The 71,603-nt window shown below is 48.4% G+C and overlaps 2 protein-coding genes across 2 annotated transcripts; both read left to right on the forward strand.

Annotated features, from left to right (window-relative positions):
- The first annotated feature begins 573 nt into the window (after positions 1-573).
- Positions 574-23,108, forward strand: LOC147673193 (arrestin domain-containing protein 2-like). The gene is made up of 9 exons (XM_086946980.1): positions 574-872; positions 4,918-4,984; positions 10,207-10,354; positions 12,257-12,353; positions 13,643-13,899; position 14,174; positions 16,321-16,482; positions 18,347-18,498; positions 19,942-23,108. The coding sequence occupies exons 1-8, from the start codon at positions 611-613 to the stop codon at positions 18,448-18,450; spliced, it is 1,098 nt and encodes a 365-aa protein (XP_086803106.1). The 5' UTR covers positions 574-610; the 3' UTR covers positions 18,451-18,498; positions 19,942-23,108.
- Positions 23,109-35,268: 12,160 nt separating this feature from the next.
- Positions 35,269-44,550, forward strand: LOC147673194 (arrestin domain-containing protein 2-like). The gene is made up of 8 exons (XM_086946979.1): positions 35,269-37,279; positions 38,262-38,328; positions 38,869-39,016; positions 40,087-40,189; positions 40,708-40,964; positions 42,019-42,181; positions 42,799-42,950; positions 43,555-44,550. The coding sequence occupies exons 1-8, from the start codon at positions 37,006-37,008 to the stop codon at positions 43,594-43,596; spliced, it is 1,206 nt and encodes a 401-aa protein (XP_086803105.1). The 5' UTR covers positions 35,269-37,005; the 3' UTR covers positions 43,597-44,550.
- The last annotated feature ends 27,053 nt before the right edge of the window (positions 44,551-71,603 follow it).

The raw sequence follows: 71,603 nt of genomic DNA on the forward strand, positions 1-71,603 counted from the left end.
ATATTGTAGCACATATAGTGGCCATAAAAATATCAACAAGTATATATTCATAAATGTATTATTCTTAACTTCACATTTACATACCTTGAAGATATATGCATCTATATGCGCACTTTTCCCCTCTGGCCTTTGTAAGGTGGCCTCACCTGTTGGCCAATGTGCAGCCCACTAAAATTCACTTCTAGTGACTCCACTGATTGCTGACCCCTGTGCACTGCACCTGCTGCACTAACGATAACAGTGCCTATAGTGAGTGTGTTTAGTTAATTAAAAAAATGTAAGACCAGGCCTCGCTTACCCCTCCCACCCCAGACATGTATTGTTAGTCTCAAGGTCCTCTTGGCGCCAACCCATCAGAAGTCGTCTAGCACCCTCCCAAGGAACCAGAGCAGCAGAGGGGTTCCTCATTGCCTCTCCTAACAGCCCTCTTTCATCAGTCCACCTCCCTCCAGTGACTCACTCCCCCTCCATTACTTCCTCCTGCAGGCCGCCACTCCCTGGAGAGTAAATACAAGGCAAAGTTCACTTCTCGTCCCAGCTCAGCCGCGGTTCACAAACCTCTGTAGTAGTTCGTCTTCTGTCCTAAACTCGTTAGCTCCTGGAGGCAGAGATGATTTTCTGCAAGGTGCGGAGGTTCCGTCTGGTTTTGGACAACCTAGGACCGGAGCCCCCGCCCGTCTTCACCGGCGGGAACACCGTGACCGGCCGGGTGCGGCTGAAGCTGGTGGCCGAGGCCAAGGTCAGGTCCATCCGGCTGAAGGTGACGGGTCGGGTCCGGGTCATGCTGAGCGAAAAAATAGGCCATAACACCACCCTCACCGAAACTTCCCTGAGGCAGTACCATATCTACCAAGAGACACTACTCCAACCAGGTGAGAGGAGGCCACGCCCCCTAGCGTGGTTCATGGCACAACTGGAGGACAGCTGTATTGTATTGTAATTGTATTTATATAGCTCTTACTACCCCTGGCGAGGTGTCAAAAGCGCTTTTCGGCGAGTAGCACGCTACAGTTGCTAACGACTGCAATTGAACCAGTCAGATTTTTGGTGAAAGCAAGTGTCATGTCTCCCTGCCCCGGTCTACCTGTTCCCCGGCTGCATCAGCCATAATTGTGTCCCTGTTGGAATATAGACAACCTCACCCCCAAGTTATTACCGACATTATGTCTATTCCTGGGCTTCTGTTCAGGGCAAAATGCATTCTGGGTGTTGTAGTCTTGTTTCGCTTCTGTGGAACCAATTAATAGGGGTGTGCGGAACTCGCGTAATTACCTCAAGATTACGTGTAATTAAGCAAGAAGAATCCAACATTTAGCACCATTTCCTTAGAGCAAAATGCACCCTGGTGTCCGAACTGGGCCAGAGGATGCATTTTGCACTTAGAAACTAGCGCTAAACATCACCGAAATGACTCTGGCATAATTAAAATGACTAGTATACACACAAGAGGGGTGGAGAAGACAGAAAAAAACAAACGAATCAAAAGTGTACAAGCAGTGGCACACTTGTGTGTGATGAAAAACTGCCCTCACTCACACACACTGTGTGTGACATGCTTCATCATCGGGTCTGCTACAACGCCCGGGCGTAACCACGCTCCGGGCGGAGCATAGGGAGGGGGAACAAAAAAGTACAAGAACAAAGTGCAACACAAGACTGAAAGTGACAATAATGTTCACAGACAAACACAACAAATCAAGACTGATTACAGGGATAGACAAAAAATTGCAGTAGGGAATAGTAGTTTTAAAACTGGCTTCTGGATACCCCCTAGCGCCCCTCCTCTACAGCAGTAAAGGAGGGGCGCTAGGGGTCCTAATACCCCACCCTAGCACTACCTCCTATTTATTTTTAATCCTGACCTTGGAACCTACTAATAAAGTTTAATTTGGTATCCAAGAGCCAGTTTTGACTATTCTCACTTTCAGTCTTGTGTTGCACTTTGTTCTTGTACTTTTTTGTTCCCCCTCCCTATGCTCCGCCCGGAGCGTGGCTACGCCCGGGCGTTGTAGCAGACCCGATGATGAAGCATGTCACACACAGTGTGTGTGAGTGAGGGCAGTTTTTCATCACACACAAGTGTGCCATTGCTTGTACACTTTTGATTCGTTTGTTTTTTCTGTCTTCTCCAACCCTCTTGTGTGTATACTAGATTGACTAAGGGGGCAGGGGCGGCCTTAGGCATGTGCAAGCTGTGCACCTGCACAGGGCCACCAAACCCCAGGGGCCGCCACGCCAATACATTTCCTTAATATAATAATCCTCTGAGGATGGATACGTATTTGCGTGGTGGCCCCTGGCAGGTATTTGGCGGCCTCCGGCTCTGATCCACTTCCAAACACTCTGGCCCCCCCCTCTTCACTGGCCTCCACGCTCCGCCCCGCCAGAACCCCCTCTTCCGGGGCACCCTACCTACGCTCCCTGCCCATGGCCGCCATGAGCCTAGAGCCGCCCCTGAAGGGGGTTCGGGGTGGTGGAGCTACATATAGACCCTCTCCCCTTCTGTGTGTGAGAATATAAATAAAATGACTCCCAGGCCTACTAATTAGACCAACACACCTAAAATCATTGATTTGTAGGTGAAGACATCAGCAATGGAAGCAGCGCCCCTAGCGACCTGTCATTAGGTGGTCCCCCTATAACTGTGCTTCTCTCGCCCCCAACTCCTTGTACTTGCTTCCAGAGTGGACAGTTTTCCATTATCACTTTAACCCGTTAACCGCGCCCATTTTTTCGCGGCAGTGCGCCCGTTTTAAAGAACAGGCGGGGCTGCGTCGGCCGTTGAACATGCGCAGCACAAGCCAGGTAGTGCTCCGAACGTTCAACGGCCGACCGCAGCACTTAACGGGTTAAAGACATTGCGTACAAGACCCTTTCCACACATGGAGTGATCAGAAGACATTTACTTGAGGCTGTTGTTTTTTTTGTTTATACTAAACTTTTCTAAATCGGGCACCAAGTCTCCTTAAATATTTAGATCGGAACAGCTACTGGGCTTACCAAGTGTAAGCTTTTTGATATTAAAATATGAAGGTTAGGCGAGAGAAGACCACTTTTCGGCCTGCCCTGGAAGTGCAACCGTGGCTCTCATTTCCTATATTGAGCCCGAATAGGGTAGAGAGACCTTGGAAGGATATGATTTTCCCAAGATCAAACAATGGGATTAAGAGAGCCAAGATTACAATTAGGGCTCTCGGTTTTATGGTATTTATTTTTTTGACATTTCCGTCTGTATATATCCATATTTATTTTTTGTCAACTTTATCTGTATTTATCCATATTTATTATGTGTTTTGTGGAAAAAGTCAAGCTGCAACTGGTATATTTCCACATGTATTTAACCAATAGATGTGCAGTCATACTTGAATGCCTGCCAGGTTTCAGTGACATGAACACCGGCAGAAGATAAATCAATGCACTTAAGTGAAAATATGCACATTTCGGTATCAGCCTTTTGCATAGCTACTGCTGTTTAAGGCTCTTTACTAAAATCCCTTTCTTTTTTAACCACTTACCTATCAATCTACAGCTATTTGCCTGACACTCAGGCGAGGTGTATTAGAATCACTCAAAAAGCACCCAATTTCCATTTTTATCCACATTTAAAAATAAATACAGACGAGAAAATAAATGGATTTCTGTCAGTCTTTATCTGTAAAAATCAGTAAAAACGGAAAACAGGGAGCCTTAATTCCAATGAACCAGTGCTTGCTCGCATCCCTCAACTTTCACATCACATGTACAACCAGTCTGTCCCATTGTGTGCATTCCCCTGCCCTGTCTGTGCTTTCCTGCCTTACTGCATGTTGTACCCCATCCCCTATTTAGTGCACCTAAATTGTTTCTTGACCTCTGTCCAAGTCACTCTGTCCCAGTTAATACATTTCCCTGTTCCATCGGCCATATCTCAGTCTCCATGCCTGGGTGTGTCATCTCGTATGCCCAGCTCTAGTTATATTGACATATTGTATATATACATATTTGCACTGCCTGTGTCCTTGGCTCTGTTCTTTTTGAGTGTCCAAGTCGCCCTGTGCCTGTACTCTTCTCTCACTGACCCAGTGGCAGTGACTATGTTTCACCCTTCCAGCGCCCCCTCTTTCTGTCCTAGTGGCCCTGTTTCCCGGACTCTGCTTCCCACCCTGTGAGTCTCTGAGTGACTCCCCCGAAGTCCCAGGGGTTTTAGAGGTGTCCCCCGGGGGTCGATTGGGATGTAAAGGACTAAAATCAGAAGTGAACATTTTTGACCAGGTCAGAGCTGGTTGGTATGTCCGACCCATGCTCCATTGTGGTCAACCTCAAATAGTATCTAGGCCCTGGTGTGCCGTGACCATTGACTATCATTGGCACTTTAAGCTTCTTAGCGCTATTCCTACTTAATAATGCAGATATTGATATCTTTGGTTCCACTTATTGGATTTTTGTCACTTTGTTTATAACATTTTACCCTAGTTTTCCAATTTATTTTGTGACTTCTTTGGAAATTGTTTTATCTTTTGACTTTATTACTGTTTGGTATTGTGTAAATACTGTACATCGTGCCTCTGTGTTTGGCATATCTGCTCTATGCCTTGGCTTAAATTAGTTTTTGAGGGTTCACTCTGACAAGGGTTGTGATTATTCCTTGAGATGGGTAGCCACCACCCCAAAATAGTAAACCAATATCTTGGAGTTGTGTTGTCCATGGAGTGGGATGCAGAGGAGAGACTTCGTTCTAGTGTGGGTTCACCTCCTTGGTTTCGGTGTCTCTGTCCTGGTGAATGTCTCTCTTGTGGCCTGTTGTGCAGGGTCTCCCTAGATTTGAGCGATTTGAGGAAAATAAAGACATCTGACCTCAGAAGAGCAAGCACAAGACAGAGAATGTCACACAACCTCAAAACACCAACACTTCAGTGTCTTGTGTTTTTTCTTCCTCAGATGTTTTGGTTTTTAAAGTTTTGCAACCAGGAGAATATGAATTTCCATTCAGTTTCCAGATGCCAACGTAAGTTACTGTAACTGAAAATAAATATATGTGGGCGTGAGGGGGGTGCAGGAGAAATTGGGTCTACCAGAGAAATTGAACTAAAGCTATGTCAACTCTATTCTCTAGATTTTAGCTTGCGCCTGGTTCCTCGTAATAGTGAAAGTTTGCCAGGCCTGGGGAAAGATTAGTCTGCCAGAAGTTGTGCCTAATGCATTGCCCAGTGTGCATTCAGATGTCTCCCTTGCTCTGTAATCTATAAATGCAAATAGGTTTACATGGTTTAATATTTCACTCCGGAAACTGAGGAATGGGTTTGATTAACTTAGCAGCCATGAGCATAAAACCTGGTTGTAAGTCTGAGCAGTACTTGGGGTTCACCCTTAAATCTCTAAGAGGGAGTCAGAACTCCTGGAGGAACCTTACTGATAACCCATCTTAGCAGAGTTTGGATCTATGCCGTCAATCATATAGAAGGAGAGATATTAAGTGAAAGGCCTCCAAGAGCTACCAAAACATATTTGATGGAATTTGTAATGACAATACAAGTAAAATACGTTTCCCGGATATTATGCTTAACCCCTTCGCTGTTGATGACGAGCTCAGCTCGTCATCAGCCACGGTGGTCGTGTGCGGATGACGAGCTGAGCTCGTCATCTAACGCGGCTTTTTAAAAAAAGCCGCACAGCGGAAAAATAACCGTCGCAGCGATGCGGTTAAGTATGGACTTGATAAGTGTTGTCCAGAAAACAAACCTGATTGAAAATTGGGATTGCAAATATTTTGAGATACTTTTAATGGCTTGTGAATAATGTGCCCAAAGGTGACATACCAGTCAGTAATGTAGTTTAGTTGGCCATTTTTGTAATTAATACAGGAAAATTAACATGGGGTGCTGCAGGGAGTAATTAGAATATATAGGACATGACTCCATTCTTTCTGGAGCTTTCTTCAACTTAAATATAATATATTTAGTCATTTAAGGGATGTTTCAACTTTACATTTAGCAGGGAAGCAGATGGAAAAATCTGACAGCAGATTGCCTGATATGGGCTTAATGGTATTTCCAAAAAAGATAACATTTTGGGAGTGATATCTCTCTCTGTATGTATGTATTTATGTGTATAGATATATATATATTCACTGAAAAAACCATAGGTTTCAGCCACGTTATTGTTAGGAATTAGCATTTAAAAAACCTTAGAAACTCACTGAAAAAAGCATAGGTTTCACACATTTTATAGTTAGCTGGACATTTCACTCATACAAAACCATTGAAATTCCCCCAATATAGTTAGTTCAGCTAACTATAACTCGCGGGCCCGCAATGCACTGCTGATGATGTCACATATTACATCACTCATGACATGGTCAATGACATCACTCAATACATCCCCTATGGAAAATTGCATGGGCAAAACACATTTTGGGACCCCCCCTTTTTTTCTCGGCCCCCGCTTCACGAATCACCCCAAAACTTTCAGGGAAGGAGAAATAGTGCAAAATGCAATGGAACATGCATAGCGAGCACTAGCAGCCACTTGCAGGCGCTAAATGTATTCTGGTGGAAGGATTTTTTCTCCCCCAAATTACTCTCCACTACGCAAGCAGGATTAATTGCGTAATTATTAGTATTTCCACATCAGAGAGTATCATGGAATTAACAAAATTTCTCTGATTACTCTGATGTAGTTGAAAATCTGCCCAGGCCAATTTTCCAAACAGGAAACCTTTATTGTTTTGTGAAACTCATATACATTTCTTTTTGAGTAATTATGTATGTAATATTATGCAAAATTATGCAAAATCATGTGAAATGGAAAACCAGTATTTAGTCCTGGATTTTAGTGTGAAATATGTTTTGCCGTGACACAGTTAGCACTAACAAAATAGCGCAACAAACACAAGTGCCAGGAACAGCAGCTGTTTGCGTTCTGGTGGTTTGCCGTGGTTTTGTGGTCCGGCAATAGAGTTTTTGTCCAAATAGTGTTTAACTACCTGGTCTGCCATAATTACATAATTTCAGGAATTTCGCGTAACAAGTGCTATTTGAAATGCAGGAAATTACGCAAAATTATGTTGGCATAAGAAATTACGTGAAAATATGTTGCACGGGCCTACTCCATCCTCAATCCTTCAAGGTACAAGTCTTCTGTAAGTCCTTTCCTCGGGAATGGAACTACTGGGACAGTGCCCTGTGCCGTCCCTGTATTCTGGCACCCCCGACTCCTGTTCCTAAAGCCAAGCCTCTGGGGGGGGTCTTTTAGATGAGGAGGTAGAATTTAAAATGCTGGTCAGAGAATGTGTTCCTTTCAAGATGGCTGCCTGCTGCGCCTGTATCCGGATGTGTCTGTTTATTCACTAGCAGTTGTACATCAGGTGTGGTATATTCTGGTTAGGATGACTTGCAACTGCTGGAAGTTCACTCATGTTTGGTGGTTCTGAGAAATATGCACTGATCAGCATGCACTGGGATTTTCCAGGCCCTTCTCCTCTTTTTAAATTCTGGCAGGTTTCATCTGCCAAAATATATCCAAGGGATGTGGGTTTTATTGCACCTAGTATTTATCTGGTGGGATAAAATCTGCACAACTCATAATTCCATTATGTGAAATAACAGGATTTATCCTGGCCACGTGCTATGAGATCCCAGGAGTGTCTGATGGGCATAAAAGTTTGGACCTCTTTATCCTTCTGCCTACAAACCTCCTTTCCTTGTCCCTGGGTCTCACGAACCAGCATCCTCCGTGCCGCCAGGGTGTTAAGAGTGACCATGCCAAAGAACTCTCTTTTCACCAGATCGCCTCTTAGTTTGAGAAAAGGAAGAAAATCCAGCATTTAGAAAAGAACTAAGAACTTTTCTCTTTTATTTTTATTATTATTAGGGGAGATTTGTAAGCGCCTGGTGTACGCCTACAGGCGTGTCCCCGCGCTATAAAAAGTGGGGTAAGCAGACCAAGCAGCCAGCACAACCGTCTACCGTCTGAATAAGTGAGTCTTAAGTTTTGTTCTGAACATAAGTTCTGAGGACTCCAAACGTAACTCTGACGGAAGGTCATTCCACTGCTTCGCCGCCAGATATCTGAACGTCCTTCCCCCCATACGTGCCCTCCTAATTTTTGGGATTTTTAGAAGACCTGTGCAGGAGGAGCGCAGAGTCCTTGTGGGCTCATACCTGGTGACCAGACTCTGTAGCGGGGCAGGGGCTTTGGCACCCAGGATACGGTGACACGCGGCAAGGGCTCTGAATTCCACCCTGCTCCTAACAGGAAGCCAGTGCAAGGCCTGGATTGCTGCCTTTGAGGAAGATCTTCTTGGAAGCCTCAGAATAAGGCGAGCAGCAGCATTTTACAGCACCTAGAGGCGATTGAGAGCCTTTCCCGTGGCCCCCAGATACAGCAAATTGCCGTAATCCAGGCGTGAGGTGACTAAGGCATGCACCAGCGTCCGACGAGCAGAAATGGGCAGGAAATCCAAGACCTTTCTCAGAGTTCTCAGAACTCCGAAACATGACCCCACCACTCGGTCATTCTAGGGGCCAAAGGCAAGGTCAACGTCCAACCACACCCCAAGATTCCTTACTTCCTGGCAGGGAACAGGCGTCTCTCCTAGGCAGGGCGGCCACCACGCCGACATCCATACAGATGGGCATCCCCCTACCACGAGCACCTCGGTCTTGCTGCCATCTCCCTAGAGTAACACTCTCCCTGGCGGACCTGAAAGCATCTGCCTGTCAGGAAGGACCGGATCCACCCAAGCGCAGCCCCTGAAACTCCTCCGTCATTCAGACACTGTAGCAAGGTGGAATGAGCTACAGTGTTGAATGCTGCGCTTAGGTCCAAAAGGATCAGAGCCATAGTCTGGCCCTCATCCACTCCCTGCCGTAAGGACTCTACTGCCATTAGCAACGCTGACTCCGTCGAATGCCGTGGGCGGAAGCCGAACTGAGAGTCATGGAGTAGGGAGGCCTCCTCTACAAAGCCCATCAGCTGGAGGTTTGCAATTTTTTCTGCAACCTTTGCCATATATGGCAAAAGAGAAATAGGGCGAAGATTGTCCAGCCTTTCATAGCTGATATTGGGCTTCTTTTGAAGAGGAAGGACTACCGCCCGCTTCCAGGCCTCAAGGACAGTATGGGCCCCAAAAGAGGTGTTCAGGAGGTGGCGGATGTACGGCTCCAAAATAGGCAAACTGCCCATCAGGCGCCTAGGAGTAGTGGGATCTCTTGGGGAGCCTGATTTTATCGAGCCACAGATCTGAATAAGTTTTTCAGTAGGCGGGGTGACAAATGTAGTTAACATCTGGTGCCCTCCCCTTACCCCACATTCCTCTACAATCTCGGAGGCTATGGTGGCTTGACTAGGAAAGGCCGAGTAAATAGTTGCCACTTTATTAGCAAAAAACTCTGCCACTCGGTTACAGCTATCCACCGTACAGAATTCCTCTGGGATTGCTGCAGGTTTCCCGACCGAGAGAGACTTGTAAATTAAAAACAGTTCCTTCGAGGAATTTTCTGCCTCCTTAATCCTAGTGTCAAAATACAGCTTTTTAGCCTTTCTGATTAGTCTATGGTAGTTGCGCCTGTTTACAAGATAATCCATCCTGGTTTGAGCGGCATAGTCTAATCTCCACTGTCTTTCTGCGCGTTTACATGCACTCTTGGCCATTCGCACCTCTTCTGTGTACCAAGATGCTGATTTCAGGGCTCGTCCCTCCGATCTAACCAGGGCGAGCGGGGCAACCTGGTCTAGAGCAGCCATGATGCGCTTATTCAAGTTATTATTAGCTGTCTCCACCTCCTCGCCCCCCGGATCACCCTTATTAAACTTTCCATCTTTCTGTGCTTGCACTTTCAGACATCTAATAGCGACCTCTTCCCTGCAAAGCACCATCATCTCTTTTAGGGAGCTGTGCACCGTATTACAAGTGCCATTGGATATAATCCACATGTAATACGGTGTGCAAAATATCTGTGAGGTTTGTGACAGAGTATTCCATCCACCTAGATCCAAATCAGTCCCTTAGTAAACCAGGAAGCGGACAACATTAGATACTTCGCTGGACGCAATGCTTCGCATTGCTTTCTCCAGCTTGACCTAAAAACGTATAATATTACTAAATACGATTAAGAATAGCTTATGGCTTGTTTTGAAAAAAAGTTATACGGATTAACGTTAGACTATTATGTTACGACAGAAACGCTTATCTCGTTTCCCTTACATTTCTCATTTTTTTACCCCTAGGAACCTGGCCAGCTCCTTCCAAGGGCGGTATGGGAGTATTCGTTACTGGATGGAAGCCAAGCTGCACCGGCCGTGGGCCCTGACCAAGAACTCTAAGATCAACTTTAAAATGATAGAAACTGTTGATGTCAACAAACCGCGCCTACTGGTGAGTCTCCGAGGGCCAAATCGAACATGGGTGATCAAACAGGAATACGTTTTACTAGCATTGTGTCCCCTTAGACAGGCCAGTCACACAGCAAATGTCAGTCTATAGGAATTTCATTTTTTCCTGCGATAGTAGTCAGAGTAAAAAAAAAACATCTTTTGCCAAACCACAAACTCTGGATGGCCACTCCTAATTTTTGAAGCTCAAACCACATTAAAAAAATTAAACCAGCGCCCATAAAACGTCATTTTGGGATACTGCTGTATTTCAGAATATCAAGCACAAAAATATTGAGGTACGAAAATATCATAGAATATTCAAGACCAAAATATCGGGAAGGTACCGTTACCCGGTATTTGTAAAGCGCAAACTAATCACCCCTAAGGGTCTCAAGGCGCTGGGGGCCGTCGGGGAGATTAAGTGAGCCATTGCCCAGAGTCACAGGGTGCTGAGCTGAGCTGCTGCCGGGAATCAAACCGTGAGGCCTGTGCTCTGGAGTTAGCTGCCCTGGCCGCTGCGCCACACCTCTCCCTACATTGTTCTTGGTCATTCCCCAAGATCAATGGGATGCAAGACGAAGGAGCTAATTTACACCTCGGAGGATGGATATTACTCCGTCACGGCGATGGAGTAAAATACTTTGTTGTCCTGACAGAGTACCCGTCCTCCAACTCTAGAGATGTCCGCTGGTCCCGCAGACATCTCATACATTGGCGAGAACTGCTCTCACATCGGGTTCCTGTCAATGTTTTAAAAGAGAGGATGTGGCATTGGGGTCTGAGCTGCCGACTTTGGAACAGGGGACCAAGTTACCAAGTTTGAGTCTTGGCATTGGCTCTACATCCTGTGATTCTGGGCAAATGACTTAATCTCCTCATGCCTAAAAATAATGAATGTGTTCTTCAGCAATGTAGCGGGTGCTCATGTAAAGTGCTCCAATGCCTTCGGGTTGAGTTCAAACTATATAAAACGGTTCCGTCAACACAACGGTACTCTCCATCAAACTTGTGACCTGTTTTGTTTTATATGTATGTATGTATGTATGTATGTATAGGCATTTATATAGCGCACTACTTACCCGGAGGGTCCCAAGGTGCTTCGACCGCTGCGAAACCCTTCCTGGCTTCCCTGAGAGATGGTCCCTTAATGGGTATCTCCAGGGTGAGACCAGGCATCCCCGGCGGTCTGGTGGGGCCGTTAGTGAAGATGAGGCAAGCTAATGCCCAGAGTTGCCGAGTGTGATCGCTGATCAGAGTGGGCACCGAGGCGAGAGAATTATCGAGTCCGCTGACCCTGGTCCAGAAACCTGCCGCGCCGGGAATCGAACCCTGGTCCCGGGCCGTCCTCTGCTCTCATTTAAAATCAAAATCCAGGCAGGATTCGGTTTTTGAAAACAAAAATGAACCCGGCACCATTGGAGTTGTCTCCCGTAGTGTGTGGGGCATTTTACAATTTGTAGTGCTCCGTACGGAAGTAACGGGCAGTAAAAACTGGCCATTTGACTGCTAAGTTAGGTAGGCAGTAAAAAGGCCAAGCCTCCGATTGCTCTTACTGTGTCGGTGGTGTGTATCTGTGGCAGAGATGGACTGGTCTCCATTGTAGACATACTGAAGTTCCGCTCGACTCTAAATGAAGCGACAGAGCGCTCTCGCTACCAAAATGGAAATCGAGGCCTAAATATTCAGCACCAGACGTAGATTCAGGGCAAAGCAAATGCAGCCACCAAAGTTTTTCTACTTACTGTGGATTACTACTACTATTAGTATGTTCTGGATTACTACTGGTGTACTATGAATATATTTACATTCATTAAATGGCTTAGCCATCTTTAGACTGATGTTTTTGACTGATGCGTTTGTGACTCTCGCGGCATTGTTCAACGCTTATCCTCTTCCTCCGCAGAAACCGCAGCACAAGGGCAGGACCACAAAGCCCATGTGTCCCTGCAGTGGGGAGCTTTCTGTGACTGCTAGGATTGACCGTGGAGGCTACGTCCCAGGTACCGTGACACGCATACATGCATCCGCAGTCCCGCTGCGAACAAAAAGAGTTTACGGGTATATCTCGAAGTCCATGTGGCTGCCTTTATAGGTTTGTACCTATCCTCTCCAATATGAAAAAATCTTTAGTGAGAAGGATTTTTGAAGGGCAAAGAGCATTTTTGTGTGTGGAATGTAACACACAACATTCTGGTGTCTGTCAATAGCGACATGATAGCTGGTAAGCAAGAGCTCTACAGATACAACTAGTATATGTCGTGTTATGTCATATTATGTTATACGAAGTTATGTAAGATGTGTTTAGTTAGGTTACAACTTGGTGTGTTGTGGATGGACACATTGCAATGTATCTACTAAATTGATGCAAAAAAACATTGGGGCATGGCATTGTCAAAAACAACTATCATTATAAAGTTTGTTTATTCACATTTTCATCTATGCAAACGTTGTTCAAATTGTTTTCCACAACCTAGATGTCAAAAATGTTGACATGGCACATTAATGCAATTAGAAGATACTATGCCAACTTAAAAAAAATAAGATTAGTTATAGTAATTAATGTACTGTTAAAATATTTGTTTTAAGATTCCACCGCCATGTTAGTCTTACCCAATCATGCACCTGATGGAATCGCAGCGCGCTGCCTACATTTTTATTAATGTTTGCTCAAAATACTAAATCACACACATTCCTCATACTAGCTATGGGATATTCTGAAATATTTGTAGCTGTGTTATCAGTAGGCCTGGGTGGAATTCACGCAGCGCAACTATGCGAAGTGACCAAAAAACTCCGCCACACTACGCGGAGTTCCGCAAGCGGCGGAGTGCGCTCGGTGCTGACTGTTCGCATTGATTTTCAGCGCCGAATGTTTGTCCTGAGCTGGAAGATCAACGCAAACAGCATCATGCCCAGCACAAGAGGGCGCTGCTTCTTTTTTGCCGCTCTAGCAGATTTTCTACCTGAGCGGCAACTTTCTCAACACAAATGGAATGTTTCTCAACGCGGGCGGTCACGACAAGCTGCATTGAGAAATACGACTGCCTGCGTTGAGAAATCTCACTGGGAGGTGAATTTTCCTTACTCACGCTGGCCAACTTGATGTTGGGGAGAGCAAGCAAGGAAAAAATCTCTGCTCCGCTACGCAAACTCCATCAGTGAAGCGGAGTTCACCGGCCAGGCTCAATTATCAGGCTGATTTTTCCCAGATGTGTCCATTTATTGGAGTAGGCAATCAAGCAGATCATTAAGATAACCACAGTAACAAGTTTTCACTCTTTCGGTCTAGGTGACATTATCCCCATTGTCGCAGACATCGACAATCTCACTTCCAAGGTGGCTCGGCCCAAAGTGTCCCTTGTACAGATACAGAAGTTCAATACCTCTAGGTTTTATGGCAGTAAAAGAACAGTCGTGGCAACCATGAAGTGTGAACGCGTGGCCCCTGGAACGAGTGGGACGTGGCACTGGTGTGGCCTTCAAGTGCCGCCCCTCACTCCGTCTATTGATCATTGGTCGGACATCAGATTGGAGTACACACTAAGGGTAAGACTTTGACATGCTACCCAACATAGAGGAATGGAAGGGCTTGGGGGCATGGAAACACACCATTAATACCCTGTATATTGACCAGGAGGATTTGATCTGATATTCCCGGGTCCACATGTTATTCCTCATTACAGGAGAAATAACCTGTAATCCCTGTTTTTTGAAGTGGTGATATTGGCTCGTCGATGTCCTCAGCCCTTAATCTGGAGAACTCTAAATACGGACAAGCGAATGGATTTATAATTTAAAAGAGTTATTTATGCTGTGGCAGGGTCCACTGTCCAATAAGTGCAGCAGAGGTCTTCGCCTCCGCCCGCCTCTTGGAGGACCACCCAGAAAAAGTGCTGACACAGCAGGAGGCATTTTCTTCAAGATCACAATGCCAGCTCGCCAACATGTCGTAGCTGTGGTTTGGCTTTTTGTATTATAGAATCAAACCCCCAAAGGGGGTTATGTTTTTGCAATACAAAATATTAATATCCCAGACACTCAAGGCATTTTCTCCATGCATACGATTGCGGTTGATAATTTTTCTTCTGTCTAGGTGCACTTGCTTCCTTGGCAGACCAATGCCAAAAGAACAATTGATGGACGGAATGCTGAACAATCTCAAACATTCACCCCCAGTACAGAGATCTTGGCCTAAATCCAGTGTTTGTTTGTTCACCATGCCAAACAGTTTTGGACCTAGCCTTATGCAAATCAGTCTTGACCCTGCTTCCCTTGGAATTAGTCGGTTATTGAGGACACATATTCTCAAATACATTTTCAAATGGTCTTTGAAGGTGTAAGAATTATCCAGATATCTGTGGCTATGGGATTTTTCTCCAATAATTCTAGAGTTAAAGAACCCAAATATTTTTTTGGTTACACTTTTGCCGGGTCATTCGGGCCAACGGCAGGGGAGACCTTTTCTGCTCCGCTACTGTGCATAATAATAATTAAAAGCAAACTTCTTGCTGCAATGACTCCCTGAGACAGACATTCCAGCAAGTGCAAGATGTGTTATTGGCCAATGTTGGGGCCAGGAAGCAAGCACTTTACTAGTGGCGGCTCCTCCTCAATGGCGGAGGAGCATCGCCCCACTGGCTCTGAGCCAGCTGCTGAAAAATAAATGTATATTTTATTATTGTTTTCTTTTTCAGCGGCTGGCTGAGCCAGCGTGTGTAGGGAGGGGCAAGCCATGGGAGGGAGGAAGAAGGGAGTGGTATGTGCACTTTTAAGTGTGCAGTGCATGTCTGTTTGGCTGGCCGTCTTAGGCTGGCCAAACAGATATGCGCAGTTTCTCCAACCCAGCTGTATTTAACAGCCAGGTTCTAGAAACAGCACAGTCTCTCTGTGCCTGAGTGAATGTTAAACCATCCTCCTCAGGCCAATCCCCATGCTGCTTTCATGCGGTCCCCCCTCCTGTGCTCCTCCCTGCGCCCCCTCCACCCGTCACACAACTTTTTGTTTGTGTCGGCCGCCACTGCACTTTCCCCGGTACAAGGCACCAGGTAACAAACAAAGCAATAGGTCAGATGAGTGACACAGAGATGATAAAAATGTGGGATGACGGGTGCGTGTAGTAGAACACACAACAAATTATGGGATGACTAGAAGAAAAAAAAGCCTTATGGTTGAAAAGTGAGATGGTTGGAACCAAGACGGTTGTCTGTGGCGGAGGGCCCTTTGTTGAGAGTAGGGGTGTGCGGAATTTGCTTGTTCGCACTATGCAAAGTTCCGCCAAATGGTAAAAAATCTCTGCGAGCACGCAAAAGTTCAGCGAACAAGCGGAATTGCTTGTTCCGCTCGTTTGCGGTGCTTTTTTCTGTTCGCGAATGCTGCTTGCGTGCTTGGGGAGAAATATCTCATGAACATGCATTTTGAAATCGCGGACAAGCAAAAAATTCTGAGAAGCCGCGGATCGCGGAATTTTTGGCAATTCTGCGTTCTCCGCAAAATGTGAAATTACCCAAATTCCGTAAACGGAACGTAATGTACCACCCAGGCCTCGTTGAGAGTTCATAGACTGTGTTGGTAACCAAAAAGATCTAGCTATTACATTGCAGTAAATATATGTGATTAGAATGGAGTGTTTGCGTGTGGTATCGAGACTATATATCAGAGGGGGGATATTTTGAGAGGTCTCCTTAAGGAAATGGTTCACCTTTGCAAGTTGTATTGGGAATGCCAACTGCTCTCCCCTCCAGACCGGGTTTCACAAATAAATCTTAGGGAACAGTTCGAGGAACCTCTTTCCTTTTGAGACTTTTACATTTTTTAAATGAGAATTTTTTGGGTTAAAATCCTACTTTAACCATGGTAAACATTTTCTGCAGGTCGGTTCAGAATTGGAAATAAAAGTTATATTCATTGCATTAGAATCTAATTTTTATTAACAATTGTGTTTCCTCTCTTGCGTACACCCTGGGAAAGTTCGAGTTGTGCTACAGTGTCTAGTGTGGGCAGAATTTGAGTTGCCCCTTGTCATTGGGACAGTCCATTTGGCTCCAGTCATGAGCCGAACATCCAGCGTTGGGAGTCAGGACAGCGCCAACTTGGACTCCAAATACGCGGCCGGCCCTGAACACTCTGAGAGTGAGTATCTCCTCCAATGGCCTGTGTCGTCAGTGACTGATGTGCTTAATGTTATGACTCTAGCTGAAATGGATCAATAAAGAGGTGGTGTGTAGTCAGATTATCGCCTGACTTAAAGATGGTGCCCTAAATATAGTCTGAACTGGGGTGGCAGAGTGAGCTAAAGAATTCTGATGGATTAAACCCAGATCAGTTGACTGGGGGTGAGTGCTTGCAATGTTCAACACTCCGTCCATCATCCCCTTTGGTTTTGCTAAATATAGTCTACAAAAAGATTGCCCAGCAGTTATATAGAAAATCTGTACATAATAATTTTGCACAATATTTGATATAATATCTATGTCAGATGATTTTTCTGTAGACAATATTCTGATATTAGAAAGAGGTGCACCGAAAAAAATGTATTTAGTCCATAGTAATTTCTTCAAAAACGTTCTTTATTTTAAATCACACAAAACAGCCAACGTGTTTTGTTCCCAAAATGAAACTGTGGAACTTCATCAGGGCTTAATAAGGTAAAGTTCTAATGTGCCATGAGGATACATCTTAAAAGTACATTTTGCCTTTTGATAGCGGTATGCTTCAATTTTACAGCTTGACACCTCGATAAGTGTGAGGACTCTACTCTCATGTATCTGTAGGAATATGAAAAAGTTTTGATGACGTTTCCACAGTTTAATTTTGGGAATGAAACGCATTGGTTGTTTTTTCTGATTTAAAATAAAGAACATTTTTGAAGAAATAACTATGGACTAAATTCATTTTTTTTCAGTGCACCTCCTTCTGTTCAACAAAAATCTCAATCTGTACTTAGTGGCACTGAAGGGTGACAAGTGCTGGAGGAGTTGTGCACGGCTCTCAAAGACTTATTTGCAGCAGTAAAGTGAGGTGCTATCCAGTAAGTCTGTCACTCTGTTTCGCTTTGGTTTTCAATATTAATTCTAGTAGTAAATCCTCCACCATCATCAGCAAGAGCGTTCCCATGGTCCATGACATCAAAACACTGGACTGATTGCTACTCACGACACCATAAACAACATCTTAATTGTTGTCAATTACATAATCAACCATAGCTAGATCTGTCCCTATGACATCATAGGAAGTAGTTTCATAACTGTAGCATCATGAACAATGCCTTGACTGTTGCCAATGATTAATTGACCCAAGCCCTGATCTTTCCTTATGACATCATCTGGAGGAGTTTCATCACTGTAGCATCACGAACAATGCCTTGACTGTTGCCAATGATGTAATGAACCAAGCCTTGATCTTTCCTTATGACATCATCAGGAGTAGTTTCATCACTGTAACATCAGGAACAGTGCCTTGATTGTTGTCAATGATTAATTGACCCAAGCCTTGATCTTTCCTTATGACATCATCTGGAGGAGTTTCCTCATTGAAGGATCATGAACAGTGCCTTGATTGTTGTTCATGGTCTCCTTAACCACGGCAGCAATTCCGCGCGGTGCGTCGGTTCAGCGCAGTGGGCGGGGTCGCATCGGCCAATGGATGTACGCAGCACTACGAAGTTAGTGCGTGTGATGGCCGTTGGCTGACAGAAGCACGCAAGGGGTTAAAAAGGCATTGTGTTACTTCTGTCTGTTATAGCCACAACAAAAAAGCAGAGACAAATGCTACACTATATTTAGTTATAGATAGACAACTCCTATTTTAGGACTTGCTATGTCCAATCCAGGGCGTCTCTGGGTGCTCCACAACCGAATAAATAAATTGTTTTCCTTAAGGCAATAGTTGGCTAGCAGTGCGTGTCATAGGTTTTAAAATAGTTTACGTGTGCCCGATGAATGTAGTACGCAGGAAGACTTGGTACAACCAATTGACCTTTTCTACTTCTTTCTAGAATGTTCTGCAAACTCAATGAATGTGTCGGATGAAAGCAGTGAGCACAGCATGTCCCTTCTGCTCCCGGACAACATCCATCGTCCCCTGGAGGGGACAGGCTGAGCCTTCATCAAGGAAATCTGAAACCGGGCATTATTCCTGTTCCGTAAGGTGACCGTATACCCCAATACCCCAATATTTACAATTTGAGGCCAAAACAGTCTCCTAAAACCCTGTTCTTGCAAGGCATCCAGCATTGTAGAACTGAAACATTGCAGTGACAACAAAGTGACAGAAATAGTTCTTTCCCAGTCCCTCCATCTCTAGCAATCAAGAGGCATTCTGGGATGGTCCCTTGTTGTTTGCTGATGTCTGGTTGGGTTTTGAGACCTACAATGACATCATTCACTGGATGGCCCCCTTTAAATTCTGCAAATTAAACAGTTGACTCTTTGCCATGAGGTATGAAAGGGCTAGGTGGTTGGTGGATATTTGGGTTGAGAATTATGTTACTTTTACAACTATGTATAAAATAATTTGCTGCCACAAATGAGTTCCAAAGGGGTCATTCAATTTTGCTTAAACCTCTTGTTGAATATTCCACCCGGTTTTGTAGAATATAAACAACTATTTTTGGGGGGAGTTTTTTGCATTTCTTTTATGGTGTGATACCAGAATCATATATGGCAAAAACAAAAGATTGCTCAGCCGATTAAACATGCTCCAAAACGAAAACATACCACCCATTAGCATGGAAGCAACTTCTTCTAGATTGGTGTTCTCACTTTTTGTCATAATTAATCAAGTATATATTTAGAATATGTACCACTGACTAACTGAGGTGACAATCAATGTATATAGGTCAACACGTGTCGGCTCGTCATCACATTTGTTGGAGCCTTAATCAGGGTGGCAAAAAGCAAATAAACAAGCCTTGGGCTGCGAAAATGGTGAACATAATTACATTCTGACTTTGTGAAGCCAATGGCCACACCAGACAACAAGTGGTGCATATTCTAAACAGTTACCATGTTTAATACGGGCGGTGTGCTTGTCTTTTACACATCAGTGTCAAATCTAAAAATGAAACCCAAGTTCATCGATGCCCAAAATAGGCAAACTAAGATTGAAACATGACTATATCACCCTAAATGAAAAGGCTAAAAGTCTGCTGCAATTTTAGCTGCAAGACTGAATTACATAAGAAAATTCTAGAGGGCTTACTGACTGAGTCGGTGGAGAAGCCATCACTCCGAAAACCTTTTTGTTCTGAAAAACAATGAAAAATAAAACAACAGAACGTGGGTGTTTTGCAACGGAGCAATATTAATGTAACTACTTTTTCGTGGCAACTTTTTTGTTACTTTCTTGACAAAAGATTCTTTTTGTGGCCTGAGGGAAGGCGGGACTGCTCGACAGTAGTACATTGTTGCATAAAATAGTAGCCTGTGTAATATTCAGGGTGCTGTATGTCTTGTCCCTTTTTATATTTGAGGAAGGATACAAACTTCTTGTTGGATAAATAACACTTTAAATAGTAAAGGAAAAATTGTGAAATTATGTATTCAGGATGGACAACAGAGCGTTCACTAATTCTTTCTTATACCTCCACAGGCGTGCCAAAATAAAATGACCTGTAAAAGACCTGCTCTGTGATTGGCTGAAGACAATAGGACCCAAAGGTATTGAACAGCGGAATAAAAAATAAAACCTTTTTTGGGTTTTAATACTTGAGTTTCTATTCCCCTGCTGGAGGAGGCTACTGACGGTGTAAAATGGACATACAGTGTGCCCCCCTTCTTTTCGTAGGGTCTCCAGGGGATCAAAAGAACAGGATCATCTACATTACCGCACCAATTCAGCGGTTGAACTGGTGTGGACTTTTGGTCTCAAATTCCTTGGTTCCATTGCTTTATGGAGTGGACAGTCCTTATACCGACAGGCGGGTGCCATATCTAAATGGGAAGGCACTTTGTTGGAAGCAGCCCTCCTCAACCCCTAGTGCCTCTGTATGGGCAAATCCGGGCTCGATGAGGCATCCATGATCGACGGAGACAGATTGGGGACATCTTCTCGCCAGCGTCTGCAATGAATCGGAAAGAATCCAAGGAGGGGACCAGCTTTCAAACTTGCTGGGGACTACGGTTCCTGAGTGCCCCAGAGACCAGGACTTCCTGGCATGCTTACCCTACAATCATGAGCATATGCAGCAGCCATTGATTAGTGGTTGAATCTCAGAACCCTCTAATTGTAAAGGTCCTCCTGAAATACTGCATGTGCTTATTGTTATAAAGCTCTAAGCGTGCAATGGTGTTATGGAAGCACTTCCCATCAATCAAGGCTCTCGCTCATCACTGATTCAAGCAACTTGCTTCCAGAACCAGCAGTTGTGCGGAATATAACTGTAAAAAGAACCCATTTTACTGTTCAACAGCACTTCCTGTTGCTTCTGCCCACCATACACAACACTCTTATGTTCTAGCAATCGCACACCTAAAATGAAGCTGGACCGCTGCATTTAGAAGTAATTCACCAAGTCTCAACAGAGTTGATGGACTGCATCACAGATTAAAAACCTATGCAAACAGTTGTCAAAATCATGGTCCAGCACTTTCATCCTGATGAAGGCCTGAAATATCAGGAAAAAGGCTGAAACGCTTTGACCACAATATCTATTACTGTTAAAAGCATTGAAATACATTTCCCATAAAGTTCTGGATTTGCTTATGCATGAAACGTGTTGTACATAGCTACAAAAAGTAAATTTTAAAGCATAACATTTTGGCGACATCCTGCATTTGATGTGTTCTCTGGTGGACACACGACACGACCCAAAGTCATAGAGCAAGGGTCAGGCTGATTTGCACCCATTAATGAATGAAAGAAAAAGAAAAGATAAGTCCATCTTTGTTCTTCCTGACCTAAGTCTTTTTAACGTCTCTTTTTGTTATTCTCCGATAGGCTCACTTGTTAGACTTGGGCAACTGTCGAGCTTTTTCAATCATGATGAATAAAGATGCTTTTCTTCAGATACAACCCAGGGGTTCCAGATGTTCATTTACACTTATCACTTCATTTCTTCAGGAGTAAATTCTTCTTCTCGAAGACATTGTTCCTGCTTGCAGCATTGCCGGGTCAGTTGTTAGGTCACCCCGGTTTTATGGTATTTCGTTTTTTGACTCTTCCATTTTTATTTATCCATATATATTGTTTACTCATTGTATTTGTATTTATCCACATTTATTTTATGTTTTATGAAAAAATATACGCTGAAACATGTATATTTCCACATGTAGTTACGTGATAAGTAACTACTTATGCTTGAATGCCTGTCGGGTTTCACTGATATGAACATGAGGATGTAGCCTAACGGCTAGGGCATTCGACCTCCAATCTGGGGAACCGGGCCCCGGGTTCGAGTCTCGGCAATGACACTCAACAGCCTTTGATTCTGGCCATAATCAATTAATCTCCCCGTGCCTAACAAAAATAAATGTGTCCTTGTGTAAGCAACTGGTGCTCATGTAAAGTGTCCAGGGACCTGATACTTTCGGGTCAAGTTTGCACTATATAAAAACTTTAAAAATGAAAAAATCCACTTATATGAAAATATGCAAATTTCAGTAGAAACTTTGTGAACATCTACTGCTGTTTATGCCGCTTTACTAAACTTCATTTCTTTTTTAACCCCCTTACCTATCAATCTGCACAGCTATTGGCCTGGCAGTCATGGCTGAGAGTACTGAGAATGACTCAAAAAGCACCCAATTTCTGTTTTTATCCTCATATAAAAATCAATGCAGACAAGGAAATAAATGGTTTTCTGTCTGTATTTATCTGTAAAAATCAGTAAAAACGGCAATCAGCGATCCTTATCAAGGATTAATAAAGACTTCTCTATTCATGTCTCAATTTCAAGGTTTATTTCACACTCTTCAGTTGTCTAGCGTTTGGTGCCAAACATCTTACAAAAAAATAAAACCTGCCCAAGATAAAACATTTCTGCGACATGAACAGACTCCATAAAAGAGATGAGAAGTTACATAAGGCGAAGGGTGCAAAATTACAATTCTGCATTAGAATAAATGAAACTTCAAATGGAAAAACAGAATGCAAAGACAAGGACAATTATAAAGAGGAAAAGAACAATAAACAGAAGCAAAACTGAAGTAAACCTGAATGATTAAAACTAATTTTCTGAGATGGGTGAGGGTTGAGGAATTGTTCCTTATATGGACTTTTTTCTTGTGCCTGCCATCTCGTCCAGGAGTGCAAAATTCTCCCAACCTGAGCAATCACATCGATCTTCAAAGTCAATCTCCCCAGTCGATTACAAGATTGCTAGAGCATATCGGGTCACCAGTTGACTCAATGTTAGCAGTCCAAGTACGCCCTAAGCAATGCCAAAACACATGGATGACCAAGTTACCGCCGCCCAAAATATTGTGGTTTCTTTGGAGTGGCAATGCCTTTACTCTTCCTGGATATATATAGTCACAAACTCTAATCTGCCTTTGTATTGTACAGGGAGCAGATGAGAAATTATTCTGGTGGTGTTGGGTCCTTCGGTGAGTAAAATCTACGCAAGGTCTCTCTGAAGTTTCTTGTTAAAAATGAGGTTCTCTAGTTGGTGATGGTTTGCACCTTTGCCCAAATAGAGACCCTTCCTTCTAGTCTCCACACTATTGCTCACCCGCTTGGTAGCTTGGCATGAGCAGTCAAGCTTCTCTCAGAGGCAGTGTGCAAAGCATTTGCACATAACCAACAGTAATACAGGGAAAATACTATAAAAGTACACCACACCAGTTTTAGAAAAATATACAATATTGTATCTGTGTAACCAAGGACAAGAACGATAACAAGCACTGGCGTTGCCAATAGGTTTCGCATTTGGAAAGTTGGAGCTATTGGTTTGGTAAATGACATTTTATATTTATATATCGTTATTGGCATTGTCAATAACAATATATAAATATAAAATGTCATTTACAAAACCAATAGCTCCAACTTTCCAAATGTGAAACCTATTGGCAACGCCAGTGCTTGTTGTGCCTTTCTGCCCCTTTTAGACTCGTTTTCTCATTGCTTGTTTATATTATTTTATTATTGCTGTCCATGCTACTTTCTAACCTGATTATTTAAATGTGCAAAAGGTGATTAAAAATAAAGTGCACTGTAGTTGCTGTGTAACCTGACAAAGTTAAAAAAGCTTAAATGTGGAATGTAAAAAAATGCTACGTTTTTTTCATTTTGAAAAACTTTCTCTTACTAGAAAAAAGCCTTTGACACCGGATGTTCTTGTGTATGATGGCAGGAAACCAGAGTAAACACAGCATAAGGTAACGATACTGAAAATACCTCACTGAAATAGTCTGTGCATATGATTTGCGTCTGTAATCAACCCTCACGTTCCTGCTGCTCTCTAAAGCCGAAAAAAAGCAAGCTTTCACCAGGACAAATATTTCTCCATGAAATAGCTTAGTAAACTTGCGCATCACTTGTCTGTTCTGTGAAGCACTCGTGTGTCAGAGGCTCCCAGAACAGAAGTTAAAATAGAAATTGTAACAGCACGTTCTCTAATCACCGCCATCATAAACTGTCGGGCACAGAGGGCAGGAGGAGAGGGCGTCGGTGGTGGTGAGAGAGGATGGGGCCCCGGGGTGCTGCGAAATTAATATGGACATGGTCTGTTTATGTAATCAATGTTCACGTTTCTGCTGCGTTTCCAAGGAGGAAAACAAGCTATCCTTAGAAGTGGCTAAGGCACCTTTAATTATTAAAAATGAACAAAGTTACTTTTTCACGCTGCATTGCTTTTATCAAATGAATGTTAAGGCATGATTTGATAAGTGTGAAGGGGGAAGACGAAGAGACTAACTAAACGTGAAAGTGCCACCAGCGTTGTCGAGTAACAGAGGGCTTCAAGAGGCTGCAGGGGCTGGGGCTGGGGCGGCGCTCTCTGTCTCGGTGATTAAAGCTTGAGTAGTGGCTTCAGCTCCCAAATATATCTGCATTCGGGCTGCACGACAAAGAAAAGCATTTGCAATGCAATAGGCTCGCATTTACTTAACTCTCTAAAATGCGAGACCTACCGCATTACTAATGGTTGTTTGCAAAAGCGCCCCGTGCAGCGTTTTCACTTCAATGTGCGCCTTTCCTTAGTCACAGCTCGTCTGAACAAAGGGGCGGGGCCGCCATTCACGTGAAAGCGCCTTTTACAACCAAAAGTTAAACAAGGGAAGCCGGATGGGGGCGGGAGAGCCTGGTGGGGGGCGGGAATGCAAGGGAGGGGAGGAGAAGTGTGGCAGGCAGATGCGCGGAGGGAAGCCGGATGGGGGCGGGGGTTTCTGTGTTTTTGAATGAATGCTGTTTGCGGATTAGGGAGATGCGCGTGCTTGTGTGGTCACGTGACCCGCTTTTGTGGTCACGTGACTCACATGCACTGTGAGAAAACCGCAGTGGTTTCACGAGTCTATTGAGCACTTGAATTTTCGCCTATTACATTCGCAAGCGAATGATAATAGGAGAAACCTAAAAATGCACCATACAGTTCTTAGGAATATCAATAAACAAAAATAGACTTAAAATACAGTTCCTTGAAGTCAATAGCTCCGTCTTGGCTAACCCTGCGTCGTGAACAACAAATCCAAACAGTTTTGGCTGACTGGGGCATCGCGGGCCAGTTACGGTGTCGGGGAGACCCAAAAAACAATACCTTTGGAAATGCAGGGCGTCAGTGACCTCTCGTAGAGCTCCGAAGAGCTGGCATCGGCAGGCATCAGTTCAGGAAGTTAGTGTAGGAGTCGTTCGGCCCTTGAAGTCACACGAGTTGCAGATCGAACATCTTGTGGTTGAAGTCAGGAGCGCTGGCATAGGGGCTGTGGTGCAAAGTGTAGCGGTGCGGCATGCTGTGTCTTCAGTTCATGGCGCAGGCGGATCACTGAAATAATATCGACTGACAAAATATCGACTTGCCAAAATATCGTGGACAAAATATCGACAGTCAAAATATCGAGTTTGTATCTACAAACAGGTAAGTACAAAAATATCGAGTACAAAATATCGTTAACAAAAATATAGATGTAAAAAATATCGACTTTATTAAAAACAGTGTTAAATTAAATTAATATTAAATTTTAATTACTAAAATATACTTAAAACGACTTAAATTAAATTATAATAATTAAATAATAAATGAAAATAATAAAAATAATTTTTTAAAATCTTATTTGTTGACCCTGAACCCTAAAAATACCCCTTTACCCAAAAACCCAAAACTGACCCTGAACCCTAAAAATACCCCTTTACCCAAAAACCCAAAACTGACCCTGAACCCTAAAAATACCCCTTTACCCAAAAACTGAAAACTGACCCTGAACCCTAAAAATACCCCTTTACCCAAAAACTGAAAACTGACCCTGAACCCTAAAAATACCCCTTTACCCATGAACTGAAAACTGACCCTGAACCCTAAAAATACCCCCTTACCCATGAACTGAAAACTGACCCTGAACCCTAAAAATACCCCTTTACCCATGAACTGAAAACTGACCCTGAACCCTAAAAATACCCCCTTACCCATGAACTGAAAACTGACCCTGAACCCTAAAAATACCCCTTTACCCATGAACTGAAAACTGACCCTGAACCCTAAAAATACCCCTTTACCCATGAACTGAAAACTGACCCTGAACCCTAAAAATACCCCTTTACCCATGAACTGAAAACTGACCCTGAACCCTAAAAATACCCCTTTACCCATGAACTGAAAACTGACCCTGAACCCTAAAAATACCCCTTTACCCATGAACTGAAAACTGACCCTGAACCCTAAAAATGCTCCTTTACCCAAAATGTATCAATATTATTTAATTACCAATTAATTATTAATTAACAATAACAATAAAGTAAATATATTAGAACATTAGGTGTAATTATTTTAATAATTAATATTATTTTTTCAAAATTAATTACTTAAAAATAACACAAAATTATATATATTAAAAATGTACTCTAATTATTGTAATTAACTAATTACAATTAATTAATTAACAATTATTTACTAATACAAAATATATTCAAAATTATATTACTTAATTAACTAATTAATATTAATTAATTATCAATTAATTATTAAATAAAAATATTAACAAACATATATTAATTAATTAATTATTATTAAATTACTTCCCACCCTATTCCCCTATAAACCCACAACCCACTACAGAATTACATTACGCAATTATTATCAAAACAAAATTCATGTAATAAAATATTTTATAACATTAATACACACTATTCACACATATTATTACATAAAAATACACTATAAAATATTATATATTATTAAAAAATCGATATTTTTGCTATCTATATTTTATACAGTCGGTATTACTTCACTTACCTGAAAAACGATATTTTTGTAGTCGATATTATGTCCAGTCGATATTTTGTCCAGTCTATATTTAAAACTCGATATTATGTCCAGTCGATATTTTGGAGTCGATATTTTGTCTCTATACCGGCGCAGGCAGCCGCTCAGTAATGGTCGTCCTCCGGCACCAGTGAGTCCAAGGCTGCGGTGCGAGGTAATGCGGTTCTGGCAGGTCATGGTCCAAGCAGCTGCGTCTTTGTTGCTGTGGCACTGTAGTTAGCTGATTAACTGGAGTCGATGGCGCCGGCAGGCAAAGGCTGCGTTGTGGGATGAGGGTGGAGCGTCCTGTAACTTACGAGTGGTGCCCTTGAACTACGGTGCAAGCAGCGGTGTTGATTTCGGCATGGAGCATCATTGTTGGAGATACCAGGACGCCGTCGTGAAGTGAGGCGGTGTGGAGTGCGACGACCATAGGACGTGGTGCAAGCAGCGGCTCGGTGGTAGCATGAAGCTGCTGTACGAAGTGCTGCAGTACCCTCTGCGGAGCCTTCAGGACACGGAGCCGGCAGCAACATCGGTGATGGCATTGAGTTGCTTTTTCTTCTGTTGCAGCACCAAATACACAGTTTCCAGTCCTGGTAGCAGATGAACTTGAAATCTTTGCTGTTCCTGAGACTGCGCAGTTCACCCAAGACGTAAAACGTAGGGTGAGGAGGAGGACGGCAAGGAGGACAGCCAGGAGACACCACAGCGAGAAGGAGGGCAGCCCGCAGACAACAGAGAAGACAAGTTAAGTGTTTTTTATAACCTTTTTTGGGCCGTTCCACAGATGGCTGAGCGGCGTACTCCACTCCACCACGGAGTCGGAGTTTTGCCTCAACTTCGCATGCCCAGCGGAGTGCGGAGTAAGTAAAGCTCTGCAAACTCCACTGGCAGAACAGAGCACACCGCCTGGGGTTACAAAAGAGTTCTCTAAAGCCTTTTATCTCTCTGAGACTTCTAACAGCTGGCAAGTTGTAATTTAAGCCCTTGAGAAAACAGCAGGATGATGAAAATACAATCCAGTCCTTTCCCTTCCCAAACGAGAAGCAGCAAGCAGCAGGCCAGCACAACAGAGCACACAGCAAAGTGGTGGTTCCCCCTGACAGCTTTTCCAGCCCTTCTTCCTGGCAGGTTCCTTAGTTCATTAGTAATCTAAAGTTATGAGGTCTGAGCCCCACTATTTATACCACATTTTCCTTTCTTCTCTTGTGGCTCAAGTTTCTCAGTTCAGTCCAAACCAGTTCTGTCCGCTCTGGCTCAGCGTCCGTGCAGGAGTTGAGAACAGCATTGTGCAAGGGAGACCGACCAGGCCTGTTTAGGTGAAAGGAAATCTCCTCCCACTACTCTGAACGCAGACCGGGCTATTCAGGTGCTTAGTGAAACTCCTCCCACTACTCTGATTGCAGTCCAGGGCTATTCAGCCCAGCCCTGACTCATACAGGAAAGGCAGGCCACACCTCGACCCCGCAGTAGCTGTCTACAGTGAATGAACATCCCCAGCCGCTGTCACTTCAAAGCCAGGCAGTCAAGCCACAACCCAGCAGAGGCGCACAGGATGGCTAAGCAAGAAAAATACTACTTTCTAAAAGTGGTATTTTCAAACACAAAACATAAAAATCATCTTGCTTTAAAGACGCATTCTGAGTTCAGGCATATTTATTTATTTATTTATTTGTACTGCGCTTGAATCAACTCCCGAAGGAGTATCTCTGCGCCCAACACCCGTGAGGGTGGAATTAAAGAGCTAAGACCTAGGTGAGAGACTAAGACTGAAACAAAAGGGTTTTCAGTCTTTTCCTGAAAGTCAAGTGGTCTATACACTGCCTAAGAAAGATAGGGAGGTTGTTCCATAGTGCTGGACCAATGGAAGATAAGGCTTTACCACCCTGTCTTGCCTTTTTTACCAAAGGGACTTGAAAAGCAGCTGGTTGCTGGAACAAAGGATGCGGGTTGGGTTATAAGGAATACATTTTTCATCCAGATACGAGGGACCCAGCCCATGCAGACCCTTATGGACCACACAACAGGTCTTAAATTTGACCCTTTGGCGGATTGGTAGCCAAAGCAATTTTTCTAGCAGGAGACGTGAGGGGGATCTGTGAAGGGCATTTAGAACCAACCTTGCAGCAGTGTTTTGTACCACTTAAAGCCTGCTAAGTACACCCTCATTGGCCGATACCAGCAGCCCGTTACAGTAGTCCAGGCGGCTGAGCACCAGAGCCTGGACCAAGGTTTTTCTAGTAGTATCTGGAAGTAGGGGGAACACTTTACGGAGTAATCCGATTACGTGAAAGCAGGACCCTATTGTGTAATTTGCATGGTCCTTCAAAGATAGATCTTGGTCCAGTCGCACCCCCAAGTTCTTCACTACCTGTTTAGGGCTAGGAGCAGAACCTAGATCGGAAGGCCACCAATCAGGGGTCCACAGCATTTTGGCTTCCCCAAAGAGCATGAACTCCGTTTTCCCCACGTTGCACTGTAGGAAATTCGAGGTCATCCACTCTAAGACCGCCTTCATGCTTTCAGAGAAGGTCTGTTTGACCACAGGAGTGAGTGATTTCAAAGGGAAGAGGAGCTGAGTGTCATCAGCATATGACACTGGGATGAAACCAAAAGTTCTCATAATCCTGGCTAGGGGGGACACGTAGATATGAAAGAGTGTAGGACTCAAGCATGAGCCCTGTGGCACCCCCTTTGTGATTTTTACTGGGGCAGATCGAAATGCACCCATATTAACGCACTGTGTGCGGCCAGATAAGAAGCTCCTCAACCAGGCCAGTGCCGAACCCTCAAGCCCAACCTCTGCCAAACGCCTGAGTAGGATGTCATGGGATATAGTATTGAACGCTGCTGATAATCCAATAGCACCAGAACCACTGAATGTCCCTTATCGTGTGACATACGAAGATCGCCTGTGACGGACAGAAGTGCGGATTCAGTGCTATGATTTGGCCTGAAGCCGGACTGAGAATAGTCCCGACTCCCTGTTCGTTCGATAAAGCTCGACAGATGTGTATTGACGTGCTTTTCTGTCAGTTTACTCAGGTATGGTAGGAGAGATATTGGCCTGAGGTTGGACAGATCAGGGAATGGAGGAATTCTTCCGAATGGGTCTCACCAGTGCCTTCTTCCATTCCTGTGGAACTCGGCCTTCGGAAAGCGAGAGGTTGACCAGGGACTGGATCACAGGACCGAACACCCTGCCAACCACTGGCATAATTCTAGCTGGAATGAGATCTGATGGATAGCCACTCTAAATTTTACCAATAAGATCCCCCACCTCATCCACAGAAGCAGCCGGAAACTTTGTAAGCACAGTGAGATTGGCTACCCTCTTTTCCTGAGGTGGTACCAAAGGCCGCCCCGTGGATAGACTAGAGTCAGAGATTTTGTCATAAATCCTGTCTATCTTATTAGTAAAAATGTAAATTGTAAATGTAAATGTAAATTGATACTTGTATAGCGCACTACTCACCCGCAAGGGTCTCAAGGCGCTTGTATGAATACCGCTGTGGAACCCGTCCTGGCTTTCCCTGTGAGGCGTCCACTCCTGGGCACCCCAAGGCGGAGGCCAGGCATCCTTAGCGTTGTGGGGGCCGTTGTGGAGATTAAGCTAGCTATTGCCCAGAGTTGCAGAGTGGGACTCCATGATTGGAATAGGCACCGAGGTGAGAATTATCAGCTCCGTGGAATTTTTTTGAGCCCAAGACCCGCCGAGGCGGGGAATTGAACCCTGGTCCCGGGCTAGACCTCTGCATCAGGGTGTGCCGCTCTAATCGTTGAGCCACAAATAGGGGGAAATGTTGTCACACAATTGTTGCGATTATACATCGGGGCTCTCTCAGGCTGTAGGTTTAATGAAAGTTTGAAGGATCTGGTACAGGACCTTAGGGGCATTGCCTGCCTCCATAAGTTGAGAGGCAATGTAATTCTTCCGTGCTGCTCTGATATCCTTATGATAGGAGGTCAAAGCAGTGTAATAACATTTTTTATCAGCCTGCTGATGGGACAATCTCCAGACCTTTTCAAGTTTCCTACAAGCCCTTTTATGGGACCGTAATTGGTCAGAAAACCATACTTCTTGCCGTTGCGCAGTGCGCAATTTACATAGTTTCAGGGGGGCGATGGTTTCTACCACTGAATCGATGGCAAGGTTATATTTGGATAGGGCCATCTCGATATTGTCAGAAGGTGCGATACGGGATTCAACAAATGTCTCTTGGAAGACCTCCTGTGACATTTTATGCAATTTTCTCCGCCACAGAGGTAGCGATGAGGGCAGGTTAGAGGGTTTGGTCAGATTGGGCATTGCAAATTCTATAATTGAATAATCTTTCCAATTGACCTGTTGAGGAGAGTAGCACACAATTTTGGGGGGAATTGGAGAGGATTAGATCTAATGAATGTCCTGCCCGATGAGTGGGGCCGGTGTTGTACTGTGTTAGCCCTAATAGAGAAAGATCGGCTAACAGGGACTGGGCCTCCACGTTATCCAGTCGTTCACTGTATACATTAAAATCCCCTAAAAGTAAGAAATCATTGCCAGGATTAATATTTGAGGCCAATGCTTCCACTAAGGAAACGGAAAAGGTCGTGCAAGAGCCAGGGGGGGCGGTAGACCAAGGCCCCTTTCCAACTAGTCCTAGCCGACGTATCGATCCTAAAAATCATCAATTCCATATCTGCAGTGCAGCATTGGTCCAATATAGAGATGGTAATGCTACATCTATGAACTATGGCAATACCACCACCCATTTTAGTGGGTCGATCCATCCTTACTATTTTGCACCCTTCTGGTATTCCAAGGGTGATTGGAGGGACCGAATGGGGCATACTAAACTCCATTTCTCTATCTGATACCAATGGGAAGTTACACTCATAACATTTTATAAGTAAAATCCTTTTCCATCCTGTGGGGCAGATAGCCTTTCCATAGTGAAAAACGAAATACACTATATTTCAGTATCAGGACATGTCACACACAATAGTACATGTCCTACCTCTCACATACACTGCACCCTGCCCACCAGGGTACCTTGGGCCTACCTTAGGGGTGACTCACATGTAAGAAAAGGGAAGGTTGGGGCCTGGCAAGTGGGTGCCCTTGACAGGTCGACATGGCAGTCACAAACTGCGTGCAGACTCTGCAGTGGTAGGTGTGAGATACCTTTTCAGGGATACTCATGTGGGTGGCACAATCAGTGCTGCAGGCCCACCAGTAGCATTAGATTAACAGGCCCTGGCACACTCAGTGCACTTTACTAGGCACTTTCCAGTATATCAAACATGCCAATCATGGAAACACCAATCCATATGGGGAGCAGATGTACTTTAGCCCTGAACAGCAGTGGTAACGTGCCCAGAGTTCTAAAAACAACAAAAACAGGGGCAAACACAGGAAGACAAAAAGTCTGGGGTAAACCCGCTGAAAAAGCCAAGTCTAACTCATCTTTGAAGAAACAAGTCTTTAAAATCCAAATTCTTGGGATGTGGTGCTTGATCCATATTCATCATCTGGTGCTGCAGTGCCAGGGACCAGTTTTGGCATCCGCCCTGGCAATAGCTTGCCTCAGTGTCCATTTGAAGCTGTTGTGTGCACTTCAAGCTGGACCACAGGGGCAGCCTGCATTTGAGCGGAAGCAAAAAAACATCATGAAAGGACTGTGCATGAAACAGATCCCAAGCAGGGTAGGAACACTGACCAACAGCAAAGACTGCGCAGGGAGAGGAGATGGCGCAGTTGCACGAGTTTAGATTGCGGCACTAGCGACAATATGTGTGTAGGAAGGTACCTCCTGACTATGGTTGCCCCCAACTTTTTGCCCTGTGTTTTAGCTGGTTTTTGACATAGTCGACCTGGGGCCCTGTCAATCAGGACCCCAGGCCTACTGCTCTCTCTTTAAAATGGATTCCATGTACCCTAGGTACATTTCCAATTGGGACTGGGCCACCTTATCAGACCCTGTAACTCAGGGCATAGGTGTACCCAGGGCTGCCAGGGGCTGCAGCATGTATTATGCCACCCCTGGCTGGCCTCCTAAATTTGACACAACTGGCTGCATGACAGCTGGGGCAAAGTTGTGTAATCACCCTTTGCTGTAGATATAGTATACCTATATCTAACCCTAAAAATGGACACACAGATTCCTATCAGTCACTCCTATGGCAGGCCTTGACAATCCTGAAGGCAGAGTGCTTGGAATCGTGTGAGATGGTGCTCTGGCATGAGCTGAGCCTGTCTGCAGCTTGCGGAATCAAGTCCTAATAGCTGTTCCATGATATCGCATACCATATACTCTTAAGTGCATTATAATCCTCGCGGTTAAATGCTATCTTTGGTATTGCTTTATCAAAACATGTCGAGTAAGGTGTCATACGAATTGGAATACTAACCCCTCGCCAATTCTGGCGACAGGGTTAGCATTCCACCCTTCTAGAGGGACACGACATGTATGTAACTGTGAACCCCGGTTAAAGTTAAACGAAGCCTCAGCTACCCAAAATGGATGCTGCCACCACAGACACGAGTCTGACCTCCTGCTGCTGGGAGTCCTTCCAGCGAGGGGAGCCTGGACAAAGGGTTTCCTGTCAGGGGCGGTGCTAGCACCGACCCAGACATGGTTTTGTGTATCCTGGGTAGGCAGGGCTTTACAGGAAGGTGACTGCTGAGTGGCACCCCGGTGCTCACTACGCATAGGCCGGTCAGAACCAGTTCCAGGGGCACACCAGCCCCTGGCCTGGGGAAAGTCCGGCATGGCAGAGGGGTGTAACCACCCCCCTCCTAGTCCCACCCATAGGCAGGACCTAGTCACCGGGTCAGCCCCATTTTTTAAGTATAAAGATGGGAGCGGGCCCCCTGTTCAAATTAGATCATCTTTGGAATCAAGACACGACTTTCTGCGAAAGACATCAAGATTTCCTTCTTCAAGATTCTCCCTTGTGGCTAAGGAGTAGTCACCCTGCATCAAGCGGGCACCATCCTAAGAACACTGCGGTCTGCTGCAAGTCCTTCTTCACGAATCCGACGACCCAGCTCGACGAGACCCGGCTTCCCTGGCACCTCTGACCTCTACTCACCTCTACAGCAAAGCTGAGAACTGTGAGTGCGACGAGACCTCGAGGGACCGATGATCGCCAAGACTGCACGACTTCTTTGCAACAAGCCCACCGTGTGCTCCACTAGTGAGTGCTTTGGGGTCCGAGAAGCCCCAACCCTGAGCAGCTCCAGCACCGAAGATCAGCCCTCCAGCATCTCCACGATCTGCGTGGGGCCCTTCTGCTTTTGCGTGCTCACCGCACTGTGTGGCTACTAGCCGGCTGGCTTGTGGCCTTCTTCACGAAGCCCGACGACATCACTGCTGCTGGTCTGGTTGCTCCAGACTGGCCCTTGCTTCCTTCTTCAAGAGAGGCACCCCGGACCCTCCTGGTCCACTCCAGACGCCATTTTGAGTCCACCGCGTGGGCTTGAATTTGCCAAGGCTTTGTTGCCCAATCCTGGGTCCAGCGACGCCGACAGCTTCAATCTTCGTGGGACAGCTCGCTCCTCCATCCTGGTCGCCGACAACGCCTCCTGGTCCGTGAGATCTGCGAGCACAGCGTCACCCACTCACCTAGTCGAGGTGACTACCATCCGGTGCCCTCCTGGTGCCACCTGACTACTGGCTAGTAGTCTCGAACTTGGTCCCCTCTGCTTTCAGGTGTCATCTTCCATCGATCCAGGCTTGGATCCACCGAACTTTCTTCACTGGTCGCCTGCCAGCAACTTCTTTCTTCCAGGCTCCTGGTCCGTCTACGAGGATTCCCGACGTCTTTTGAGACCTATGCAGCTGCAGCCCCTGGGCTAGGTAACTTCGGCATTTTGGTGCCCCAGCATAGCCTCACTATCCAAGGGTCAGAATCCACTTTCGTTTTCCTCCTACCAGGTCGGGTTCACCCGAGAACACTAACTTTGTCTTTACTAGCTACCATAGACTTTGTCCCGCATCACGCGTGAGAGTGCACACTCTGCACCCGAGTCCCCTGGGTCTCCTAGAAGTAATCTGAAGGTTCTATAGTCAAGACCTAGCGATTCCAAAGCCTATTAGTACTGTACTTACCTGCTAGTAATTTTGCATTCCACTTTCAGAGTATATGGTTTTCCGTGCCCCTCGGGCATTTGTATATACTGTGCTAACTTAAGTATTTTCGTAAGAGTTTTGTGTTGTGCTTAGTACCCTGTCCTCATAAAGAGTACAGGGCTGTTGTGAATCTTAATAAATAACTTGTTTATTTTCATAACACTTGTGTGGTGTCCTTTCACTTGGTATTCAAGGGGTATACGTGTGGTAAACAGCTGGCTTAACACGCCCTCTCGAGTCTTTAGCCTTAGACTGCTCGTATCCACGCTACTAGGATAGCTGGTCTATAAGGTTGACTTACAACCAATCATCAATAAGGGTTGCTGGACTGATACATAGTGTTCACTAGAATAGTGAGCACTGCATATCAGGCCACCTTCTCACAATGTGCAAATAAACTTACCTGAAAGATTAAGGCAGTTTAAGGGGGCAAAACAGTTCTGCAAAGGGGTGTATTGTGTTGGCTGTGGAGCTGTAGGCATCTACAGGGCGCTCTCCCAGGATCCATACCTTTCTGATTGGTCTACCACCACTGCCCTGCATCTGTCATCTGTACAGGTCCCATGATGGGAACCGACAATTAGGTTTCTTCTCAGGTGTGTGTCCAGTCATGGGGCATCTTGGACTCCTGACGTGCTCCATACAAACTCAGGTGTGCACGGCCACAGGTGCACTCCATGCCTCACTTGTAGGCCTGAATGGTGAATCCTGTTCCGCTCACGGAATTTGCGGAATTTGGTAATTTTGAGTTCTGCAGAGACCAAGGAATTGCCCAAAATTCTGCGGCATGGCTGAGTTTTTTGCTTGACCGCGCTTTCAAAATGCGTGTTTGCGAGATATTTCCCCCCTGAGCACACAAACAACGTTTACGAACAGGAAAAAAGCATTGCGAATGGGCAGAACGAATGGGCGGGCGAATGGGCGTGCTCACAGAGATTTTTTGCCGTTTCGCCGGGCTTTGCGTAGCGCGACTACAAATTCCACCGAGCCCTACTCACTTGCCCGCGCCTCGCAAAGTCTACGCCTGGCCTGCCACATCTTTGTTAGTTGAGATACCCCGCGTCTGGGATTAGTGATTGTTCAATACCTGGGACATGGGTCTACATGGGTGGATTTGTGTCTGACTAACCTGGTGTGTCTGCTTTTGTCTGGAATGTCATTAAAAAGAATCTCATGGAATTGGTTCTGAAAAAAACAATTCCGTCCCACGCTTTTATCCTTCCTGTCCTGGTTTTGTCCCTCCCACTACCTCTCTTTAATTCATTTCTGCTTCCCTTCCTTCCTTCTGTCCATCTTCTACCCCTCTGGCATACCTTTTCTGCCCTACACAATGTCCTCTATTTCAGCCTCCCTCCCCCTAAATCCCATCTGTTTATTCTCCCTCTCCCCTCTTTTCCCTTCACTCACACTTGCCTTTTTCCTTCCTTCTCATTTCCCTCCTTACCCCTTCCTTTTCCTCCCCCTCACCTTTTTCATTCCATTTCCACTTCTTTCCCTCTTCCCTTGCTTCTTGCCTCTCCTTGGCTCTTTATTTCCTCACCTTTATTCCCCCTTGCCCTGGCATCATTAACCCATACATTAAAAGGCGGGTACCTGTATAATAAATACACTGTACCACCTTGGGGTGCTATTTTTAGCCTCACTAAGGAAAAGCACAGATTGTGAAGAATGTTTGTTTACAAATTGGATTACTAGGACATTAAGGCTTTGTCTGCTGGTGAGAATAGCGTGCCACCAAAACCAGGTCACGTCACTTCGTCGAGGACACTCTATACGTGCAGCAATTAGCACTAGTCATGTCTTCATCCACCCCTTGCCAGGTAACCTCGGCCCTCCCTTGCTTGAACTGCACGTCTTCAGAGAAGGAGGTGGGAACACCAGGCCGTCCGCCGCCCAGTTTTTCGTTAGAGTGATTCCATGAAGTGCCACGCCTGTACATCGCTGTGCTAGGTAATTCATAGAAAGAGCCCCACCCTGTCAGCCCCTCCCCCCTCTCCTGGCAGCGCCTCCCTCCCTCCCTCCAGTATAAATAACCCGGCCGCCGTCACCTGCCTCAGAGCGCAGTCTTCCTACAGCTGGATCCTGCAACTTGCTGCTGTCCGCCCACAAGGCTTAAACAAAGAGCTTGATCTCCGCGCCGCCGACATGATCTTCGACAAAGTGAAGCGGTTCCTGCTGACCCTGGACTGCCTGGAGCCGGGCTCCCTGCCCGTCTTCAGCAGCGGGGACACCGTGACGGGCCGGGTGCTGCTGGAGCTGGAGGCCGAGACTAAGGTGGAGTCCATCAAACTGCACGCCCTGGGCCTGGCCCGGGTGCACTGGAGTGAGTCGCATGGCACCAACTCCAACACGGTCTACAGCCAGAACCACAGTGACGAGGTGGTGTACCTGGACCACCAGGAGGCGCTGCTGCTGACAGGTGAGATTGGGGATGCCTGCCGTAGAACAGTGGCGTGGGGCGATGGGGTCCCCGGTAGAATGTGATGAGGGGCCCGAGCTCTCCTATATCTCAGAGATGTTCATTGGCATTGGACTGAATGGGGTGATGCTGCTGCAGTCGGTGTAATAGGATTTGGCGAGGATCACACAGTTTGGCCAAGAGCAGCAGCCGAGATTAGTACAGCTAGCATAACTTCCTCCGGCTCGAATGCCCTCCCTATTCCAGCCTGGGTTATATTTCCACTGCTTGGCCGAGTGTAAACTTGGAGTTCGCTTCCTCCCATCATGCACTGCTCTCCCCGCCTCAGCCCTGCATATTTCAAGCAGCTAATGTTCCCTGAAGCTGCTGCGTCATGGGAGCAGGGCTGAGTCATTTTCTAGGAAGCGGCGTGGACGGCTCTATTTTCTGCATCACGGGCTCTGGGTCAGCACGGCCACATGCCAGCCGGACAGACACCCGTGATGCAAGGAAAGCGAGCTTCAACGCGCGAGCCGTCCTGCAGCGCCTAGAGTTCACACGCACGATGGTGCAGCGTTCGGCGCTGCCAAAAAGCAGTGCCCGACTGGTATCTGTTCACCAGTGTGGACTTCTTCAGGGCAGTCAGGAGCAAAAGCGTTATATATTTTACTGCATGTCACTGCTAAAAAATAAAGGTGGCCCCGTGAAATCTGCTTTTCGACCTCTTGATGCAAGTCACTGGCTCAAAGCCGAACGAGGCTCCTCAGCCTTTCATCCTTCAGAGGTCGATAAGAGGAGTACCGAGCAGTTCGGTATAAAAGGCACACTATCAGCACTTACCTTTCATAGTCAGACCAGCATGAATGACTCGTTTGCCCATCAGCTGGCGCCCTGGCGCTTAAAGTCCGCTGTTACGAAAATATCGCTTCTATTGTTTCTTGTATGTGTGACTGACAGCTGAGCATGAATTTATAGCGCCTTGTTTTTTTAAATCTTTTTTCAGACGACGAAGCCCTCACGGTTCTGCAGCCAGGAACACACGAGTTCCCCTTCAGCTTCGAGTTGCCAGAGTAAGTGACTTTTTGTGACTTCTGACAGTGTATGATGATTACTGCTTGCGAGGGGAGGGGTGACGTCATACAAACCCCTCCCCCCTCCCTGAAGGCTCAAGGCTCTGCTATCCCACCGATGTAAATGGACTTTGGGCTGACTGGTCGCCCCCGAGGGGTGCGGCCGGAGCCCGAATTACGCCCTGGTGGGGAGTAGTGAAGGGCAGCGGGGGTGGGCTTTGGGGGAAGGGAGAGCCCTCTTAGCACCTTTAAGTATCTTCTGCACACACTGGTGGTGTACCAGGTCACAGATGAGCTCTCCTGCCGCTGGGAGCCATCCTGCCATGACGTGCAACGAATAACTGGGCAGGTGTATGTCTAGTAATCAGCCTCTCGGGCCTGTGATAGGAGACCCTTCGGCCCAGCGTGCAGACAGCGCCGCCTTGCGCAATAGCCAACCCCCTCAGCACTTAATATATATATATATATATATATTTTTACAAATGGTCCTGCGACCAGAATCTGACAGCCTTCCTTTCTTTTCTCCTTGTTCTCCTCCAGGAACGCGGTGACGTCATTCGAAGGGAAGCACGGCAGCGTGCACTACTGGGTGAAAGCCAAGATGCACCGGCCCTGGGCCACCGTCAGGAAGGCCAAGGTGGACCTGACCGTCATCCACCCCATTGACGTCAACACGCCCGCGCTGCTGGTGAGTCTGGGGGCGACCCTCGGCGGTGGGGGGCCTCACCGAGGCAGACGTGTATTGACAAACCCCAATAGGTAGCACGCCACCCAGCTTCCCATCTGGTGGACCCAGATTGTTGATTTTAAAATTATAATGCACATCCCAATAACGGTGCTAGCTCCTACCTGCTAAGGGTGTGCTTCTAGCTGCTAGAAATGCTAAACGCCAATCTCTGCTCTGACGGCTAAAATACACCCTCTGAGCAGCACAATTTCTAGAGGATCCCCCCAAGCGCCTTGAGACCCTCCGGGTGAGTAGCGCGCTATACAAATGCTTTGATTGATAGTCCGTTGCCTCCTGTGGAAAGATCACACCGGAGTCCTAATTTGAACCCTGACACTTTATGTCATTGAGTGATCTTGGACTAACCAGATTAGCTCCCTGTGTTTTTGTTCCGTACTCCCTATGTGGAAACACATGATATCACTTAAAACACGTTTACGAGAGTAGTAAGCTAAACCCCCAAAATGTATATAAACAATAAGGCCCTTCTAGGTACCCATACATTTGAAAAAGGGAAAAAAAACATGGGCAATTTTGGATAGCAAAAAAACCCAAGAAAATATATTGTAAACTTGCCAGCTTAGTTACACTTGGATAATTTGAGCATAAATCCCAGTGCTTAGTGAAGGTGGTAACACATGAGGTGGACACATCAGAGCTTGGCCCAAAGCAAAATTGATATATAAGGAGCAAACATGATTTCAGGCTGAGGACTTTAGGAGACGATGAAAATCAGTCCGGAAAAAAGTGTCTTGGCCACTTAGGTTGTTGGTGTTTCGATCTGTGAGAACAAGCTTGGGGCCTGCATCAGGACCTAAAAAAAGGGCCAAGTGGAATTATTCTATCATTGTTTAAGCATTGGATGAGAAAGGCGTCTTTATCCATTTTAGATACAGATGCAAAAATATTGATCTTTTTAAAGAAATGTCAGTGGTATTCGTTGGCTCTCGTTGACAATTCTATCGATTGTGTGAGCTGATTGGTCAAGGTGCATGAAGTGATGTCTAGTTGTTATTTTTCTTCCTGTGCAGGCCCCGCAGAGATGTACCAAGGAGAAGAAAGCCCACACTTGGTATTGCAACCTCGGCCAGGTCTCCCTCACTGTCAAGATTGACCATAAAGGCTACACCCCAGGTAACTTGAAGCACCAACTTACCTACGACCCAAACTCCCACTAGTAATCTGCATGGCCATTAGAGACTTGTATATTACCTTGTAAGCTTTGTCTTCCACAGGATGGAAAAAAGAGAAACTATGTTTGCTCCTTTTCCATGATCTGGATGTAGACTAAATAGTACAAAAATACTTTGCTTAATTTTTGCCTGTAGAACATCTATTTTCAATGGAATTTTCAATTTTGCTCCATATATTGAAACAGATTGCCAGACCTTCTCTTTAAGCATTTTTGGTGACAACCTAAATATTGCTTGCCCCTAAATAGTTCACTGATGATGGGCTGGCTGGTCTCAGGACTTGATCCATTATTTCCATTTCAAATGTTGAGGTATTTAAAGATGGAATGCTGACAGTAGTGTGTGATGTGTAGGCCAGATGCAGTCATTCCCTCCAAAGTGAGCCGCGTAGAGCATTGTCTGCAGATCTTAGTAGATGCAAGGGTTCTCTAACAGAAAGACTTTCTCTTCTCCTCCCAGGTGAAGACATTGTGATCTTCGCGGACATCGACAATGCCACTTCCAAGGTGGTGGTGCCCAAGGCGGCCATTATCCAGACGCAGACCTTTGCCGCCAGAGGAATTACCAAGCAGAAGGCGACCATGGTGGCCACTTTGACGGGTGAGGCACTGCCCCCCAGAAAGAGGGAGACGTGGCAAGGAAGAACGCTGAAGATCCCGCCCCTCTGCCCGTCCATCGCGCAATGCCGGATCATCCACGTGGAGTACGCACTGAAGGTGAGTCTGGGATTAGCATCTAGGTTTAGAAAGGTTGAACACAGGTAGATATTACTCTGATTCACATATGGGTACCAGTGATGGATTTATTGATATTTCAACTTTGGGTGATGGGATACTCTGTCAACGTATTACATATATCCCGTCCACCATCGATGGGCTTTAACGGGATTGTAGTACAGCGGATGGTCTATCCATCAAGTTGCTACGAGTATCCCCTATGGCAAACTCCAAAATAGGCTCTTCAATTCTCGATACGCGATTCATATTTTGAAGCTTGTTTTACTTTGATATGTTATGGAGATTTGTAGAGCGCCCGATCACCGGGAGTGTGTCCTGTCGCTGACGAGGTGCGAGTCTAGGTACACCTGGGGCCTAGTGGGACTACTTTATCAGTCAGGTCTTCAGTTTCTTGCGGAATTCAAGAAGTGAGGAGGGGGCTCTTATGAGTAGCTATCAGAATAGAATTACCCAGGAATTTGGGTAATCTAATACGGATTTCCCATCCGCAGCTGTGTCGTATCGTTAGCGTTTCTCGGTCATGGTCATTTGAAAGGGAATTCCAGCAATTTTAAAAGCATGAATTTCCGCTTTCTCCCTTTTCTTCTAACTTCCTCTGCCTTTCTGGTGTTACCACCAGCTTTTCGCAGATGATTTCAATAAAGTTTCGTCACTGTGTTAGAGGCCGCCCTTGTTATAGAGCCGCACCCATCACATTGCACTTTACGTTTCATGCCCGGGGCGGGCTCAGCGGGTGCAAGCCGTCACGAATGCATGTGCCAAGGACAGAAACGCAAGTCCTCGCTTGCAAGTGTCTGCTTCAAAACAACGGCTGCCCGGTCTCCCTGACCCCAGCTGCTTAAAAGATGTGTATTGACTCCAAGTGTTAGGAACAGAATGTGAAGGTCAGAATGAAAGGGAGGTTTTAACAATTTAAGGGATTTCCTATTGAAAATTTGACAAACTGTTGCTGTGGATGAGTGCAGTGAGTGAGTATGTATTTTATGTTGCATCTTGTAACAGTTGTTTTTGTCCCTATCTTGTTTTTGTGTAGGTTTACGTTGAAATTCCGAGTTCGTCAATGCTGTTCTTGCAGCTACCGCTGGTGATTGGAACAATCCCATTGCGTCCCTTCGGGAGTCGGTCGTCCAGCATCGACAGCCAGTACTCTGTCAATCTGGAATGGCTACGCACGACCATCCCCGAGCAGCCTGAGCGTAAGTACCTTATTGATGACTGTAGTCAACAAGTGTAGTAAAGTTGCTCCGTAAATATGTTTCTTGGATATTCGGTCCGCTGAAACATAAATCCCATAGGATACTATGGGATTTATATTTCGGCGGACGGGATATCCGCCACTGTTGTGCCGGATTAACCCGTCCGCCGAAATCTAAATCAGGCCCTCGGTCTAAAATAACTTGGCTGTGTTCTAGCATGCAAAGGATACATATTGTCCTTCAAAGCTCCACTACACCAGGAAAATCCTAGTGGAGTGTTTGGGGTGGTTGGTGAGGGAAATCTTGCAGAAATAATTGTGGGAACACCGAGTCCTGTGGCTGTTCCCCATTCCTAAGGTCTACGCTTGTAATCCCTTGGGAATTTCGCCACTTGGAAAAGTCATAATGACCGTAACTTGTTGAGTTTTCCGTAGTAGTTGTGTAGCTTCTCGTAGACAAAGAAACAAGTTTGTGTTCTAGATATCTCTTAAAGGAAAACAATCTGGGAAAAGGTAGACGGATATTGTTGCTCTCGATGAGTTTTGGAGTGTTAGTGTCTGCTGTCTAAGGGCCAAACGTAAACTCCTCATCTAACGAAGGGATGTTTTTACTTTCAGCTCCCCCGGAATACTCCAACACTGGGTTTGACGAAGACTGGGAGTACGGCATGTCCCCGCCACTCAATAGAGACTTCAGCGGTGTCCTGGAGGGGCCGTTCTATACCTACCTTCAAGAATTCCGGAACCGCCCGCCTCCGCTTTACTCCGAGGTGAGCATTGCTTTGCACACCCCTATTACAAACCCTATAATTCACCTTAAAATCCACAACCCATTGTGTCATTCATATGTGGTCCTACCCAACACCAAGCCTTCAAGGTGTCTTTAAAACACTTCTATGAGGTGGTTCTTGAATGTCAGGAGTAAGAGTGGTGAAGAAAGGTCTGTGGAACCGTGATACCCGAGAGAAAGGGGAACAGAAGCAAGGACTGGTGGACTGTGGGTGGACACAATGGGTAAACTGGGCAAAGATTGGTGAACCCCCAGAGATGGGATGAATGGGTATGGATTCAATGGTTGGGCCATAGAGAGAGGGCATGAGAGGGGTGTCGAACGCTCAACATGAAGTAGGAAATACCCTAATCTTTTCATCGTCGCGTAAGTACGGGCCATCCTCGTATGACACACAACAGATTCCAAAATTTAGAGATTTCAGGGTCTTGCTTTAATCCTCACATTTCTTTTTGAGACAAGACTATTTAGTAAAAACACAACTTTTCTATCCACCCATGATATTTGTGCAACAATGTCTATGTCATGATGGCCAACTGGACCCAGCAGAGTTGTGCTAACCTTCTCCTTGTGTTCTTCTGCAGGTGGACCCTTACCCAGTCGACCGCCTGAGCCCCGCCACCTGAGCGGCCAAAGACGCAACAGAAAAATGTTGTCATGGTAGATCGAAAAAGCCCTGTTGGGCACGAGATGGTGCTTCAGCACAGGACGTAGCACAACTGCCAACATTCAGTGTCAGAGGAGTGGGCAAGGCTCACCCAGGTGTGTCGCAGCCCTGCTTATGGCCGGCTCGCTCCACTGCTTCATGGGGGTGCACATTATACAAGGCGCTTGGATCTCAAACAAACTTTGCTGCTACAAGTCACCGGCTTCAGGAAAAGCGCGGTGCTTTACGAAGAAAATGCAGACTTAAGAACTGGACGTCGTAAAAGTCCAGAAGTACATACATGCCTAACAAGGTATGTGGGACCCTTCAAAGAGGAGCAGACGTGAGAGGAGGAACCTCCTAGGAAAGGGGGAGGTTGAGGAACCTCCAACAAGAACAATTGTGACATTTTCAAGCGGAATTGGTACAAGCCAGATTATTTTTCTGTTCTCTCATACAGGAGAGGCAGTCTAAGACTGGAAGGCACCAGTAACCACACAGGCACAAACATCCAGAAATGATTGTTCAAAAAACTCTGAACCTTGAATCCAGATGTTTATCAGTGCGTCACTTGCAGTCACACATGGGACATCCACACGCCGACCAGTTGTGGGCTGGCCCTGTGTACAGACACACATCATGGTGTTATTTCTGTACCACTGCCATATTGTCGCAGCGCCTAGCGTGTGTAGTAAAGTTACTCGGACAGAGTTGTGCAGTTCTGAACTAATGCGCTGTATGTGATGCATAGTAAATCTCCCTGGCCCCAGTGTAGTGCAGAAGGGAAGGTGTCTGTCATTTTTACATAAATGATGTCTGGCCAATGTCGCTCTGCAAAAGTGAAAAGGTAAATGTTCCCTGCCAACGTTTGTGGACGAAACTTGGAATGTTCTGCTTGATGCAAACCTTGCATATACATTAACTTAGTCATTCACTAAAGCGTCTGTGTGTTTTTGTTCACAGAGTATTTCACTATGTTGCTGTTTAGTCATTTTACTTGTAAACAGGGCACATGTCAATCTAGTTGGTTCGAAGCTTTTAACAAGACAACGAAGTGGCCTGAATAAAATTCTAACATTACAGATACATTTTCGTTTTTGATTGCACAGAATTACATGAACTGGTGTGTACAGGCTACAAATGTTTCTAATCTACACTCGGAATATACACATCAGAATCAAATCTCTCTTTCCCATCAATGAAGAAGGGTTATAAGCCCCATCTAGTGTGATAGCTTAGTGGGTTAGTGTGTTTGCTGCGGAGATCTGTGTTTAATCCACAGGCCACAGGATTGATTGCTGGCTGGGATGGCTGCGCCTTTCATCCTTCCGAGGCCTCTGCAATAAGTAGCAATCCTTTGTGATAGCAAGACTTCCAAACTTTGTGAAGCGCCTAGATTTTCTGAAAAAGTATTAGGCGCTTTGGGAGTACGCATGTTATTGTCTGGCCTGCTACCACCAAAACTAGTAGAGCAACAGTGAAACATCTCTGGTGTGTCAAAGCTTGAACATAAAACATTTTAAAAAATGTTGCATCCCTTAAGGGGCCAAGGGTGGGGCTCCTAAAACATTTGTGCAATGAAAGTCAAAGCAGCCGACGTGTTATTTTGCAGGCATAGCGTTGCACTGTCTGACTATTTTTTAAAATAATGATGGTCAGTCCTGCTGTTTCACGCATAGCTGTAATATTATGTCTCAAATGCTCATTTTATGATCTAAAAAAATAAAGGTTTTATAAATCAGCACTTTGAGTCATATCTTACCTGGAGCTGGATGTGATGACACAAGCATGTGACACACCCACCCCAACTACCAGTTCCACTGACTACTTTCTTGACACACAGCCCTCAGGCTCTGCAGATCCAGACTGTTTTACCTGCACCTTTTCTTCTTATCTGTGTCGTAAGCCCATTTTTATTCGCTCTCTTCTCCCCACCCTTTGACCTGGGGCGGCTGACACATTCACTCCACTTGCTTTACACAATACAGTACATTTTCCCAATTTCATTCTACACCCTCGTGGCAGCCATGCACTCCCAAATAAAAGTGGCTGTGTCTTGTGTCGTGATTGTCTTGTGTTATGTGAGTGTGCCTGTTCTGGCAGACAACAGTCATGGCTGGGGATGCGGCCTTGGAACACTTAAATCCTGAGAGATTTTGTTGGTCTTACACAGGACTGCTAGTGTGCACCCCAAATATTGAACCCACAATGTCAGTGGAACAGAATATTGGCAAAATAAAAAGATTTAAAAAAAGAATATGTCAGCTGGTAAGTATGTCTAGATCTTCTATACCCAACTCAACATATATGTACAGAGAAGGTACATATGTCTTCAAGGTGGGTAGATGTGGTGTTAGGAATAGTAAATCCATACTTCCTTTATGTGCACTTTCTTTTCGATATCTTGTCCTCGAAATTTTCTCCTCAGTATTCTTGTACTGTGATACTGTTGGTGTTGAAATTCAGTAGTACAACCTGGACTGCGCCCATATTGCTATTGCATTTATTGATATGCGATGGCCGGGAAAAGAAGACAAAATCATGTATACGCTTTTCAAAATGAATACAATCCTTGTGATGAGGCCTCCTAATTGAAAACAAAACTGTAGGTGAGGCCGCCAAAACTAGGCACATGATCCATTATGAGGCCTCCAGAAACATATACCTTGATTCCTATGAGTGCTGCAGAATGAGATACCCGTGTCTGATATCTATGGAACAGGGCTCATTCATACATACGGGGACTTAATAATTGACACAATATTTTAGATGTGACCAAAGCACAGTATGTGCTGTTTAGAACAGGGCACAATTCTCCAGAAAAGAGAAACTGATCAGGACGCAATGCTGCAAAAGTGTCTTCCAGAACTGGACGCCATCTTCCAGATGAGGTTTCTGGAACAATCTTAGGTGTAATAGTGCAGGTGTGGCTTCCAGTGCTAGACAAGCTCTCCGGGTCATCCTCCAAATAAAATGTGTTTTCTAGAGCTAGGCCCATTATCCAATATATGTTCTTAGACCTGGACTTTCAGATGTGAACGACAGAACTGTGATTGGCACTGCAGACCTACATCTGGCTTAGCAATCTCCAGATCTGAGCTGGACAACATTTAAGTTGAAGTCGACAAAACACAAACATCTGGGTGTGTTCTCCAGAACTAGACACATTATTCGAGATGGGATCTTCAGAACTGGACACCATAGTCTATACGTGGTCACCGTAAACAGATACAATATTCCAGATGAACCCATCAGACATAAGATTCTACCTGTTGTCACCAGAAGGAGACACAATACTCCAGCTGAAGCCACAAGAAACAGCACTCCAAATATGTCCTTCAAGAAAAGATAAAATACGACAGTAGTTGCCTTCAGAGCAAGATACTCAGTTCCAGAGTTACGTCTGGAACTCTAGAAGGGCCCGCCAGAGCGAAGCACAGTATTCTATATAATGTGCCCAGAACCAGACACTCAGTATTCTAGACGAGGCCTCCAGCACTAGATGGAATGCTCCAGATGTGTCTCCAGAACTAGAAGCTTGCTCCAGATGTGCCCTTTGGAACTACTCACCTTACCGTACAGTAACAGTGCCAGGCTGCCATGAACATTAGGTTTACTCAACCGCTGTGAATTAAGGAGGGGCCAGAAGGTGTTATACGGGCTTCGGGCTATCTCACACTTAGTTGTGTCAGAGTCCGCCCTCGTTTACTCAAAGCTGCCGCCTGGCCTTGCAGGGTGCGAGGACTCTTGTTCTGACACCTAAGATGCCGGGCGGCTCCTCCGTAATGGTGGAGGAGCATCGCCCTACGGGGTAGAGTCAGTCACAGATGAATAACATGATAATAAAACCATAATATTGCTTTATATTTGTGTGACCGGCTCTGGCTGGCAGGCCTCTGTATGGCGGGGCGGGGCCATGACAGGCAATCGTGGTGGGCACTTAGAAGTGTGCATGTACGTACGTCGGGCCGTCTTAGACCGGCCAAACAGACATGCGCATTCCTATTTCTCCAACCACGCTGTGTTCACAGACGGGTTGGAAAAAAGCCACAGGCTTCCAGGCACTATCTGAGCGGCAGTCCAGGCCACTCAGACCAATCCTGACACTTTTCTCATTGGGTGGGGCGCCTGTGTTTTCCAGTGACTGCTGGAGAGAAGCACCAAGGCAGCCGTTGTCGGCAGTAACAGGTGAGTATTTTTAAAATAATTAAATTTTCACCTTGTGCCCTGTTCCCCCCACCTTCCCCCACGCGCCGTTAGTGGCGGCCGCCCCTGATAAGATACCCAGGCGCTCATGGAAGTTGATAAACCAAAAAGGCAGGGGGAGTGGAAGTGACTTTCGATTTCCTTTGACCTTAATGATGTCACAGGAAGTGACGTTATAAGACCCTTGACCTTAAATCTTCACAGGAAATGATGTCACGTGACCTGAAGCCTTCAGATATCACACTAATTAACATTACCTAGGTTCTATAATAATAAGGGCATGATGACTAACAACACAGACAAATGTGAAATTTAAGTGCCACCTATACCAGGGGACTCATAGGATTTACCAGGAGAACATGACTCGTTTCCCTTTGCATTGCATTCATTACCACTGTACTGTATTACAATATATCTTCAATAAAAACTCTTCGAAATAAAAAAAAATAAAAAAAAACCTAAAGAAACACATCTGTGGAAAAAATGCTGTTATGGAATGCAAGATGAAGTAAAACATCTGAAATGTAAATGGAGGTGTTCACCTGACTAGGATTTAGCACAACCAAACAAAAAACACAGCACTCGGAACTTAAATTATTCATACCACAGGCTGGTATTACTTATTAGCGCCCTTCGTGTATACCGCAATCAGAAATGTATTGATAAATTATAGAGGAGGAAAAAAAAGAGATGAAAAGCAATCGTAGGTATATCCACAGGAAGTTATTGTAATAGATCAAACATTTATTATGAACTATAGCAGTGGCTTCAATTGTTCCTTATTGTTAGTGCATTATGAGTGGTGATTTCAAGGCGCTATCACACGTGCCAAGCAAAAAGGTGAAAGATTTTTTCAACGCATCATTTTTCATGTAGTCACAATAATAAAACATGGCAACAACTTGTTTAACATTGTGTTTGTAGTAAAACTTTTTATTTAATCAGAAGAATGTGCATTGCGCTTCTGAATGTATTAATTTATTTTAGGAAAACTAAAGTGGAATGTCCCGGTTCTAATGGGGGCTGAAGAAATTGAGCACTGCTCGACAAGACACCGTTTACCTTCTGTTCTTGCAGTGGGATCTGTTGGTCTTTGCCAAGTGGTGGGCACAACTCTTGCCCTGAATTGGAGGGAAAGAGGCGAGCGAGGGATTGCCCTGGCACCGTGGACCAAAGGTTCCCGCCAGTATGCGACATCAACATTTTCCCCATTGGTATCCGGTGCCAAGAGTCACCATCAGTATGCCAGCATCTTGGACGAGTGTCCTGTGCCAAGAGTCACCATCAGTATGCCGGCATCTTAACCGAGTGTCCTGTGCCAAGAGTCACCATCAGTATGCCGGCATCTTGGACGAGTGTCCTGTGCCAAGAATCACCATAAGTATGCCAGCATCTTGGACGAGTGTCCTGTGCCAAGAGTCACCATCAGTATGCCGGCATCTTGACCGAGTGTCCTGTGCCAAGAGTCACCATCAGTATGCCAGCATCTTGGACGAGTGTCCTGTGCCAAGAGTCACCATCAGTATGCCGGCATCTTGACCGAGTGTCCTGTGCCAAGAATCACCATCAGTATGCCAGCATCTTGACCGAGTGTCCTGTGCCAAGAGTCACCACCAGTATGCCAGCATCTTGACCGAGTGTCCTGTGCCAAGAGTCACCATCAGTATGCCAGCATCTTGACCGAGTGTCCTGTGCCAAGCGTCACCATCAGTATGCCAGCATCTTGACCGAGTGTCCTGTGCCAAGCGTCACCATCAGTATGCCAGCATCTTGACCGAGTGTCCTGTGCCAAGAGTCTCCATCAGTATGCCAGCATCTTGGACGAGTGTCCTGTGCCAAGAGTCACCATCAGTATGCCAGCATCTTGGACGAGTGTCCTGTGCCAAGAGTCACCATCAGTATGCCAGCATTTTGGACGAGTGTCCTGTGCCAAGAGTCACCATCAGTATGCCGGCATCTTGACCGAGTGTCCTGTGCCAAGAATCACCATCAGTATGCCAGCATCTTGACCGAGTGTCCTATGCCAAGAGTCACCACCAGTATGCCAGCATCTTGACCGAGTGTCCTGTGCCAAGAATCAACATCAGTATGCCAGCATCTTGACCGAGTGTCCTGTGCCAAGCGTCACCATCAGTATGCCAGCATCTTGACCGAGTGTCCTGTGCCAAGAGTCTCCATCAGTATGCCAGCATCTTGGACGAGTGTCCTGTGCCAAGAGTCACCATCAGTATGCCAGCATCTTGGACGAGTGTCCTGTGCCAAGATTCACCATCAGTATGCCAGCATTTTGACCAAGTGTCCTGTGCCAAGAATTACCATCAGTATGCCAGCATCTTGGATGAGTGCCTTGTGCCAAGAGTCACCATCAGTATGCCGGCATCTTGACCGAGTGTCCTGTGCCAAGAGTCACCATCCGTATGCCAGCATCTTGACCGAGTGTCCTGTGCCAAGAATCACCATCAATATGCTAGCATCTTGGACGAGTGTCCTGTGCCAAGAATCACCATCAGTATGCCAGCATCTTGGACGAGTGTCCTGTGCCAAGAGTCACCATCAGTATGCCAGCATCTTGACAGAGTGTCCTGTGCCAAGAGTCACCATCAGTATGCCAGCATCTTGGACGAGTGTCCTGTGCCAAGAGTCACCATCAGTATGCCAGCATCTTGACCGAGTGTCCGGTGCCAAGAATCACCATCAGTATGCCAGCATCTTGACCGAGTGTCCTGTGCCAAAAGTCACCATCAGTATGCCAGCATCTTGACCGAGTGTCCTGTGCCAAGAGTCACCATCAGTATGCCAGCATCTTGGACGAGTGTCCTGTGCCAAGAGTCACCATCAGTATGCCGGCATCTTGACCGAGTGTCCTGTGCCAAGAATCACCATCAGTATGCCAGCATCTTGACCGAGTGTCCTGTGCCAAGAGTTACCACCAGTATGCCAGCATCTTGACCGAGTGTCCTGTGCCAAGAATCAACATCAGTATGCCAGCATCTTCGACGAGTGTCCTGTGCCAAGAGTCACCATCAGTATGCCAGCATCTTGGACGAGTGTCCTGTGCCAAGAGTCACCATCAGTATGCCAGCATCTTGGACGAGTGCCCTGTGCCAAGAATCACCATCAGTATGCCGGCATCTTGACCGAGTGTCCTGTGCCAAGAGTCACCATCCGTATGCCAGCATCTTGACCGAGTGTCCTGTGCCAAGAATCACCATCAATATGCCAGCATCTTGGACGAGTGTCCTGTGCCAAGAGTCACCATCAGTATGCCAGCATCTTGACCGAGTGTCCTGTGCCAAGAGTCACCATCAGTATGCCAGCATCTTGACCGAGTGTCTTGTGCCAAGAGTCACCATCAGTATGCCAGCATCTTGGACGAGTGTCCTGTGCCAAGAGTCACCATCAGTATGCCAGCATCTTGGACGAGTGTCCTGTGCCAAGAGTCACTATCAGTATGCCAGCATCTTGACCGAGTGTCCTGTGCCAAGAGTCACCATCAGTATGCCAGCATCTTGACCGAGTGTCTTGTGCCAAGAGTCACCATCAGTATGCCAGCGTCTTGACCGAGTGTCCTGTGCCAAGAGTCACCATCAGTATGCCAGCATCTTGGACGAGTGTCCTGTGCCAAGAGTCACCATCAGTATGCCAGCATCTTGACCGAGTGTCTTGTGCCAAGAGTCACCATCAGTATGCCAGCATCTTGGACGAGTGTCCTGTGCCAAGAGTCACCATCAGTATGCCAGCATCTTGGACGAGTGTCCTGTGCCAAGAGTCACCATCAGTATGCCAGCATCTTGGACGAGTGTCCTGTGCCAAGAGTCACCATCAGTATGCCAGCATCTTGGACGAGTGTCCTGTGCCAAGAGTCACTATCAGTATGCCAGCATCTTGACCGAGTGTCCTGTGCCAAGAGTCACCATCAGTATGCCAGCATCTTGGACGAGTGTCCTGTGCCAAGAGTCACCATCAGTATGCCAGCATCTTGGACGAGTGTCCTGTGCCAAGAGTCACCATCAGTATGCCAGCATCTTGGACGAGTGTCCTGTGCCAAGAGTCACCATCAGTATGCCAGCATCTTGGACGAGTGTCCTGTGCCAAGAGTCACTATCAGTATGCCAGCATCTTGACCGAGTGTCCTGTGCCAAGAGTCACCATCAGTATGCCAGCATCTTGGACGAGTGTCCTGTGCCAAGAGTCACCATCAGTATGCCAGCATCTTGGACGAGTGTCCTGTGCCAAGAGTCACCATCAGTATGCCAGCATCTTGGACGAGTGTCCTGTGCCAAGAGTCACCATCAGTATGCCAGCATCTTGGACGAGTGTCCTGTGCCAAGAGTCACCATCAGTATGCCAGCATCTTGGACGAGTGTCCTGTGCCAAGAGTCACTATCAGTATGCCAGCATCTTGACCGAGTGTCCTGTGCCAAGAGTCACCATCAGTATGCCAGCATCTTGGACGAGTGTCCTGTGCCAAGAGTCACCATCAGTATGCCAGCATCTTGGACGAGTGTCCTGTGCCAAGAGTCACCATCAGTATGCCAGCATCTTGGACGAGTGTCCTGTGCCAAGAGTCACCATCAGTATGCCAGCATCTTGGACGAGTGTCCTGTGCCAAGAGTCACCATCAGTATGCCAGCACAGCATCTTGACTGAGTGTCCTGTGCGCCATGTATTGCATTATATGGGAAACTTGCACTACTACTAACGAACCTTGCAGAACCTGTTTTGTATGTGTGAGGGGAACTTGCACTGCTGCTACCCCCAGCTGGCCGGACTTGGAACCGAATCCGGCCCTGGCAAACCGCTCGGCCGCACCCCGGGGATGCGGCCGAGCTGTTTGCAAAGCCCGGTTTCGGCCAAATTTGTTACCGAGGGCTTATATTTCAGACCCCTGGTAAAACAAGCATTTACAATTCAATGGTCTCGGCATTCTTAAAGTTAGAGCTATTGGCATTGCTCATGACATTGTTTTATTTATTTTTTTTAAACATAAATAAATGGCATTGTCATTTACAATGCCAATAGCAAGGCAGGAGAGCAAGCACAACGAATGAGGGGGCAGGACAGCAATCACAAGCAAGGAGGGGGCAGGACAGCAAGTACAAGCAACGAGGGGGGGGGGGCAGGACAGCAAGCACAAGCCACGAGGGGGGGCAGGACAGCAAGCACAAGCCACGGGGGGCAGGACAGCAAGCACAAGCAACATGGGGGCAAGACAACAAGCACAAGCAACGAGGGGGCAAGACAGCAAGCACAAGCAACGAGGGGGCAAGACAGCAAGCACAAGCAACATGGGGGCAAGACAGCAAGCACAAGCAACGAGGGGGCAGGACAGCAAGCACAAGAAACGAGGGGGGGGCAGGAGAGCAAGCACAACCAATGAGGGGACAAGACAGGAAGCACAAACAATGAGGGGGCAGGACAGCAAGCACAAGCAACAAGGGGGCAGGACAGCAAGCCCGAGCAACGGGGGGGGGGGGCAGGGGAGCAAGCACAAGCAATGAGGGGGGACAGCAAGCACGAGCAATGAAGGGGGGGCAGGACAGCAAGCACGAGCAATGATGGGGGGGCAGGGGAGCAAGCACGAGCAACGAGGGGGCAGGGGAGCAAGGGGGGCAGGACAGTAGGCACAAGCAACGGGGGGCAGGGGAGCAAGCACGAGCGATGAGGGGGCAGGACAGCAAGGGGCAGGACAGTGAGCACAAGCAACGGGGGGAAGGGGAGCAAGCACGAGCAACGAGGGGGGTAGGGGAGCAAGCACAAGCAACGAGGGGGCAGGACAGCAGGTACAAGCAACGAGGGGGGGCAGGAGAGCAAGCACAAGCAACTAGGAGGGGCAGGACAGCAAGCATGAGCAACGGGGGCAGGACAGCAAGGGGGCAGGACAGTGAGCACAAGCAACCGGGGGCAGGGGAGCAAGCACGAGCAACGAGGGGGGAGGACAGCAAGCATGAGCAACGAGGGGGCAGGACAGCAAGGGGGCAGGACAGTGAGCACAAGCAACGGGGGGCAGGGGAGCAAGCACGAGCAACGAGGGGGGTAGGGGAGCAAGCACAAGCAACAAGGGGGCAGGACAGCAAGCACAATCAATGAGGGGGCAGGACAGCAAGCACAAGCAATGGGGGGCAGGACAGCAAGCACAAGCAATGAGAGGGGCAGGACAGCAAGCACAAGCAACGGGGGCAGGGGAGCAAGCACAAGCAACGAGGGGTGGGAGGACAGCAAGCACGAGCAACGAGGGGGGCAGGACAGCAAGGGGGGGGCAGGACAGAGAGCAAAAGCAACGGGGGCAGGACAGCAAGCCCGAGCAACAAGGGGGGGCAGGACAGCAAGCACGAGCAACGGGGGGCAGGGGAGCAAGCACAAGCAACGAGGGGGGGGAGGACAGCAAGCACAAGCAACAAGGGGGCAGGACAGCAAGCACGAGAAATGAGAGGGGGGCAGGGCAGCAAGCACAAGCAATGAGGGGGCAGGACAGCAAGCACAAGCAACGAGGGGGCAGAACAGCAAGCACAAGCAAAGAGGGGGGAAGGACAGCAAGCACAAGCAATGAGTTGGGGCGCAGGACAGCAAGCACAAGCACAGGACAGCGAGCACAAGCACGAGGGGGGAGGACAGCTAGCACGAGCAACTCGGGGGCAGGACAGCAAGCATGAGCAACGGGGGCAGCGGAGCAAGCACAAGCATTGAGGGGGGCAGGACAGCAAGCATAAGCAATGAGGGGGCAGGACAGCAAGGGGGGCAGGACAGCGAGCACAAGCAACGGGGGCAGGGGAGCAAGCACACACAACGAGGGGGGAGGACAGCAAGCACGAGCAACGAGGAGAGGGCAGGAGAGCAAGGGGGGGCAGGACAGCGAGCACAAGCAACGGGGGGCAGGGGAGCAAGCACAAGCAACGAGGGGAGGAGGACAGCAAGCATGAGCAACGAGGGGGGGCAGGACAGCAAGCACGAGCAACGGGGGTCAGGGGAGCAAGCACAAGCAACCGCAGGACAGCAAGGGGAGGCAGGACACCGAGCACAAGCAAGGGAGGGCAGGAGAGCAAGCTCAAGCAACGACGGGGGAGAACAGCAAGCAGGAACAAGCATTAGAAATGCAATCGGGCTCGGATTTATTTGAGTTTGAGCTAATGGCATTGTAAATGCCAATGTCTTTTTGCCATGTGTTATGGAGTGTGTGCATGTGGTGTGTAGTGGAAGTATGTTGGTTGAATTGTAATTTTACCAATGGTGGCATGCTGTGCTTTATATGAATATGTTTAAAAGTAAAGTGTACCATACTGCGATTGCTTGGTGGAAAAGTGCACTGCCGGCTGGAGGTGTGTGTGCCTGGTGGAAGGGTGCACTGACGGCTGGTGGGTGTGTGCTTGGTAAAAGCGTGCACAGATGGATGATGGTTGTTGGTGTTTGTGCATGGTGAAAGCATTCATTGACGGCTGGGGGTGTGTTGTTGTGTGTGTTGTTTTCTGTGTGCTGGTGAGTGTGTGCTGGTGAGTCTGTGGGGGTGAGCCTGGGGAGTGAGTGTGGTGGTGACTGTGTTGTGTTGAGTGGTGACAAGTGTGTGGTGTTGAGAGACTGAGGTGTGTGGTTTGTGTGTGCGTTATGTGTGTGTGGTGTTTTCTGCACACTCACACACTGCCCCGTAACATTCACACACTGCTCACCCGCACACTCCCAATGTCACCCTGCATAGTCACACACTGTTTACCCTGCACACTCATTCTGCACACTCACACAATGTGCACCCTGACACACTGTCTCTGCAGTCACTCTGCACTCACTGTCACTCTGCACTCACTGTCACTCTGCACTCACTGTCACTCTGCACTCACTGTCACTCTGCACTCACAGTCACTCTGCACTCACAGTCACTCTGCACTCACAGTCACTCTGCACTCACCGCCACTCTGCACTCACCGCCACTCTGCACTCACCGCCACTCTGCACTCACCGCCACTCTGCACTCACCGCCACTCTGCACTCACCGCCACTCTGCACTCACCGCCACTCTGCACCACTCTGCACCACCACTCTGCACCGCCACTCTGCACCGCCGCACCGCCACTCTGCACCGCCACTCTGCACCGCCACTCTGCACCGCCACTCTGCACTCTGCACCGCCATTCTGCGCCGCCACTCTGCACCGCCACTCTGCACCGCCACTCTGCACTCTGCACCTCCGCACCGCCACTCTGCACCGCCACTCTGCACCGCCACTCTGCGCCGCCACTCTGCGCCGCCACTCTGCGCCGCCATTCTGCGCCGCCACTCTGCGCCGCCACTCTGCACCGCCACTCTGCACCGCCACTCTGCACCGCCACTCTGCACCGCCACTCTGCACCGCCACTCTGCACCGCCACTCTGCACTCTGCACCGCCACTCTGCACCACCACTCTGCACTCTGCACCGCCACTCTGCACTCTGCACCACTCTGCACTCTGCACCGCCACTCTGCACTCTGCACCGCCACTCTGCACCGCCACTCTGCACCGCCACTCTGCACCGCCACTCTGCACTCTGCACCGCCACTCTGCACCACCACTCTGCACTCTGCACCTCCGCACCGCCACTCTGCACCGCCACTCTGCGCCGCCACTCTGCGCCGCCACTCTGCACTCTGCACCTCCGCACCGCCACTCTGCGCCGCCACTCTGCATCGGGTATTACTAGTAGCGGACAGGAGAGAGTGCAACCAGCGATGGCAAGAAAATAGGAGGGGCGGGGGGAGAGTAGAAAAGAAGGGAGGAGGTGAGACGAACTAAGAAAGGAATGAATTGCACACTTAGGATGGCGAGTCTCTTTATACAAGCTGCAGCCAAAGTGCAAAAAAAGGTATGTCAAGGATTTACAACGAAGTGCAACATTAAAACACACACAATGTGTTCACAGCCTGTGTTTTTTGCAAAGTTCGGTCTTGGCCTCAATTACGAAACCAAAAAAAAACCAATACCCTTAGGTTTATCATTGATTCTGTGACCATGTACCAACAGGTCAATGACATCACCACATACTTTGTCACCTAAAATCTCATACGAGTAATCGATCTATCTGGTTCCACCCAATTAGAGCAGTTTTGGAGAAAATAAAAGTCCGCCTTCATATTCCAATCAATTACAGCAGTTAAAATGGTGACCTGGTGTAGACAAACAAACAGTTCTCCTTCCTCAGTCAGTCCTGCATCACTAACAATCACCAACAATAATCATTCTAGAATGCTGCTTTGTCTGATGATGTCAGCTTGCGCTTTGAGACATATTTTGACATCATTCACCGGATGGCCCCTTAAGGTACCGCCAAGCATGCCCCTTGTTGCAGCCAATCGCTGTGTGGATCACATCACACCTAAGTACCGTACCTTCACACCAATCACATTATGACTTAAATTACATCCACACCTGCCCACCTTCCCAATTGGTCATAGCACGTTAAAGAGCATTTTTTTCAATCATCTTGAGCACTTTCCGAGCCACCCGGGATTTGATTGAATTTCTAAAATAAATAAAATCATAGGGAATGTGGCATTGATTCAGCATTAAATAGACAGCACATACGTGCCTCATTCACACCATTGCTTTTAAGAGCGTGGACACATTAATATTCCTGCCGAGCTGTGAATTGGAAGCTGGCCCGACGCTTTTCGCAAGCTTTCAGAAGGTGCTTGCGCTCAATCTAGGACTCACAGATCCGAACAAACTCTGCTCACGATGGACTGCCGAAATAAAAAGCATGACTCACAACAAACTCGGACAGGCTAGAAATATGAAAGCGTGAGATAAAAACTCCACAACCAAATGGACGTTTGGCCACGAATTTCCACCGTATTCAAGCTTTTTGGACCAAAATGGGATACACGTAATATAACAATCTGCTGTAACGGACCAATCAATGTAGTCCGTGGAATGTAATGTAGCATGGACTTGAAAGAGGCGCGGTCAAATTTATTAGAACAGGAACAATATTGAGACTATGAAAGCAGTCTTACGCTTGAAGCCTGCAGACTAGGCACTGGCCACGCTGCACGAGTGAGCATATATATTTATTTGTATTCTGGTCTGAAGTATGGTGATGAGTGAGGCTGATGAAGCCCTTTCCCGGCCTGGCATGCAGCAGCTGCGCGCTGAGCGCTGCTGAATGGTGAACGCGCCCGGCCATCTGCATTCACTTACGGAGGCACCCTGACAGCTCCTAATTATAATTAATGTACTTCTTTGCGCGAGCACGAACGAAATATGCCCAAAATGGCGGAACAAAACTACATTTACCCTATCACTTCAAGCCTATTAAAACGACAGCACAACGAACACGAATCACTAGCCAGATGACAGAACACGCAAAGGAATGTGTGGAATTTGTCTCGGCAAAAGCCCTAGGAGATACTTTTTTTTCTTCTTTAACATTAGTTCTCGAAACTCCTCCCACTTTACAGTGGGGAGGAGTCCGAGCCCTAAAAACGAGGGGGCAGGACAGTAAGGGGGGGCAGGACAACGAGCACAAGCAACGGGGCAGGGGAGCAAGCACAAGCAACGAGGGGGGAGGACAGCAAGCAGGAGCAACGAGGGGGCAGGACAGCAAGCAGGAGCAATGGGGCAGGGGAGCAAGCACAAGCAACGGCAGGTCAGCAAGGCGGGGAAGGACAGCGAGCACAAGAGGGGGGGCAGGGGAGCAAGGACAAGCAATGAAGAGGGGAGGACAGCAAGCACAAGCAACGGGGGGCAGGACAGCAAGGGGGGGCAGGACAGCAAGCACAAGCAACGGGGTCAGGGGAGCAAGCACAAGCAACGAGGGCGGACAGCAAGCACGAGCTACGAGGGGGGGCAGGGGAGCAAGCACAAGCAACGGCAGGACAGCAAGGGGGGCAGGACAGCAAGCATGAGCAACGGGGCAGGGGAGCAAGCACAAGCAATGAGGGGGGAAGACAGCAAGCACGAGCAATGAGGGGGGACAGGACAGAAAGCACAAGAAAAGGGGGGCAGGGGAGCAAGCACAAGCAACGAGGGGGCGAGGACAGCAAGCATTACAGGTCATCGAGCACAAGCAATGGGGGGCAGGGGAGCAAGCACAAACAACGAGGGGGGAGGACAGCAAGCACAAGCAACGGGGGGCAGGACAGCAAGCACGAGCAACGGGGGGCAGGACAGCAAGCACGAGCAACGGGGGCAGGGGAGAAAGCACAAGCAACGGGGACAGGGGAGCAAGCACAAGCAACGAGGGTGGGAAGGACAGCAAGCACGAGCAACGAGGGGCAGCCAGGACAGTAAGCACGAGCAACAGGGGGGACAGGGGAGAAAGCACAAGCAACGGCAGGATAGCAAGGGGGGCAGGACAGTGAGCTCAAGCAACAGGGGGCAGGGGAGCAATCACAAGCAATGAGGGGGGGAGGACAGCAAACACGAGCGCCACAACTGCACAATGGGTGCTTCTTACCGTATGGGTTCCTGCTTTGCCCTGCTGCAGTCAAGCCTCCTCATCAAAAAGTAGACGTGGACGAGCAACGAGTCGAGCAAAGGGTCTGGGAGCAGAGTCTGCTCACGCTGCATGCATGCGCCAGTCGGCCCTCTGATTGGTTCATAAGGAACACCAATCAGAGAGCTGACTTATGCGTGCAGGCAGCGTGATGAGGGGCGTGCTCTCTCCCGATGCATGCGTTCTGTATATGTGAGGGAAGCTTGCACTGCTGCAACCCCAGCACCTGTCCTGCAGTGCTGCTACCCTTGCTGCATGCGTTCTGTATATGTGAGGGAAGCTTGCACCGCTGCAACCCCCAGCACCTGTCCTGCAGTGCTGCTACCCTTGCTGCATGCGTTCTGTATATGTGAGGGAAGCTTGCACTGCAGCAACCCTCAGCACCTGTCCTGCAGTGCTGCTACCCTTGCTGCATGCGCTCTGTATATGTGAGGAAAGCTTGCACTGCTGCAACCCCCAGCACCTGTCCTGTAGTGCTGCTACCCTTGCTGCATGCGTTCTGTATATGTGAGGGAAGCTTGCACTGCTGCAACCCCCAGCACCTGTCCTGCAGTGCTGCTACCCTTGCTGCATGCGTTCTGTATATGTGAGGAAAGCTTGCACTGCTGCAACCCCCAGCACCTGTCCTGTAGTGCTGCTACCCTTGCTGCATGCGTTCTGTATATGTGAGGGAATCTTTGACTGCTGCAACCCCCAGCACCTGTCCTGCAGTGCTGCTACTCTTGCAGCATGCGTTCTGTACGTGAGTGAAGCTTGCACTGCTGCAACCCCCAGCACCTGTCCTGCAGCTACACATGCTGCATGCGTTCTGTATATGTGAGGGAAGCTTGCGCTGCTGCAACCCCCCAGGACCTGTCCTGCAGTGCTGCTACTCTTGCGACATGTGGCCTGTGTGTGTGAGGGAAGCTTGCACTGCTGCAACCCCCAGCACCTGTCCTGCATTGCTGCTACCCTTGCTGCATGTGTCCTGTGTGAGGGAAGCTTGCACTGCTGCAACCCCCCAGGACATGTCCTGCAGTGCTGCTACCGTTGCAGCATGTGTCCTGTGTGTGTGAGGGAAGCTTGCACTGCTGCAACCCCCCCCAGCACCTGTCCTGCAGTGCTGTAACCCTTGCTGCATGTGTCCAGCGTATGTGAGTGAAGCTTGCACTGATGCAACCCCCAGCACCTGTCCTGCATTGCTGCTACCCTTGCTGCATGTGTCCTGTGTGAGGGAAGCTTGCACTGCTGCAACCCCCAGCATCTGTCCTGCAGTGCTGCTACCCTTGTTGCATGCGTTCTGTATATGTGAGGGAAGCTTGCACTGCTGCAACCCTCAGCACCTGTCCAGCAGTGCTGCTACTCTTGCAGCATGAGTTCTGTACGTGAGTGAAGCTTGCACTGCTGCAACCCCCCAGCACCTCTCCTGCAGCTACCCATGCTGCATGCGTTCTATATATGTGAGGGAAGCTTGCACTGCTGCAAACCCCCAGGACATGTCCTGCAGTGCTGCTACCCTTGCAGCATGTGGCCTGTGTGTGTGTGAGGGAAGCTTGCACTGCTGCAACCGCCAGCACCTGTCCTGCAGTGCTGCTACCCTTGCTGCATGCGTTCTGTATATGTGAGGGAAGCTTGCACTGCTGCAACCCCCAGCACCTGTCCTGTAGTGCTGCTACCCTTGCTGCATGCGTTCTGTACGTGAGTGAAGCCTGCACTGATGCTACCCTTGCAAAACCCGTTCTGTATGTGAGAGGGAAGCTTGCACTAATGCTGCCTTTGCATCACCTGTGCTGTATGTGTGAGGGAAGGTTGCCCTGCTGCTACCCTTGCTTCACCTGTCCTGTATGTGTGAGGGAAGCTTGCACTAATGCTGCCTTTGCATCACCTGTCCTGTATGTGCGAGGGCAGCTTGCACCAATGCTGCCTTTGCATCACCTGTGCTGTATGTGTGAGGGAAGCTTGCCCTGCTGCTACCCTTGCATCACCTGTCCTGTATGTGCGAGGGAGGCTTGCACTGCTGCTACCCTTGCGTCACCTGTCCTGTATGTGTGAGGGAAGCTTGCCCTGCTGCTACCCTTGCATCACCTGTCCTGTGTGTGTGAGGGAAGCTTGCTCTGCTGCTACCCTTGCATCACCTGTCCTGTATGTGTGAGGGAAGCTTGCCCTGCTGCTACCCTTGCATCACCTGTCCTGTATGTGCAAGGGAGGCTTGCCCTGCTGCTACCCTTGCGTCACCTGTCCTGTATGTGTGAGGGAAGCTTGCACCAATGCTGCCTTTGCATCACCTGTGCTGTATGTGTGAGGGAAGCTTGCCCTGCTGCTACCCTTGCATCACCTGTCCTGTATGTGTGAGGGAAGCTTGCCCTGCTGCTACCCGTGCATCACCTGTCATGTATGTGTGAGGGAAGCTTGCCCTGCTGCTACCCTTGCATCACCGCTCCTGCATGTGTGAGGGAAGCTTGCACTGATGCTACCCTTGCAGCACCTGTCCTGTATGTGTGAGGGAAGCTTGCCCTGCTGCTACCCTTGCATCACCTGTCCTGTATGTGTGAGGAAGCTTGCCCTGCAGCTACCCTTGCATCACCTGTCCTGTATTATGTGTGAGGGAAGCTTGCCCTGCTGCTACCCTTGCATCACCTGTCCTGTATGTGTGAGGGAAGATTGCACCAATGCTGCCTTTGCATCACCTGTGCTGTATGTGTGAGGGAAGCTTGCCCTGCTGCCACCCTTGCATCACCTGTCCTGTATGTGTGAGGGACGCTTGCACCAATGCTGCCTTTGCATCACCTGTGCTGTATGTGTGAGGGAAGCTTGCCCTGCTGCCACCCTTGCATCACCTGTCCTGTATGTGTGAGGGAAGCTTGCCCTGCTGCTACCCTTGCATCACCTGTCCTGTATGTGTGAGGGAAGCTTGCACTGCTGCTACCCTTGCAACACCGCTCCTGTATGTGTGAGGGAAGCTTGCTCTGCTGCTACCCTTGCATCACCTGTCCTGTATGTGTGAGGGAAGCTTGCTCTGCTGCTACCCTTGCATCACCTGTCCTGTATGTGTGAGGGAAGCTTGCCCTGATGCTACCCTTGCATCACCGCTCCTGTATGTGTGAGGGAAGCTTGCTCTGCTGCTATCCTTGCATCACCTGTCATGTATGTGTGAGGGAAGCTTGCACTGATGCTACCCTTGCATCACCTGTCCTGTATGTGTGAGGGAAGCTTGCCCTGCTGCTACCCTTGCGTCACCTGTCCTGTATTATGTGTGAGGGAAGCTTGCCCTGCTGCTACCCTTGCATCACCTGTCCTGTATGTGTGAGGGAAGCTTGCACTGATGCTACCCTTGCATCACCTGTCATGTATGTGTGAGGGAAGCTTGCACTGATGCTACCCTTGCATCACCTGTCCTGTATGTGTGAGGGAAGCTTGCCCTGCTGCTACCCTTGCATCACCTGTCCTGTATGTGTGAGGGAAGCTTGCTCTGCTGCTACCCTTGCATCACCTGTCCTGTATGTGTGAGGGAAGATTGCAATAATGCTGCCTTTGCATCACCGGTGCTGTATGTGTGAGGGAAGCTTGCCCTGCTGCTACTCTTGCATCACCTGTCCTGTATGTGTGAGGGAAGCTTGCCCTGCTGCTACCCTTGCATCACCTGTCCTGTATGTGTGAGGGAAGCTTGCCCTGCTGCTACCCTTGCATCACCTGTCCTGTATGTGTGAGAGAAGCTTGCTCTGCTGCTACCCTTGCATCACCTGTCCTGTATGTGTGAGGGAAGCTTGCCCTGCTGCTACCCTTGCATCACCTGTCCTGTATGTGCGAGGGAAGCTTGCCCTGCTGCTACCCTTGCATCACCTGTCCTGTATGTGCGAGGGAAGCTTGCCCTGCTGCTACCCTTGCATCACCTGTCCTGTATGTGTGAGGGAAGCTTGCTCTGCTGCTAGCCTTGCATCGCCTGTCCTGTATGTGTGAGGGAAGCTTGCCCTGCTGCTACCCTTGCATCACCTGTCCTGTATGTGTGAGGGAAGCTTGCCCTGCTGCTACCCTTGCATCACCGCTCCTGTATGTGTGAGGGAAGCTTGCTCTGCTGCTACCCTTGCACCACTGCTCCTGTATGTGTGAGGGAAGCTTGCCAAGCTGCTACCCTTGCATCACCTGTCCTGTATGTGTGATGGAAGCTTGCCCTGCTGCTACCCTTGCATCACCGCTCCTGTATGTGTGAGGGAAGCTTGCCCTGCTGCTACCCTTGCAACACCTGTTCTGTATGTGTGAGGGAAGATTGCAATAATGCTGCCTTTGCATCACCGGTGCTGTATGTGTGAGGGAAGCTTGCACCAATGCTGCCTTTGTGTCACCTGTCCTGTATGTGTGAGGGAAGCTTGCACTAATGCTGCCTTTGCATCACCTGTCCTGTATGTGCGAGGGAAGCTTTGCCCTGCTGCTACCCTTGCATCACCTGTCCTGTATGTGTGAGGGAAGCTTGCCCTGCTGCTACCCTTGCATCACCTGTCCTGTATGTGTGAGGGAAGCTTGCTCTGCTGCTACCCTTGCATCACCGCTCCTGTATGTGTGATGGAAGCTTGCCAAGCTGCTACCCTTGCATCACCTGTCCTGTATGTGTGAGGGAAGCTTGCTCTGCTGCTACCCTTGCATCACCGCTCCTGTATGTGTGAGGGAAGCTTGCCAAGCTGCTACCCTTGCATCACCTGTCCTGTATGTGTGAGGGAAGCTTGCCCTGCTGCTACCCTTGCATCACCTGTCCTGTATGTGTGAGGGAAGCTTGCCCTGTTGCTACCCTTGCATCACTGCTCCTGTATGTGCGAGGGAAGCTTGCCCTGCTGCTACCCTTGCATCACCTGTCCTGTATGTGTGAGGGAAGCTTGCCCTGCTGCTACCCTTGCATCACCTGTCCTGTATGTGTGAGGGAAGCTTGCCCTGCTGCTACCCTTGCGTCACCTGTCCTGTATGTGTGAGGGAAGCTTGCTCTGCTGCTACCCTTGCACCACTGCTCCTGTATGTGTGAGGGAAGCTTGCAAAGCTGCTACCCTTGCATCACCTGTCCTGTATGTGTGAGGGAAGCTTACCCCGCTGCTACCCTTGCATCACTGCTCCTGTATGTGTGAGGGAAGCTTGCTCTGCTGCTACCCTTGCAACACTGCTCCTGTATGTGTGAGGGAAGCTTGCCAAGCTGCTACCCTTGCATCACCTGTCCTGTATGTGTGAGGGAAGCTTGCCTTGCTGCTACCCTTGCATCACCGCTCCTGTATGTGTGAGGGAAGATTGCAATAATGCTGCCTTTGCATCACCGGTGCTGTATGTGTGAGGGAAGCTTGCTCTGCTGCTACCCTTGCATCACCGCTCCTGTATGTGCGAGGGAAGCTTGCCCTGCTGCTACCCTTGCATTACCGCTCCTGTATGTGCGAGGGAAGCTTGCCCTGCTGCTACCCTTGCATCACCTGTCCTGTATGTGTGAGGGAAGATTGCAATAATGCTGCCTTTGCATCACTGGTGCTGTATGTGTGAGGGAAGCATACAATGCTGCTACCCTTGCACCACTGCTCCTGTATGTGTGAGGGAAGCTTGCCCTGCTGCTACCCTTGCGTCACCTGTCCTGTATGTGTGAGGGAAGCTTGCCCTGCTGCTACCCTTGCGTCACCTGTCCTGTATTATGTGTGAGGGAAGCTTGCCCTGCTGCTACCCTTGCATCACCTGTCCTGTATGTGTGAGGGAAGCTTGCTCTGCTGCTACCCTTGCATCACCTGTCCTGTATGTGTGAGGGAAGCTTGCTCTGCTGCTACCCTTGCATCACCTGTCCTGTATGTGTGAGGGAAGCTTGCCCTGCTGCTACCCTTGCATCACCACTCCTGTATGTGTGAGGGAAGCTTGTCAAGCTGCTACCCTTGCATCACCTGTCCTGTATGTGTGAGGGAAGCTTGCCCTGCTGCTACCCTTGCATCACCTGTCCTGTATGTGTGAGGGAAGCTTGCCCTGCTGCTACCCTTGCGTCACCTGTCCTGTATTATGTGTGAGGGAAGCTTGCCCTGCTGCTACCCTTGCATCACCTGTCCTGTATGTGCGAGGGAAGCTTGCCCTGCTGCTACCCTTGCATCACCTGTCCTGTATGTGTGAGGGAAGCTTGCCCTGCTGCTACCCTTGCGTCACCTGTCCTGTATTATGTGTGAGGGAAGCTTGCCCTGCTGCTACCCTTGCATCACCTGTCCTGTATGTGTGAGGGAAGCTTGCTCTGCTGCTACCCTTGCATCACCGCTCCTGTATGTGTGAGGGAAGCTTGCCAAGCTGCTACCCTTGCATCACCTGTCCTGTATGTGTGAGGGAAGCTTGCCCTGCTGCTACCCTTGCATCACCTGTCCTGCATGTGTGGGGGAAGCTTGCCCTGCTGCTACCCTTGCAGCACCTGTCCTGTACGTGTGAGGGAAGCTTGCCCTGCTGCTACCCTTGCGTCACCTTTCCTGTATGTGTGAGGGAAGCTTGCTCTGCTGCTACCCTTGCACCACTGCTCCTGTATGTGCGAGGGAAGCTTTCCCTGCTGCTACCCTTGCATCACCTGTCCTGTATGTGTGAGGGAAGCTTGCCCTGCTGCTACCCTTGCGTCACCTGTCCTGTATGTGTGAGGGAAGCTTGCTCTGCTGCTACCCTTGCATCACCGCTCCTGTATGTGTGAGGGAAGCTTGCCAAGCTGCTACCCTTGCATCACCTGTCCTGTATGTTTGAGGGAAGCTTGTGCTGCTGCTACCCTTGCGTCACCTGTCCTGTATTATGTGTGAGGGAAGCTTGCCCTGCTGCTACCCTTGCATCACCTGTCCTGTATGTGTGAGGGAAGCTTGCTCTGCTGCTACCCTTGCATCACCGCTCCTGTATGTGTGAGGGAAGCTTGCCAAGCTGCAACCCTTGCATCACCTGTCCTGTATGTGTGAGGGAAGCTTGCCCTGCTGCTACCCTTGCATCACCGCTCCTGTATGTGTGAGGGAAGCTTGCCAAGCTGCTACCCTTGCATCACCTGTCCTGTATGTGTGAGGGAAGCTTGCCCTGCTGCTACCCTTGCATCAACGCTCCTGTATGTGTGAGGGAAGCTTGCCAAGCTGCTACCTTTGCATCACCGCTCCTGTATGTGTGAGGGCAGCTTGCCCTGCTGCTACCCTTGCATCACCTGTCCTGTATGTGTGAGGGAAGCTTGCCCTGCTGCTACCCTTGCATCACCGCTCCTGTATGTGTGAGGGAAGCTTGCTCTGCTGCTACCCTTGCATCACCGCTCCTGTATGTGTGAGGGAAGCTTGCCCTGCTGCTAGCCTTGCATCGCCTGTCCTGTATGTGTGAGGGAAGCTTGCCCTGCTGCTACCCTTGCGTCACCTGTCCTGTATGTGTGAGGGAAGCTTGCTCTGCTGCTACCCTTGCACCACTGCTCCTGTATGTGTGAGGGAAGCTTGCCCTGCTGCTGCCCTTGCATCACCTGTCCTGTATGTGTGAGGGAAGCTTGCTCTGCTGCTACCCTTGCATCACCGCTCCTGTATGTGTGAGGGAAGCTTGCCAAGCTGCTACCCTTGCATCACCTGTCCTGTATGTGTGAGGGAAGCTTGCCCTGCTGCTACCCTTGCATCACCTGTCCTGTATGTGTGAGGGAAGCTTGCACTGCTGCTCCCCTTACATCACCTGTCCTGTATGTGTGAGGGAAGCTTTCCCTGCTGCTACCCTTGCATCACCTGTCCTGTATGTGTGAGGGAAGCTTGCCCTGCTGCTACCCTTGCATCACCTGTCCTGTATGTGTGAGGGAAGCTTGCCCTGCTGCTACCCTTGCATCACCTGTCCTGTATGTGTGAGGGAAGCTTGCCCTGCTGCTACCCTTGCATCACCTGTCCTGTATGTGTGAGGGAAGCTTGCCCTGCTGCTGCCCTTGCGTCACCTGTCCTGTATTATGTGTGAGGGAAGCTTGCCCTGCTGCTACCCTTGCATCACCTGTCCTGTATGTGTGAGGGAAGCTTGCTCTGCTGCTACCCTTGGATCACCGCTCCTGTATGTGTGAGGGAAGCTTGCCAAGCTGCTACCCTTGCACCACTGCTCCTGTATGTGTGAGGGAAGCTTGCCAAGCTGCTACCCTTGCATCACCTGTCCTGTATGTGTGAGGGAAGCTTGCCCTGCTGCTACCCTTGCATCACCTGTCCTGTATTATGTGTGAGGGACGCTTGCCCTGCTGCTACCCTTGCATCACCTGTCCTGTATGTGTGAGGGAAGCTTGCACTGCTGCTACCCTTGCATCACCTGTCCTGTATGTGTGAGGGAAGCTTGCCCTGCTGCTACCCTTGCATCACCTGTCCTGTATGTGTGAGGGAAGCTTGCCCTGCTGCTACCCTTGCATCACCTGTCCTGTATGTGTGAGGGAAGCTTGCTCTGCTGCTACCCTTGCATCACCGCTCCTGTATGTGTGAGGGAAGCTTGCACTGCTGCTACGCTTGCATCACCTGTCCTGTATGTGTGAGGGAAGCTTGCCCTGCTGCTACCCTTGAATCACCTGTCCTGTATGTGTGAGGGAAGCTTGCTCTGCTGCTACCCTTGCATCACCTGTCCTGTATGTGTGAGGGAAGCTTGCTCTGCTGCTACCCTTGCATCACCTGTCCTGTATGTGTGAGGGAAGCTTGCCCTGCTGCTACCCTTGCATCACCGCTCCTGTATGTGTGAGGGAAGCTTGCCAAGCTGCTACCCTTGCATCACCTGTCCTGTATGTGTGAAGGAAGCTTGCCCTGCTGCTACCCTTGCGTCACCTGTCCTGTATGTGTGAGGGAAGCTTGCCCTGCTGCTACCCTTGCGTCACCTGTCCTGTATTATATGTGAGGGAAGCTTGCCCTGCTGCTACCCTTGCATCACCTGTCCTGTACGTGCGAGGGAAGCTTGCACCAATGCTGCCTTTGCATCACCTGTCCTGTATGTGTGAGGGAAGCTTGCCCTGCTGCTACCCTTGCATCACCTGTCCTGTATGTGTGAGGGAAGCTTGCACTGCTGCTACCCTTGCAACACCTGTTCTGTATGTGCGAGGAAAGCTTGCCCTGCTGCTACCCTTGCATCACCTGTCCTGTATGTGTGAGGGAAGCTTGCCAAGCTGCTACTCTTGCATCACCGGTGCTGTATGTGTGAGGGAAGCTTGCCCTGCTGCTACCCTTGCATCACCTGTGCTGTATGTGTGAGGGAAGCTTGCCAAGCTGCTACGCTTGCATCACCGGTGCTGTATGTGTGAGGGAAGCTTGCCCTGCTGCTACCCTTGCGTCACCGCTCCTGTATGTGTGAGGGAAGCTTGCTCTGCTGCTACCTTTGCATCACCCGTCTTGTATGCGTGAGGGAAGCTTGCCCTGCTGCTACCCTTGCGTCACCTGTCCTGTATGTGTGAGGGAGGCTTGCCCTGCTGCTACCCTTGCGTCACCTGTCCTGTATGTGTGAGGGAGGCTTGCCCTGCTGCTACCCTTGCGTCACCTGTCCTGTATTATATGTGAGGGAAGCTTGCCCTGCTGCTACCCTTGCATCACCTGTCCTGTACGTGCGAGGGAAGCTTGCACCAATGCTGCCTTTGCATCACCTGTCCTGTATGTGTGAGGGAAGCTTGCCCTGCTGCTACCCTTGCATCACCTGTCCTGTATGTGTGAGGGAAGCTTGCACTGCTGCTACCCTTGCAACACCTGTTCTGTATGTGTGAGGAAAGCTTGCCCTGCTGCTACCCTTGCATCACCTGTCCTGTATTAGTGAGGGAAGCTTGCTCTGCTGCTACCTTTGCATCACCCGTCTTGTATGTGTGAGGGAAGCTTGCCCTGCTGCTACCCTTGCGTCACCTGTCCTGTATGTGTGAGGGAAGCTTGCTCTGCTGCTACGCTTGCATCACCTGTCCTGTATGTGTGAGGGAAGCTTGCCCTGCTGCTACCCTTGCATCACCTGTCCTGTATGTGTGAGGGAAGCTTGCCCTGCTGCTACCCTTGCATCACCTGTCCTGTATGTGAAAGGGAAGCTTGCTCTGCTGCTACCCTTGCATCACCTGTCCTGTATGTGTGAGGGAAGCTTGCCCTGCTGCTACCCTTGCGTCACCTGTCCTGTATGTGTGAGGGAAGCTTGCCCTGCTGCTACCCTTGCATCACCTGTCCTGTATGTGTGAGGGAAGCTTGCCCTGCTGCTACCCTTGCATCACCTGTCCTGTATGTGAAAGGGAAGCTTGCTCTGCTGCTACCCTTGCATCACCGGTCCTGTATGTGTGAGGGAAGCTTGCCCTGCTGCTACCCTTGCATCACCGCTCCTGTATGTGTGAGGGAAGCTTGCCAAGCTGCTACCCTTGCATCACCTGTCCTGTATGTGTGAGGGAAGCTTGCCCTGCTGCTACCCTTGCATTACCTGTCCTGTATGTGTGAGGGAAGCTTGCTCTGCTGCTACCCTTGCATCACCTGTCCTGTATGTGTGAGGGAAGCTTGCCCTGCTGCTACCCTTGCACCACCTGTCCTGTATGTGTGAGGGAAGCTTGCTCTGCTGCTACCCTTGCATCACCTGTCCTGTATGTGTGAGGGAAGCTTGCCCTGCTGCTACCCTTGCATCACCTGTCCTGTATGTGTGAGGGAAGCTTGCCCTGCTGCTACCCTTGCATCACCTGTCCTGTATGTGTGAGAGAAGCTTTCCCTGCTGCTACCATTGCATCACCTGTCCTGTATGTGTGAGGGAAGCTTGCCCTGCTGCTACCCTTGCATCACCTGTCCTGTATGTGTGAGGGAAGCTTGCTCTGCTGCTACCCTTGCATCACCTGTCCTGTATGTGTGAGGGAAGCTTGCTCTGCTGCTACCCTTGCATCACCTGTCCTGTATGTGCGAGGGAAGCTTGCTCTGCTGCTACCCTTGCATCACCTGTCCTGTATGTGTGAGGGAAGCTTGCTCTGCTGCTACCCTTGCGTCACCTGTCGTGTATGTGTGAGGGAAGCTTGCACTGCTGCTACCCTTGCATCACCTGTCCTGTATGTGTGAGGGAAGCTTGCCCTGCTGCTACCCTTGCATCACCTGTCCTGTATTATGTGTGAGGGAAGCTTGCCAAGCTGCTACTCTTGCATCACCTGTCCTGTATTATGTGTGAGGGAAGCTCGCCCTGCTGCTACCCTTGCATCACCTGTCCTGTATGTGTGAGGGAAGCTTGCCCTGCTGCTACCCTTGCATCACCGCTCCTGTATGTGTGAGGGAAGCTTGCCCTGCTGCTACCCTTGCATGACCTGTCCTGTATGTGTGAGGGAAGCTTGCCCTGCTGCTACCCTTGCATCACCGCTCCTGTATGTGTGAGGGAAGCGTGCCCTGCTGCTACCCTTGCATCACCGCTCCTGTATGTGTGAGGGAAGCTTGCCCTGCTGCTACCCTTGCATCACCTGTCCTGTATGTGTGAGGGAAGCATACACTGCTGCTACCCTTGCATCACCTGTCCTGTATGTGTGAGGGAAGCTTGCCCTGCTGCTACCCTTGCATCACCTGTCCTGTATGTGTGAGGGAAGCTTGCTCTACTGCTACTCTTGCATCACCTGTCCTGTATGTGTGAGAGAAGCATACACTGCTGCTACCCTTGCATCACGTGTCCTGTATGTGTGAGGGAAGCTTGCCCTGCTGCTACCCTTGCATCACCTGTCCTGTATGTGTGAGGGAAGCTTGCCCTGCTGCTACCCTTGCATCACCTGTCCTGGATGTGTGAGGGATGCTTGCCCTGCTGCTACCCTTGCATCACCTGTCCTGTATGTGTGAGGGAAGCTTGCCCTGCTGCTACCCTTGCGTCACCTGTCCTGTATTATGTGTGAGGGAAGCTTGCTCTGCTGCTACCCTTGCATCACCTGTCCTGTATGTGTGAGGGAAGATACACTGCTGCTTCCCTTGCATCACCTGTCCTGTATGTGTGAGGGAAGCATACACTGCTGCTACCCTTGCATCACCTGTCCTGTATGTGTGAGGGAAGCTTGCCCTGCTGCTACCCTTGCATCACCTGTCCTGTATGTGTGAGGGAAGCTTGCCCTGCTGCTACCCTTGCATCACCTGTCCTGTATGTGAAAGGGAAGCTTGCCCTGCTGCTACCCTTGCATCACCTGTCCTGTATGTGTGAGGGAAGCATACACTGCTGCTACCCTTGCATCACCTGTCCTGTATGTGTGAGGGAAGCTTGCCCTGCTGCTACCCTTGCATCACCGCTCCTGTATGTGTGAGGGAAGCTTGCCCTGCTGCTACCCTTGCATCACCGCTCCTGTATGTGTGAGGGAAGCTTGCCCTGCTGCTACCCTTGCATCACCTGTCCTGTATGTGTGAGGGAAGCTTGTCCTGCTGCTACCCTTGCATCACCTGTCCTGTATGTGTGAGG

Source organism: Lissotriton vulgaris, chromosome 12 (assembly GCF_964263255.1).
Source record: "Lissotriton vulgaris chromosome 12, aLisVul1.2, whole genome shotgun sequence".
Classification (NCBI taxonomy): domain Eukaryota; kingdom Metazoa; phylum Chordata; class Amphibia; order Caudata; family Salamandridae; genus Lissotriton; species Lissotriton vulgaris.

Coding starts and splice junctions, on each gene's coding strand:
- LOC147673193 (XM_086946980.1), top strand. CDS start 611: ATGATTTTCTGCAAGGTGCGGAGGTTCCGTCTGGTTTTGGACAACCTA. Junction 4,985..10,206: donor TTCAGTTTCCAGATGCCAAC/GTAAGTTACTGT, acceptor TTTTACCCCTAG/GAACCTGGCCAGCTCCTTCC. Junction 10,355..12,256: donor TCAACAAACCGCGCCTACTG/GTGAGTCTCCGA, acceptor CTTCCTCCGCAG/AAACCGCAGCACAAGGGCAG.
- LOC147673194 (XM_086946979.1), top strand. CDS start 37,006: ATGATCTTCGACAAAGTGAAGCGGTTCCTGCTGACCCTGGACTGCCTG. Junction 40,965..42,018: donor ACGTGGAGTACGCACTGAAG/GTGAGTCTGGGA, acceptor GTTTTTGTGTAG/GTTTACGTTGAAATTCCGAG. Junction 42,182..42,798: donor CATCCCCGAGCAGCCTGAGC/GTAAGTACCTTA, acceptor TTTTACTTTCAG/CTCCCCCGGAATACTCCAAC.